Genomic DNA, 71,466 nt, shown 5'->3' on the forward strand with positions numbered 1-71,466 from the left:
CTGTCATGAAGGATGGCACGCAAGTTGCGATGAAAATTCAATACCCTGGTGTTGCAGATAGCATTGAGAGTGACATTGAGAATGTGAAACTTCTTTTAAACTACACAAATCTAATTCCCGAAGGACTTTATCTTGATAGAGCTATAAAGGTGCATATTTATTTATAAATTCATATATACTTTCATTTTGTTTATATCAATATTCTTATTTCATAATCTTTAATCATGCAAAATTTATATCTCTTTCCCCTCTCTTCCTTTCTCTGAGTGATTTGCCTTCTAAGTTATCTGTTAGATCCTAAAGCCATATTCAATTTATAATAATTCTTAGAATTTGGATTAGGCTCTTAGATTTTGGGTTAGGTCTAGCTCTACCCCAAAAGCTAGCGTATGGGTGAGGATTGCTCTATGCCTCTTCCCTTCATAAGAATTTATTTTCCCATATCTCTAGTCAATGTGAGACTTATCAACACACCTCCTCACACTCAAGGATGAACATATGGAGTGTTGAATTTGCAGGAATGGACATTTACAAGTGGCCTAATAAATGGATCTAGGATAGGCTCTGATACCGTCTTAGAATTTGGGTTTGGCCTCTTAGAATTCTAGCTAAGCCATACCCCAAAAGCGCTTAGGGGTGAGGGTTGCAGTACCCTGTATAAGTAAAGAATAATTTTTTTATATGCATACAGAATTGTGTCACTGATACAAACCTGGAAAAAAATTAGGTAAAAGTAAAGATGATTTTTATTGATTGAATGAAAATGAACGAAAACAAGGACAAAGTGTTCTCCAAGGGTTTCCACTTTCCTCTTCAAAAAGGTTTCCTCTTTCTTACAACTGCTTTTGATTCTCTCCAAATACAATTTCCTGAATGTCCTTTATCTGCCTCTAACTAACTACCACAGCTACTTTGACTTTCCTTTATTCTACCCTTTTATCCTATCAGCAATCTACTTTCCTCTGCACCTATTAAACAATCCATCTAATCCATGTACTCTGTTGCTAATTGGATTTTGCAGGATGATATTTATCTATGCAGGAATTGCTCTATAGTCCCTTACCTATCATATAAAAAGATCTTTTCTCCATAATTTGAAAAATAGATCTGTCCATATGTTATAATATGTGCCATAACTTTTTTCCTGTATTTTACCTAGGTTGCCAAAGAAGAATTATCTCGTGAGTGTGATTACAATTTGGAGGCAGCAAATCAGAAGCGATTCCGAGATCTTCTTTCTGGCGTAGAAGGATTTTATGTTCCAGTAGTTGTGGATGACATTTCGAGCAAAAGAGTATTAACTTCGGAACTTGTTCACGGTAATTTTAATAAATTTCACCAGTTCTTGCTATGTCTTAAGTGATTCAAAAGAACAAAAAGATATAAGATATTTGCTACTGAAGCAGATGCACTTGAGAGACTGTTTAAATGGTAAAGCTCTCAATACAAATATTATTTGAGTGGAAGATATAGTTTTCCAAATTCAATAAAAAATCCTGTAAATATTCCCAGTTTTATAACCATTCATGAAATTTCTGGATATCAAACTAGCACTTCCTTGAAATTGTTGAATAGCAAAGCTGATTTAATTTTAGTACATATTAATGTCTAATTGTCAGAGATGTTTTAGAAATGCTTTCACCCCTAATGAGATAATTTTATGATGAAACGAAGTTTATCCATAATATGCTTTTATTTGGTCCTTGCACAAGTATTTCTGAGCTTTCAGTGAGAATGATGCTAATTTGTTCTGTTCAAGAGATGCTTTCTTTTATAATTTTTATCACTCAGTAGGGAAAAAAGAATACGTAGAAAATAACTCTGATTGTTTTTCAATTAAATAAATAATATATTTTTCATTTGTTAGATTAAATATATAAAATGATGTTCTATTAACAAATTATATTGTGTTCTGTTTTTAGCTTTTTTGCTAACATGGATGGTTTTCTCTTGCTACAGGAGTTCCAATTGACAAAGTGGCATTGCTGGACCAGGAAACTCGTAATTATATTGGGAAAAAGTTATTAGAACTCACACTATCAGAGTTATTCGTATTCCAATTTATGCAGGCATGTTATTGCACACTCTGTTTATATATGTCCACATGTTAAGTATTAAATACCGTTGTTGGCACACTGATTAAAGCATCATTAATCAGAGAAGTATGGCCCAAGCAAAGAAAATTTGATGCTGGTTTATGAATGATGATTTTTCATGTTGTTTAAGACATATATCACTGTTGAAAAACTTGAGTGAAGTGCAGCAAAAGATTAGGTTTGAGTGAGACACTGTAACGAGCAAGGTTGATATGTTGTGGTGAATTAACTCGAGCTGTTGGAGAGTTACCAATCCTGATAATATGATAGCCTAAGTTAAAGTACCACTTTGCAAGAACTGACTGAATCAGTTGACATGACATTATGGTAGAGTCAACTTCTGGCCATGGTAGCTGTACTTTCTGAGCGTTTGAGTCTAATTCATATATTATCATCTCCCCCCTATTACTGAGTATCTAAAGGGGTAAACACCATGAGGTCATAGTTATTCTAACAGCTATGCACTTCAGGTTCATGAATTTCACTTTCTGCTGTGTTTTGTTGCTTCATATTTTTCAACGTTAACATGGCGTTTCCTTCAAATCACACACGGTCAACTCTGATTTTCTGGTCTTTTCTAACCTAGCAGCTGTTCTTTAATGCAGACTGATCCTAATTGGGGCAATTTCTTATACAATGAAGCTACAAAGACAATTAATCTTATTGATTTTGGAGCAGCACGGGATTATTCAAAAAGATTTGTTGATGATTATTTAAGAATGGTTGGTCCTCTTCCTTTTTAATCTTTTCATATGAATAACTAAGCTGAGGTTTGAATTATTGATTTGCTTTATTGTTTTCTCTATTTAAATTTTATGCTACTGAGATTTGGGTATATCAAGATAGATAGCGAAAGATGTCATTCTTGACTACTTTTTTTCCCTTCAAAATATTTTCTTATACTGGAATGAAATTCACACTAATCTGTCTATATCTTGACACAATATAGCCATACTCTGGTTTGAAGATTGCTTTATAAGGTAAATTGTTGGCTTAACTGAAGTTGATATATATAGAAGCAGAACATGGTTAAAGATTATGTTGTGGTCCTGTATGGAATTATCTAAATTTTAAAGAATATACGAAAGGAGTATTAAATTGTCCCTTATTAGTCATGTGATGGTGATAACTAAGGTGATCGTTCAGTTGTTTTAATTAATATTGTACACAGGCTCAATTCCAGTACCTCTTTTCATTAATTTAAAGTTTTCTGGTATGTTCTCATGTCATGGAGCAATTCTTGCATGTGCACCAAGTCTATTAGACATAACCACTTAAAAGCTCAAAATACATTAAGAAAATATTTTAATATTATCCTAAGTTTTTAATTGGTCGTACCCAATAGGTTCTTGCTTATCAAGAGTTATTCCATGTTATGACTTTGACTGCTTGTGCTTTCTGCTTCAACGTGGGGGATGGTTAGAGCTGCTTGGATTTTTACCCTCTTCTTAAGATTAGATGAGCTGCAAAATCCTTGAAACTCTTACTGTTTTTAAATTTTGTGTATGAATTGGTTAGGTTCTGGCATGTTCAAATAAGGATAGTGATGGAGTCATTGAGATGTCCAAGAGACTTGGGTTTATCACTGGAATGGAATCAGATGTGATGCTTGATGCCCACGTCCAAGCCGGTTTTATAGTTGGTTTGCCATTCTCAAACCCTGGTGGATTCGACTTCCGAGCAAACAACATTACTCAAAGCCTTTCTCACCTCGGAGCGACAATGCTGAAGCACAGACTCACTCCTCCACCTGATGAAGCCTACAGTCTACACAGAAAGCTTTCCGGTGCTTTTTTGGCATGCATTAAGATTGGGGCTGTTGTCCCTTGTAGGGAACTGTTGCTTGAAGTGTATAAGCATCATAAATTTGGTGAAGTAAATGAGACATTATCCAGTGGCTCGGTGTCTGCATTGGCTAATTAAATTTTGCCCACTAAATTTTGCCAATTATGATTATATGCTGGATGCTTGTTTGCGTCCAAGCTCCTTAGCATAAATATTTAATTTGCTCCATAAATGGAGTCTATTATGGGGACAATTCCCCGCTCCCCATTTGTAACTGTAGTTTTTCCCAGATTGATTCTTTTAAAGGTGATTGATTCTATAAAATAATGTGTTTTGATGTTTATCTTTATCCTGTCACCTTGACCTTGACTCTTTCTTTTGGAGGTAACTCAACATTACCATTACTGCAATAGCATAGGTTTGATGAAGCAAAGATTATTAAACGACCAAGAATCTACATTCACAAAACTGTTAAAAATCCCAAGGGGTCTTTTGAGTGGAACATGAGCTTTCAGGTTGCAGGTTTGACCTCCTCACTCCTCTTAAAATGAGGTAAATCAGTAAATGTAACTCTTTAAGCCTAACAACTAGTGGGAACCCTAACAACTAACAAGTTTCTCTCCCTATGGCACTATTATCTAACCCTAAATTTTTATGTAAACAAAAAAAGTAGTTTCTGTTTAACCAACTAAAAAAGAGCTTTTGGACTTTATGGATGAATTCAATGAAACTTTTACAAAGAATAAATTCCCGCAATAAGTGGACACAGTAAGCTATTTAACGTGATTGGCTCCAATTCGCCATAGCAATCATTGTAGCCTTAAGAAAAGTGTTGTTGATGGGAGTAGTAACAAGAGCGTAAAAGGTCTGTGTTGCATTACAGGCTTACGATTTATGAATAAACATTTTTATATATTATATACCTTAGCTAATAACTAAAAATTATTTCAAGCTTATTTTATTTTATTAAATTTTTCAAATAAGCTCAAGTTAATTGTGTGATAAACTGTTTTTTATTTTTGATGGATGTGATAAACTGTTTAATAAAAGTGAAAATTGACAAAAGTAAAGAAAGCACTAGGAATCAGTTCAGTTCATAATGAGTATGTTGCTTAGTTTACACGATTACATAATGTCGTGATTGTATGAAAAAGTAAAAGAAAACATTATAATGAATAAAGAGAACATACAACAATTGTCCACAAGGATCTTGTCTCTGTTTCTCGACTTATGCTTTTGGCAGCTACAACAAGATAGGGATAGGCTTCATTTTCTCCCAAGAGAAGAGAAAAACGACCAATGCTTCTAACTTACAAGGCAACAGAGACACTGCCACTGAAGTGAAGAGTGTGATTAAATCAGTGAAGTAGTTGTTATAGCAGTGAAGTGGAGAGTGGCACAAACATGATGACAATGAAGCTGTTTTTGATTGCATTTGTTTTTACATGCTTAGTTTCTGGGATTGTCTCCTCAAGATCTGTGCTTTCTGACTTAGAAAACGATGCTGTCTCAGCAAAGCCTTTCTCCTCACCACAACCTATTATGGTTAACCTCACTCTTATTCAAGGAGCTGATTCTAAAGGAGCTGGTCTGTCTCTCTCTTACTCTCCCACTCAAATAACTTAATTTGTCAGTGGCTTCTTTGTGTGATGTTCTTCTTTCTTTAAACTACATTCTGATTTCCTCTGTGATTAGTACTCAGTACTTGACATTGCATTCTTTGAAGTATAGCCTGTGTGTTGAGGATATGAGCCATGCACAGTATGCCCTTTAATGAAATGCAGCATTTTGCAGTTAACCCATTTCTTGTTTCTGATTTTAAAACTGAATGCACTACATTTGAAAGCTGATCCTTTTAGGCCTACCTCGAATTTTAAAATTGTACAAGAGTTTATTCTAAATCTGTTTATTGAACCTACCCGTAAATGTTCAATTTTGCAAATTACACGCTCTAGATATTTAGCCCTAGACGTGAAAGGCGTGTTAAGGTCTCACGTTGACTAGAGAAACTGAGATAAGACCAAATAAGGCATTATAAAGGGTAGAATAATCCTTACTCATCAGATAGATTTTGCGGTAGAGTTAGGCTTATTCTGAAATTTAAGACCCTTGTCCCTAGTTTGCCTTATTATTTACTAGATTTCCTTGCTTTTCTTTTCGCAATTGTTTTTATATTTAAGTACTTCCTATAATAACTCTCATTTGTAGGATACCATAGTGGGACTATGTGATCAATATTCTAAATCTCATTGCCTTATTATTATCCCTTGCTTGTCTCTCTTGCAATGGATACTGGTTTGATTGGTTACTATGTGATCAATATGCTTCATATGTATGGAACTATATATGCTTGAAGGATGAAAATCATTATGTGTATGCTTGTTTGAGTTGTTCATAATGGATAGCAGGACCTATTTTGTTGTAAAGATTTTATCAAATGCATAAATTTACTGGTTGATGTCAAATATGTCAATTAAATTGTGTTTTTGTCCTGTAATGCCAGTTTGTTTAGATGGAACATTGCCTGGTTACCATTTGGACAGTGGATTTGGATCTGGTGCAAATAGCTGGCTTATTCATTTGGAGGTCTGTGATCAATCATTTCTAAGGTTTTATAGTTTCTAAAGTTTACCCATTGTTCTAGGCCTCACTTGGCTATATTAAGATATGCTATAGAGATGATTTTTAGGATAACTTTTAGTCTTGCTACTGTTGTTGATATTTTAGTACCTGCAGGGAGGAGGATGGTGTGACACCGTTAGAAACTGTGTTTATAGAAAAAGGACTCGTCGAGGTTCCTCTAAATACATGGAAAATCAAATACAATTCACAGGAATATTGAGCAATAAAGCTGAAGAAAACCCTGGTCTTTCCCTTTACCTTACACATGCATGCATTTTGTTACTCCAAGTCCAACTAAATTCTGCCCTATTGGAGGCTGCGACTTGTACACTCATCTCATGTATGTGTTTTGTCATTTTTCTGCACATAATCTTCCATGCACAGATTTCTATAACTGGAACAGAGTTAAATTAAGGTACTGTGATGGAGCATCCTTCAGTGGAGATAGTGAAAATGAGGTCAGTTAGAGGCTCAGAGCATGTGTACATTTTTTTTTTCCTTTGCCTATATAATTCCTATTAGCAGCCATTCACATTTCTATGGAAAGCTGAGTTATTGCAGATACGTCCAACAATGCAGCTACATGCTAAAATCACTATAGTTTCTAATAGAAAAGCTAGTACCAGTACGGTACCACAAACTTATGACCACACAAAAAAGGAAGCATAACCCTAAAAAAAATATAGCACTAGCATTGCTCCATCTCAAAGTTGATAGATAGGGGTGCTTACAGTAGAGGCTATATAAATTTTCAAATTGCAACATAATCCTCCAACTCCGCCCTTGCTTGCATGGCCGGTCCTAAGTCCGGGAAAAGGAGGAAGGTTGTGTTAGACATTCAACATCCAACGTAAAACTGGCTTATATCTTTAATATGGACAAGTTATTCATATTACCAACCTCACTTAGTGGGAATTTTGTTGTTGTTGTTGTTGTTCTTTGTTTGCAACACACACCTCCCATTAAACTGTTTAAAACACAATCCACAAATATAATCGTTTTTGTGAATCTTTGCTGGTGTGAATGACATGTTTTTTCTAATGAACTAATTTCTCTTGTATAACCTTTAGTGGTGGTAAGTTAATAGTCATGGAAACACTGATTATTTTCGAATTTATGGTTGCAGAAAGCTAATGTGATTCTTATTTTTTTTCAGTCAGCAGAACTTCAATTTCGAGGACAAAAAATCTGGCTAGCTGCAGTTGAGGAATTAATGTCCAAAGGAATGCAGGAAGCCAACCAGGTTTCCTATGTCCCTTTATATCGTTAAAATTTAATATGGATGCTCATAAATAAATCAATGTTTAATCTTTAATTTTCAAAACAAATGTCCAAAGGATGCTAATAAATAAATGTATATATTAGGCCCTTCTCTCTGGATGCTCAGCGGGTGGTTTGGCATCCATAATTCATTGTGATGAGTTCCAGAGCTTGTTTCCAAATTCTACCAAAGTAAAATGTTTGAGTGATGCAGGGTTTTTTATTGATGCGTAAGTTTTACATTGTTCTTCATAATTTATATCACTTCTTCTAGCTTGTTCCCTTGACTAGAAACTTAAATATAACTGATGATTTGTTCAATCATGTAGAGCTGATGTATCTGGTGGACGCACGTTGAGGAGTCTGTTTGAAGGAGTAGTTCAGCTACAGGTAGCATTTAATGTAGTTATGTGGTAACAAAACTTGAGTAGAATATAGCATCAATAAAGTAAAATTGTTATACTTATCTTTAGACAAAATTCAATTTAATTATCAATGATGGGATTAGCAACGAACAAACTATTGACCATTTAGTCATATTAAGTTGGCTTAATACATCAGAAGGCCCCTGAATTTGTAAAGGGAATCAGTTCCAGGGCCTGGAAAATTTTCGCATCAAATTGAGTCCCTAACAAATTTTTTTTAATTCAATTAAGGCCAAATGCTGTCAAACCTCAATTTTGTCCTAGTCATCAATTACACGTGGCTTTTATAATTATTTTTTAATTAAAAAATTATAATACTTTATTTTTTTAATTCCAACTCATTTATTTAAGCAGAAAAAAAATAAAAAACTTAATAAAATCCCTAATCTAATAACCCTTAACTAAATAATAACCTAATCTAATAATAACAAATTCCTAATCTAATAATAACAATTCAGCCCCAAATTGAACCCTCCTAAGTGATCTTCAGCCCCAATTTGAACCACAACAGGTAAAAGACAGCTTCATAACCACAACAAGATGTGTAATTACCAGTGCAGAGAAGCACTATCATTTGCAGAGAAGCTAGTACAATGGAAGAAGATAGAACCACCATCAAAGAAATTAAAACCACAAAAATCCATTCCCTTCAAACCCAAGCCTTCAATCACAACCACTGCATAGCTAACTGGACCCAGAACCTCAAGCTCCTAAATCAGAACAACACCCACTTCCCCTGTCACTGAATCTTCAAGCAAACAAATCTCCCTAAATCAAAACCAGAAAGAGACGAAGAAGAAAGAAACCTCTTCTCAATCACCACAAAGCCAACCATGTTCCAATCAAACCCAAGCTAACCTGACCTTCCCTTCTGCCGTCCTCCTCTTCCACGCGCCGTCGCTCCTCACTGTTGCAACCAACGCACTACCGTGAGCCTTGCCATCTCGCCGCGCCGTTGAGACCTCCATCGCACCACCATCTCGCCAGGGATCAGTTAGAAGGTGGCGGCTGGTTGGAGGAAGAGGAAGGTCGGCCGTGTTTGGAAGAAGATAGTGAAGAGAGGAAGGAGGAGAGGGTTTGATTATGTTTTCAAATTAAGTTAGGTTTTTTCAGGTTAGATTAAGTTTTTTTTAATGACTTGGAATTAATAATAAAGGAATAATAATTATTGGTTTTTAAAAATAATTATAAAAGCCACGCGGAAATGCCATGTCTGTTAAAATTTAGACACATCAGCATCAGACACGCATTTGACCTTAATTGAATTAAAAAAAATTTGTTAGGGACCCAATTTGATGCGAAAATTTTCCAGGCTCTGGAACTGATTCCCTTTACAAATTCAGGGGCCTTCTGATGTATTAAGCCTATTAAGTTTGATACTATGTCAATTGTCAAAGACTAATCGTCCTAAAAAGTAAAAACCAAGTGAAGGCACATGTACATTCTGTGTCTCTAACTCAACCTTAGCAATAAATTGTTTTCCTTGTTTGATCTAAGGTTAAGAAAACCAGTACAAAGATGTCATGTGGGTGTCACGACCCGAAAACCTAAGCCGTGACCGGCGCACAGACTACCACCCTAGTCTGGCAAGCCTCATCCTCACAGAATCATTTTCCAAACAATTTATTCAACATAACCTTGTACACTTAATTTATAAAAACACCAGAATCTCATTTGTAATTTCAATAGTTACAAAATGATAAAATCTGCCAATAAGCTCTCCCATAACCAGTATTTCAGGTAAAATATAAAATCAACTCGAGCACTCAAGTGCCAACTCTTAAAATAAAATAAAAAGTCACAATCCCAAATCTAAATCCACCTAGGACTCCCTATAGCTGCAGATAACCAAGATTAAATAAAAGACACCAATGTGACAACCGGCCCAAGGAAACAAGTCGAATGATCTGAATCTGGCAACAGTCTGCTACTCAGTTGCCTGAAAATCTGTGGAGGGAAATAAGGAATGGGGTAAGTCACAAAGACTTAGTGAGGATTTAACAACCACCATGAACAGGAAGGGGAAACATATGAAGCACGAGTTTTTCAATGTCAGTTCAGAGTGTGTAATATATATAATATTAACAAAGTTAATAAGAATCATTTTAAATAAGAGATGATCAAACTGTCAAGTTTATAAATAACCATTTCAATGAAACTGAATAAAAATCATGTCAATCATATGAAAACATTTCAAAATCAGAATATAATTTAATAGGGTCACACATGTAGAACCGTGAGGCGGCTCCATCTCGTTGATAGCCCTCTCCTCCTAAGGGATGGCCTATCCGATAGGGGCGGCTCCATCTAACGGATAGCCATTTCCTCTCTCGTATCACATGTCACATCGTATCATATCATCGGGGGAAGCTACATCTCGTTGATAGCCCTTTCCGTGCACTGGCGGCTCCATCTAACGGATAGCCCTCTCCTCCCGGAATCAAACTAGCTAGGTGCACCTAGGCCGTTACCTCCGTTAACGGCTACAGGGTTCTATCAAGGATCCCCAAAACCGTTTTCTCAAACCAGTTCAAGTCTCGTCAAAAGTCTCATAATCAACTTTCCAAGTTCACAATCTCAGTTTCACATAATTTCCAAAATCAAAACAATATAAATTACTTTCTCATGTCAGTTCATAATCAGAATCAAATAAACTTCATAAAATCAGCTTTCAGAGTTCAAGAATGATAATCAAACATATAAAAACATGTTTCCCCAATTTAGATAAATAGACAATATAATAAAGTAATTAAATCAGTTATAAGACTGTTAAAAATATGTCATAGCAGTTGAAAACCACTCACAGCTACAACGAGCCAACCAGACCGTCCTCAGCAATTTCGCGACAACCCAATGAATCTTCACCCGGCAAATCTGAACACCAAAATTAATTTTCAACCTTCAGCAACTATAATCTTATGTCGTACTACCCGTGAGCAACTACGAAAACCTCAATTGTACACCCAAAGCCCTAAATAATCAAGCATTTATCTAACATACAGTACAATGCTAATCTCCAAATTCGTGGGATTTAGAATATACCTTAAGTAAAATTAAAGTATGCAATTTGAAGGACTAAGTACTCCTCTCGACAAACTCTGGTTTCCAAATACTATCCCAAGAGGTCTCCCACGTGAATGCCAAGGCTTTCCAATATGAATGCTTTCCAATATGAATGTGTATTCAATATGGTGGGATTTGGTGACAAAGAGAACACTGAAGAAGAGAAAAGATGGAGGCAGGGGCGCTAGGTTTCCATTGCAAAGAGAAAGAGAGAACTGACGTGATGGAGAGGGAGGGTTACGGTTTTATTTTTTTCTTCTTTGAATTGGTAATCAAGGTGGGGGGGCTACGCGGGTTTAAAGGTAGGCTAGGTTATTATTTGTTTTTTTTTTCCTATTTGTTTATTAACATTATTATCTAGTTTTTTTTTAACCTTTCCTAGTTACCATTAAAACGGTGCGTTTCAATCTTCCCCCCTTATAAAAATTCGTCCTCGAATTTTATAGATTTAGCTAACTTTATGTTTCTAATAGCGAGAGACACTATTACTCCACGTTCCCAAGACTTCTCTTCACCAGGTGGTCCTCACCAAAGAACTTTCATTGAATCAATTCTCTTAGAATGCTTACATTTCACCCTCATGTCAACCATGGCTACTGGATGTTCCATAAGATAAATGTTCATCTAATTATACATCCTGCAAAAGTTTCATGCCTACAAGTTTAGCTTGTCAAATTTCAAATTAACCTATTTGGTGACCTGCATCACTGACCATACCAGACCTCAAGTAGTGTAATCCAATTGCTAGACTAACAATTGTTATTATAAGCAAATTCCAACAAGGACAACTTCTGATCTGAACTCCCTCTTTGTTCTACAACATAAACTCCAAGCATATCCTCCAAGCTCTTAATAGTCCCCCTCATACTTGTCTAAGCAATAGCTTGAGTATAAAAACAGTACTAAGTTCAAGTGAGTCCTCAAGCAAACCTAAACAAAACACCTCCAAAATTGTGCAATGAATTGAGCCCCTCAATATAAATTCACAACTAAGGGTACACTATGCAAATAAATAATCTCTTCCGAATAAAACATAGCATATTGAGTTGCGGTTTAAGTAGTGTTCACTTGTAAAAAGTATGCAAACTTAGTCAACCGGTCCATGATTACCTAAACAGAATCCTAACCTTTGATCCTAAGAAAACTTGTCACCAGATTCACCACAATACTTTCCAACTTCCATAGTGATATCTCGAAAAATTGATCTAGCTCTTCTAGATCTTAGTGATTTTCCTTCAATCCACGTCATACTAAACATTTGGAAACAAAAGCCACTATGTCTTTCTTCATCTCTTCCCACTAATAAAATTCCTTCACATCTTGATACATTTTACTAGAACCAAAATGTATGGTTTAAAAATAATGATAGAAATCCTCTCATATTTTCCTTCCCAAACTATTGTATTAGGCACACACAACTATCATTCAAGTCATAAAATGTCATCAGATTCTACCGAAAATGTGGAACCTTTTCACTTCAAAATTCCTCTACCATCTTCACCACCTATGAATCTCGACCTTGATCATGTTTAACATCATCAACCCAATCACCAACCAAATTAAAATGAATCTGCACAAAAGTCGACAATCCTTCGGGATGGACAATCCCAAACATAACCCTTCTATTAGCAAGCTTATAGTGCTCTTCTTTATCCTCAGAACGAACAAGAATACCTTCAATAAACACAATCACAAAGTGCTAAAAGAATGACTTAAAGATGCGGTTCATTGAATTCTTAAAACAGCGTTGGCATCACTAAGTCTAAAGGCATGACTAACAACCCATTACAGTCATAACATGTTTTGTAGGTGGTCTTCGAAATTCTCTTTCTTAATATTCCATTTATGGTACCTAGATCACTAAGTCTTTTTTTTTATACCATCATATTCTCCATTTGCTTGTAATCTACACATAACTACATAGTCTTGACTCTCTTCTTCACAGTAAATCTGGTTTAGAAACTAACTATATGGAAAACTCAATCCCTTTATTGCAAGGTACACCCGAAAATTCTCTAAGGAATACATTCTGCAAAACACACTACAAAAATCTCTTCTAGTTTCAATTTCGCTAATTGAGTATCTCTTACCAAAATCAATTGTCACCTACAACTCTTCAGTAGTAACTTGTTAACTTTTAATGCTGAAACTGGATTATGAGGTGTCCAACTTCACTCTCCCGGAAATGAGAAAAATTACTCTCGCTGTACTTTAAATCTCACTACCCTATTTATGACAGTCCAAAGTATCATTGACAAAAGATTATCCAATCTATATCCAAAGATCACATTAAAATCAATTATGTCTTAAGCTGTAACGACTATCAACAACTCTCAATCGATCTCCAGTGGATACCTTAAAAATAATGGTTCACAAACTCAACTATCAAATACTCTCCAAGAGGTTCAGCAATGACCAACATCTTATTCATGAAAGAAGATAATTCACTAAGCTGACAACAATGATAAAAGAGTATATATCTTTAGCACTAAGCAAAACATAATCATCTCAATATCATATAGGGAGTATACTTACTGCCACTTCCTTGGTTGCCTAAACATCTTGATGGGTCAAAATAAAGACTCGAGCTCAACTCTCCTTACATGTCGTTAACATCGACTACTGTTTCATTTACCATTATTTTTAGATACTGCACGACCTCGGCGAAAAGAACTCATAGCTTGTCTACAAGTGTTGTAGGGGTTAAAGAAGATGCCAAATCTGCTTCTACTAACACTTACTCATGACCAAAGGAAGTTGCACAACCACCACTAGACAATCCTCCACAATATGACTTGTCTGACTGCACTACTATTACACCTCTCTATCTCCAAAGAAAGCTACATTATGATCTTTTGACAAGCAAAATAAGGTGTAGATCTCATGCAAAAATGCATTTGAGGAAAAGTGGATCGTAAGGGCCCCTTAAATCTAGTCTATGACTCTACATAAAGCTTTAAGATTATATACTATGATTACTCTAGAGAGTAATTATTATCAATTTTCTCCAGCAGTTCAAACTTATAAGCCAAGTCATATCTAACAATTTAGAAGTAAACGATTTATGAGTTTCTAGGAAATTCATCCACGTTATCAGAGGCGATCCAATCGCTCACGTACCATAAAGTCATTAGATCAATCATGTGCTACAATCCTCCAACTGAATGATGTTAACTTTACCGCCCTTAAGGGTGAGCATCTAAATGCTCTCTATAGCTTCTCCAAAGCATTACTAAACCTTTATAGATTCGGCCTTGCACTAGTACTAGAAAATTAGGAGATTTAAGTTGTATGTGACCAGTTAATATGACCTCAATCTGTCCAGTGGCACTTACTTCTTGTTACTTTCCTCTATCTAACCTCTAGCTGACGCTCGTAAATTTTTTCTCATGTGGGCTCCCTTGTTGCTGTCCAACAACCACTCCAACACGTTATTTCAAATCATGTTAAAATTCCTTTGTACCAACCGTAAGCTCTAACATCCCTGAATTTCATAACCTCAATATAAGCACGTTAATATGGGCTACAACAGCAAACAACTAGCGCCTACAGGCAATGGTCCTTGGCCTAAACCACAACGCCGACCACGGCCTCCTAAAAGAGGGTCCTAATAAGTTAACTCATCTTATGATAAAAATCCTAATTTAGGTGACATCCTCACTAAACAAAGAATATTCATGGAATAAATGACATGACTCGGAATACAGTGAATGAGGAGCGAACTCAAATCACACTTGAAAACAACTTTAGGACTCTCATGAGGTGTTAATAGCATCTTTAAAGTAAATGGTGTCGCGGTTCACAATTTACTAAAAAGATTCTATCACTACCTCATGTCTGCAGCTAATAGGACCTACAGCCAAAGCTCTGATACCAACTTTGTCACGACCCGAAAACCTAAGCCGTGACCGGCGCACAGACTACTACCCTAGTCTGGCAAGCCTCATCCTCACAGAATCATTTTCCAAACAATTTATTCAACATAACCTTGTACACTTAATTTATAAAAACACCAGAATCTCATTTGTAATTTCAATAGTTACAAAATGATAAAATCTGCCAATAAGCTCTCCCATAATCAGTATTTCAGGTAAAATATAAAATCAACTCGAGCACTCAAGTGCCAACTCTTAAAATAAAATAAAAAGTCACAATCCCAAATCTAAATCCACCTAGGACTCCCTATAGCTGCAGATAACCAAGATTAAATAAAAGACACCAATGTGACAACCGGCCCAAGGAAACAAGTCGAATGATTTGAATCTGGCAACAGTCTGCTACTCAGTTGCCTGAAAATCTGTGGAGGGAAATAAGGAATGGGGTAAGTCACAAAGACTTAGTGAGGATTTAACAACCACCATGAACAGGAAGGGGAAACATATGAAGCACGAGTTTTTCAATGTCAGTTCAGAGTGTGTAATATATATAATATTAACAAAGTTAATAAGAATCATTTTAAATAAGAGATGATCAAACTGTCAAGTTTATAAATAACCATTTCAATGAAACTGAATAAAAATCATGTCAATCATATGAAAACATTTCAAAATCAGAATATAATTTAATAGGGTCACACATGTAGAACCGTGAGGCGGCTCCATCTCGTTGATAGCCCTCTCCTCCTAAGGGATGGCCTATCCGATAGGGGCGGCTCCATCTAACGGATAGCCCTTTCCTCTCTCGTATCACATGTCACATCGTATCATATCATCGGGGGAAGCTACATCTCGTTGATAGCCCTTTCCGTGCACTGGCGGCTCCATCTAACGGATAGCCCTCTCCTCCCGGAATCAAACTAGCTAGGTGCACCTAGGCCGTTACCTCCGTTAACGGCTACAGGGTTCTATCAAGGATCCCCAAAACCGTTTTCTCAAACCAGTTCAAGTCTCGTCAAAAGTCTCATAATCAACTTTCCAAGTTCACAATCTCAGTTTCACATAATTTCCAAAATCAAAGCAATATAAATTACTTTCTCATGTCAGTTCATTATCAGAATCAAATAAACTTCATAAAATCAGCTTTCAGAGTTCAAGAATGATAATCAAACATATAAAAACATGTTTCCCCAATTTAGATAAATAGACAATATAATAAAGTAATTAAATCAGTTATAAGACTGTTAAAAATATGTCATAGCAGTTGAAAACCACTCACAGCTACAACGAGCCAACCAGACCGTCCTCAGCAATTTCGCGACAACCCAATGAATCTTCACCCGGCAAATCTGAACACCAAAATTAATTTTCAACCTTCAGCAACTATAATCTTATGTCGTACTACCCGTGAGCAACTACGAAAACCTCAATTGTACACCCAAAGCCCTAAATAATCAAGCATTTATCTAACATACAGTACAATGCTAATCTCCAAATTCGTGGGATTTAGAATATACCTTAAGTAAAATTAAAGTATGCAATTTGAAGGACCAAGTACTCCTCTCGACAAACTCTGGTTTCCAAATACTATCCCAAGAGGTCTCCCACGTGAATGCCAAGGCTTTCCAATATGAATGCTTTCCAATATGAATGTGTATTCAATATGGTGGGATTTGGTGACAAAGAGAACACTGAAGAAGAGAAAAGATGGAGGCAGGGGCGCTAGGTTTCCATTGCAAAGAGAAAGAGAGAACTGACGTGATGGAGAGGGAGGGTTACGGTTTTATTTTTTTCTTCTTTGAATTGGTAATCAAGGTGGGGGGGCTACGCGGGTTTAAAGGTAGGCTAGGTTATTATTTGTTTTTTTTTTTCCTATTTGTTTATTAACATTATTATCTAGTTTTTTTTTAACCTTTCCTAGTTACCATTAAAACGGTGCGTTTCAATCTTCCCCCCTTATAAAAATTCGTCCTCGAATTTTATAGATTTAGCTAACTTTATGTTTCTAATAGCGAGAGACACTATTACTCCACGTTCCCAAGACTTCTCTTCACCAGGTGGTCCTCACCAAAGAACTTTCATTGAATCAATTCTCTTAGAATGCTTACATTTCACCCTCATGTCAACCATGGCTACTGGATGTTCCATAAGATAAATGTTCATCTAATTATACATCCTGCAAAAGTTTCATGCCTACAAGTTTAGCTTGTCAAATTTCAAATTAACCTATTTGGTGACCTGCATCACTGACCATACCAGACCTCAAGTAGTGTAATCCAATTGCTAGACTAACAATTGTTATTATAAGCAAATTCCAACAAGGACAACTTCTGATCTGAACTCCCTCTTTGTTCTACAACATAAACTCCAAGCATATCCTCCAAGCTCTTAATAGTCCCCCTCATACTTGTCTAAGCAATAGCTTGAGTATAAAAACAGTACTAAGTTCAAGTGAGTCCTCAAGCAAACCTAAACAAAACACCTCCAAAATTGTGCAATGAATTGAGCCCCTCAATATAAATTCACAACTAAGGGTACACTATGCAAATAAATAATCTCTTCCGAATAAAACATAGCATATTGAGTTGCGGTTTAAGTAGTGTTCACTTGTAAAAAGTATGCAAACTTAGTCAACCGGTCCATGATTACCTAAACAGAATCCTAACCTTTGATCCTAAGAAAACTTGTCACCAGATTCACCACAATACTTTCCAACTTCCATAGTGATATCTCGAAAAATTGATCTAGCTCTTCTAGATCTTAGTGATTTTCCTTCAATCCACGTCATACTAAACATTTGGAAACAAAAGCCACTATGTCTTTCTTCATCTCTTCCCACTAATAAAATTCCTTCACATCTTGATACATTTTACTAGAACCAAAATGTATGGTTTAAAAATAATGATAGAAATCCTCTCATATTTTCCTTCCCAAACTATTGTATTAGGCACACACAACTATCATTCAAGTCATAAAATGTCATCAGATTCTACCGAAAATGTGGAACCTTTTCACTTCAAAATTCCTCTACCATCTTCACCACCTATGAATCTCGACCTTGATCATGTTTAACATCATCAACCCAATCACCAACCAAATTAAAATGAATCTGCACAAAAGTCGACAATCCTTCGGGATGGACAATCCCAAACATAACCCTTCTATTAGCAAGCTTATAGTGCTCTTCTTTATCCTCAGAACGAACAAGAATACCTTCAATAAACACAATCACAAAGTGCTAAAAGAATGACTTAAAGATGCGGTTCATTGAATTCTTAAAACAGCGTTGGCATCACTAAGTCTAAAGGCATGACTAACAACCCATTACAGTCATAACATGTTTTGTAGGTGGTCTTCGAAATTCTCTTTCTTAATATTCCATTTATGGTACCTAGATCACTAAGTCTTTTTTTTTATACCATCATATTCTCCATTTGCTTGTAATCTACACATAACTACATAGTCTTGACTCTCTTCTTCACAGTAAATCTGGTTTAGAAACTAACTATATGGAAAACTCAATCCCTTTATTGCAAGGTACACCCGAAAATTCTCTAAGGAATACATTCTGCAAAACACACTACAAAAATCTCTTCTAGTTTCAATTTCGCTAATTGAGTATCTCTTACCAAAATCAATTGTCACCTACAACTCTTCAGTAGTAACTTGTTAACTTTTAATGCTGAAACTGGATTATGAGGTGTCCAACTTCACTCTCCCGGAAATGAGAAAAATTACTCTCGCTGTACTTTAAATCTCACTACCCTATTTATGACAGTCCAAAGTATCATTGACAAAAGATTATCCAATCTATATCCAAAGATCACATTAAAATCAATTATGTCTTAAGCTGTAACGACTATCAACAACTCTCAATCGATCTCCAGTGGATACCTTAAAAATAATGGTTCACAAACTCAACTATCAAATACTCTCCAAGAGGTTCAGCAATGACCAACATCTTATTCATGAAAGAAGATAATTCACTAAGCTGACAACAATGATAAAAGAGTATATATCTTTAGCACTAAGCAAAACATAATCATCTCAATATCATATAGGGAGTATACTTACTGCCACTTCCTTGGTTGCCTAAACATCTTGATGGGTCAAAATAAAGACTCGAGCTCAACTCTCCTTACATGTCGTTAACATCGACTACTGTTTCATTTACCATTATTTTTAGATACTGCACGACCTCGGCGAAAAGAACTCATAGCTTGTCTACAAGTGTTGTAGGGGTTAAAGAAGATGCCAAATCTGCTTCTACTAACACTTACTCATGACCAAAGGAAGTTGCACAACCACCACTAGACAATCCTCCACAATATGACTTGTCTGACTGCACTACTATTACACCTCTCTATCTCCAAAGAAAGCTACATTATGATCTTTTGACAAGCAAAATAAGGTGTAGATCTCATGCAAAAATGCATTTGAGGAAAAGTGGATCGTAAGGGCCCCTTAAATCTAGTCTATGACTCTACATAAAGCTTTAAGATTATATACTATGATTACTCTAGAGAGTAATTATTATCAATTTTCTCCAGCAGTTCAAACTTATAAGCCAAGTCATATCTAACAATTTAGAAGTAAACGATTTATGAGTTTCTAGGAAATTCATCCACGTTATCAGAGGCGATCCAATCGCTCACGTACCATAAAGTCATTAGATCAATCATGTGCTACAATCCTCCAACTGAATGATGTTAACTTTACCGCCCTTAAGGGTGAGCATCTAAATGCTCTCTATAGCTTCTCCAAAGCATTACTAAACCTTTATAGATTCGGCCTTGCACTAGTACTAGAAAATTAGGAGATTTAAGTTGTATGTGACCAGTTAATATGACCTCAATCTGTCCAGTGGCACTTACTTCTTGTTACTTTCCTCTATCTAACCTCTAGCTGACGCTCGTAAATTTTTTCTCATGTGGGCTCCCTTGTTGCTGTCCAACAACCACTCCAACACGTTATTTCAAATCATGTTAAAATTCCTTTGTACCAACCGTAAGCTCTAACATCCCTGAATTTCATAACCTCAATATAAGCACGTTAATATGGGCTACAACAGCAAACAACTAGCGCCTACAGGCAATGGTCCTTGGCCTAAACCACAACGCCGACCACGGCCTCCTAAAAGAGGGTCCTAATAAGTTAACTCATCTTATGATAAAAATCCTAATTTAGGTGACATCCTCACTAAACAAAGAATATTCATGGAATAAATGACATGACTCGGAATACAGTGAATGAGGAGCGAACTCAAATCACACTTGAAAACAACTTTAGGACTCTCATGAGGTGTTAATAGCATCTTTAAAGTAAATGGTGTCGCGGTTCACAATTTACTAAAAAGATTCTATCACTACCTCATGTCTGCAGCTAATAGGACCTACAGCCAAAGCTCTGATACCAACTTTGTCACGACCCGAAAACCTAAGTCGTGACCGGCGCACAGACTACCACCCTAGTCTGGCAAGCCTCATCCTCACAGAATCATTTTCCAAACAATTTATTCAACATAACCTTGTACACTTAATTTATAAAAACACCAGAATCTCATTTGTAATTTCAATAGTTACAAAATGATAAAATCTGCCAATAAGCTCTCCCATAATCAGTATTTCAGGTAAAATATAAAATCAACTCGAGCACTCAAGTGCCAACTCTTAAAATAAAATAAAAAGTCACAATCCCAAATCTAAATCCACCTAGGACTCCCTATAGCTGCAGATAACCAAGATTAAATAAAAGACACCAATGTGACAACCGGCCCAAGGAAACAAGTCGAATGATTTGAATCTGGCAACAGTCTGCTACTCAGTTGCCTGAAAATCTGTGGAGGGAAATAAGGAATGGGGTAAGTCACAAAGACTTAGTGAGGATTTAACAACCACCATGAACAGGAAGGGGAAACATATGAAGCACGAGTTTTTCAATGTCAGTTCAGAGTGTGTAATATATATAATATTAACAAAGTTAATAAGAATCATTTTAAATAAGAGATGATCAAACTGTCAAGTTTATAAATAACCATTTCAATGAAACTGAATAAAAATCATGTCAATCATATGAAAACATTTCAAAATCAGAATATAATTTAATAGGGTCACACATGTAGAACCGTGAGGCGGCTCCATCTCGTTGATAGCCCTCTCCTCCTAAGGGATGGCCTATCTGATAGGGGCGGCTCCATCTAACGGATAGCCCTTTCCTCTCTCGTATCACATGTCACATCGTATCATATCATCGGGGGAAGCTACATCTCGTTGATAGCCCTTTCCGTGCACTGGCGGCTCCATCTAACGGATAGCCCTCTCCTCCCGGAATCAAACTAGCTAGGTGCACCTAGGCCGTTACCTCCGTTAACGGCTACAGGGTTCTATCAAGGATCCCCAAAACCGTTTTCTCAAACCAGTTCAAGTCTCGTCAAAAGTCTCATAATCAACTTTCCAAGTTCACAATCTCAGTTTCACATAATTTCCAAAATCAAAGCAATATAAATTACTTTCTCATGTCAGTTCATTATCAGAATCAAATAAACTTCATAAAATCAGCTTTCAGAGTTCAAGAATGATAATCAAACATATAAAAACATGTTTCCCCAATTTAGATAAATAGACAATATAATAAAGTAATTAAATCAGTTATAAGACTGTTAAAAATATGTCATAGCAGTTGAAAACCACTCACAGCTACAACGAGCCAACCAGACCGTCCTCAGCAATTTCGCGACAACCCAATGAATCTTCACCCGGCAAATCTGAACACCAAAATTAATTTTCAACCTTCAACAACTATAATCTTATGTCGTACTACCCGTGAGCAACTACGAAAACCTCAATTGTACACCCAAAGCCCTAAATAATCAAGCATTTATCTAACATACAGTACAATGCTAATCTCCAAATTCGTGGGATTTAGAATATACCTTAAGTAAAATTAAAGTATGCAATTTGAAGGACTAAGTACTCCTCTCGACAAACTCTGGTTTCCAAATACTATCCCAAGAGGTCTCCCACGTGAATGCCAAGGCTTTCCAATATGAATGCTTTCCAATATGAATGTGTATTCAATATGGTGGGATTTGGTGACAAAGAGAACACTGAAGAAGAGAAAAGATGGAGGCAGGGGCGCTAGGTTTCCATTGCAAAGAGAAAGAGAGAACTGACGTGATGGAGAGGGAGGGTTACGGTTTTATTTTTTTCTTCTTTGAATTGGTAATCAAGGTGGGGGGGCTACGCGGGTTTAAAGGTAGGCTAGGTTATTATTTGTTTTTTTTTTTCCTATTTGTTTATTAACATTATTATCTAGTTTTTTTTTAACCTTTCCTAGTTACCATTAAAACGGTGCGTTTCAGTGGGCTGTTTTGAAATTGCAGGAAGTTCAAAAAAATCTGCCTAAGAGTTGTCTCAACCAACAGGACGCAACTTCGGTAATCCTTATACTGCTATTCATAGCTTGAAGTAACTGTACATTCAGATTTTAAATATGCTATCTCTTTTCTTCAGTGCTTCTTTCCTCAAAACATTGTCCAACATCTTGAGACACCATTGTTTCTACTCAATGCTGCATATGATGCATGGCAGGTAAAATGAATTAATACATTGTTTCCTGTATTATGTTAATGAGGTGCTTGATTATATGCTAATTATCTTAGTTTTTCCTTCTAAGTTCCATCACATGGACACCATGAGTTCTACCTTGACTAATTTGTTGTCTGAGATTGTCTTTTTCCTCAACAGTAATGATACTTGAACATATGAACAGTGCAGACACCCAACATACACCTTTATTTTCTCTATCTCTCTTTTTACATATATCATATCAATAATTTCTCTCTCTCTTCTAACTCGGGGTGTCTGTTAGATGTCCGCTCTATGCGGATGTCTACAAATCAATCTCCTTTTATCAAATGATTCCCATGGTTATTCTTTCACCCTCTTTTTTCTTTGCCTGAGACTTTCACCCACCCCCAATTAAAAGACCTGGGCCCAACAGTCAAACCAGGAACAATAATTACTATGACTACGAACATTGATGTTGACCCCTTCATGACATATTAATTCTAAGAGGTACTTCAACCTGGTTATCATTATTAATTTTCTTATGATGTGGACCATGTTTGCATCAGGTCCTAGCCAGTTTAGCCCCACCATCTGCTGACCCCCTTGGCTTTTGGAGTGACTGCAGATCAAACCATGCAAATTGTAACTCATCTCAAATTCAGTTCCTTCAAGGTGTTTATCAATCTCTACTAGTGTGAATTATGCACAGAAATTTATGTACATATCCCAAGACTTTGTGATTTTCCTATAATGAATGATATATCAACTAATGTGAATCATACACAGAAAATGATGTGTAATAGCAGTTATCTGATTTCCTTGTAACATATTATATCTCTTCTATGAAGCAGACTTCAGAAATCAAATGCTAGATGACGTGAAAAACTTCTCAAATTCATCTGAAAGTGGACTTTTCATAAATTCTTGTTTTTCTCATTGCCAGTCTGAGAGACAGGAGACATGGTTTGCGGATGACTCTCCCCTTATAGGGGACAAGGTATGCTCAATTTAGATTTATGTTGTCTTAAGACGGTGCAGTTGGATTTAAGAAATTATGCGGGCTAATGGTAGTCCGTTATATCCTTAATAGAATGTTTGGATTAGTTTCTATTTCCTCGAAATCAATGACACCCAAAAGCTACTCATAAGCTTCTTCACATAATTGATTTTGTCATCAAAATCAATTGTAGAAGGGTTTCCAAACATGCACTTAGACTCCTCTCTTTTTCTTTCAGTTGGGGTAGTGGATATAGTTTGAAAAATAGCTACTTTTTTCTTTGTCCAAGATAAAAGTGAAGCATCTAGAATGCTGTGAACAACAGAGCCAGAGACCAACAAAAATTGAAGTCCAACTCTTTTTCATGAGAAGGGGAAGAACTATTAAAAAACTGATTTGTTTTCTTTTGAATATAAAAGTTTTATTAGTCCAACTCCAACATGAATGACATGAATGCCTTTGTTGAAATATTCACTTGTTCTGCTTTATGATCATTGCTCTTAGATAATAACAATGTTTTATTTTGCAGCCAATTGCTATTGCTGTTGGAGACTGGTATTTCGATCGAGAAGCTGTCAAATCTATTGACTGTGCTTACCCCTGTGGCAACAATTGCCATAATCTGGTCTTTAATTGAGTCAAATTTTGTTGTCACTTGATATGGTAAAATATGGCATTTACACGTTCATCCTTGTAATTGCAATTTGTGTATTTGGCATTCATTAATTGTTATGGAAGACCATTCTTGGCTGAGGATCATGTAATTGATCATCTATCATCTAAATTAGTATAATCGAATATAGAAACATTCAATTAAGATGATAAATTAATGTGGATAGCTACTTGCTACAAATTCTTTTTTTTTCTGCATAATTAGAATATACTCTGGATGATTCTAATGTTAATGTCATCACAAGCTACATCACAAGCAACAATAATTAGCAAAGAAAGCTAGTATATACTGCCAAAACTTCTCACAAGATAATCACACAATTACCATTATGTATTTACAGCCTCCATGGAAAAGCAATGGACTTTTGAGACAAAATTAGCACTCAAGTCATGTGCAGTATTTGGATGCAGATGCTGCAACCACATGTGCCCACATTTTTAGCCGAGCCTTCACATCTTTTGGATCATCACCTGAATTACAAAGTTTGGGAGAAAAGAAAAAGAGAGAAAACCTGTTAGAAAGATCAGTTAATTCTTGTTGCTTAATTCAGATTAATCATGAATTGATCACCCTATGAAAAACTGTTAGAATAAGTAATGTCAATGTGCTATTGAAAGACTTGAGTTATAATTGGAGTAGTGGCTAGCCCTAAGCAGAATCTAGTCTAGCCTAGTGACTCTAGTGTGTAGTTTAGTTACAATTGTGTGCTTGGAACAATGATAGATACACAATTAGGCACGTAAGGTTAGAATTCCTCAACATATTTGGATCGACTTCTCTTTTATCATAATCAATTATGAAACACTTAAGCTTATTCCTAGAATTAGAAGTGTTTCCAAACATGCAGTCTGAAGAGAGCTTCAAACTTAGAATCATTCCTAGAATGAAAAATGTGAATCTAAGCAGTAAGAACAGTATTAACTAAAAAGAGTTGAAAAATTACCAGGACTAGAGATGCGCCAATTGGTGATGGGTGAAGAACCACCACTGCTAGTGTCAAGTGTGGAATTGGAGAGTGAAACAGAAAGACGAGAAGGCACTTCCAATTCAAAGCCAAGATCTTTACAAGCCTTCACTTCCTCCAAATCCATGCATAGTGATCTCCTACCACCTTTAGGCCTAGTTATCACCCATGTGCTCCCATTTCGATCACTTTCCCGACGCATTCCCTTAACCACATGCTCCTCTTCCTCTTTCTCATCAATATTGCTCCTATTTTTCTCTGAACTGTTCCACATGCATGTCTCCTTTCTGATTCTCCTTTTCTTTGTTTTTTGTCCCTCATTGTCACTAGCAGAGTCCTTCACAGTCTGATTCAAATGATAACAGAAACCACTCAACTCATTTTCAGAGTCAGAGCCATCAGAAGAAAACTCCCCATCAGCATCATCACCTTCCCCTTCCAAACTCTCAATTGACATACCTGACAAGTCCACAGCCAAAGCATCATCAAAATTATCATCATCATCAGCACCACACACTGTGCTGCTGGTACAAACAGAAAGCCTGGACAAGTTGTGGGGATGCAGATGGTGATCATGATCATGATGATGATCACCAATATCATTTTCAAAGTCTTCATCTTGCAAAGAAGGGTGAAGCTGAAAGGCCATGTGGTCATTCATGGTGTAGTGCATATACCAGTAATTGTGTATTTTTTCCAAAAGAAAAAGTGAAGTGAAGAAAACAAGAAGGTAGGCAAGGTACTATAGCAGAGTGAGTGTTGGTGGTTAATTGTGTTATGGTGGCAGTGTGTGAGAGGAGAAGGGGAATTAAGAAGAGAAAAAGAGGCAAATGGAGCAGCGTTTGAAATTGTGTTGGGTATTTTGAATCATTATACGTTTCTCATTTCATGATAAGGCTTAGAACAATAGTAGGGGAGGTACACAGACAGACACCATTAACTACCTTATCTATGCCTAACCTTGATTTTTTTTGTTACTAGAAGTTTCGATAGATTCAGTTCTGGTCACCATCATGGACTAGAGCAGGTCTTCGGAACTATAAATCACTTACATGTTGCTCACAAACACAATTGTCACATCATGAACAGAAATTGAACACACAATCTTCTAAAGCGAAGAGTTCTGACTTTACCAATTGAATCAACATGTATTGATCACCTTCAAACGTTTCCTAAGAAACAAACAAGTTAGTAAGAAATTAAAATAAAAAATATCAAATAAAATTATACACTTCCTACCCGTAATTACCGTTGATATGTTGTGGGTTAGCTCAAGTGGTAAGAGCTATGAGACATAAGGGTTGGGTGGGATGAAGAGTGAAAGGATCGAACCATAAGGATGACTAATTTACTAACATTACTAACAATTAACATTTCTTTATAAAAAAAACCATTGATTTGTTGTATGCATAAAGAAAGAGGGAATGCAATGGCGACCTTATGTTCTGTTTGGAACAGCAGAAAAAACCAAGGGAAGAAAAGGATAGAAAGAAAAGTGAAGAAAAAAAAGATATTTTCCCTCGTTTGGTTTCTTCTGACAAAGGAGGAAATAGAAGAATGTAATGGGTTCCACAGTGTAAAATCGTTGTTTCCGATTCGGAAGGAAAACAGAAAAAACAAGTGGATTTTGATGAAGACTAATTTGTCCTTCTCCTCCTTCAGCAGTGGGCCACTAACTCTCTTTCAGCCATGCTTGTCACCAAATAATTAAAAGCACGCAAGTATCACTCATTCACTCCCTTGTACAATTAGATGCTAACTTGATAATCTAATTAGGTGAATTTTATGGTATCACACATTCACAATCTTTGTTCTTCACAAGGCACATTTTCTATCTCTGGTAAGTTGTAACTCAAATGGCCGACATGCGAACCTATCAAAGATTTCAAAGTTGAAAGAATATATGGTGTTAACTTGTGATTTAAATGGCTAAATACCGTTATGTAATCCAAAAGGGGTAAATAGTCAAGTTGGTCTCTAAATGTGTCAACCGTCTTCAAGTTGGTCCATAAACTTCTAAAATGCATCTCACGGTCCTTGAATGTGGCAAAATGTATTCAAGTTAGTCTTTGACGTTAAAAATCATAACAGACGTTAACAAAAGGTTGATATGGATTTTTTTTTGTCAATACCAAAACTTATGTGGCATTTGAGTGTGTTGGGAAAGTTTTAGGACTTCAATTTAGTCCTATGGTTGAAAAGAGCTTCTTTCTCTCCCCACCACCCTCTCTTCCTCCCACCTTTCTCCCCAACCGTCCACCCACTCCACCACCACCACCACTCTAAAATCCCAACTCAAAAACCATAAACCAAAAATCCCCAAATTTTCACAAACCAGAAATAAAAAACCCAAACCCACCCAAACCAAGATATGAGATAGAGATTGAGGATGGTTAAGTTCCAACGAATTGTACGGAAGAAACAAGATCCAACTTAAACTTCATAAACCCCCCACTATAAACACTTTAATCATTGAAGAGTGATGAACAAAGTCCCGATTCAGAATTTGAAAAGAGAATATACAATCATGGCATAGATTGGAGAGTACTTCATACAAAACAGAGCACGAAATTGCTAGAAATGAAAAAAAAACAGTAGAACAAGAAATGGATAGGAAATCAGAGAAAAAAAAAGGCAATCTTTCTCGTTGGACTTCAAGGAGGAAGGAGAGTAGTTGTTTTTCTCTTTCTCGTTGTCAAAATTGGACTCGGACGAAGAATACGAGTCATGGTCATGGATCTTCTCTGCAATAACATGTCAGCATTCCGTTAATGTCTGTTAAGATTTTTAACATCAAGGACTAATTTGAATGCATTTTGCCACATCCAAGGACCATGGGATGCATTGTAGAAGTTTAGGAATCAACTTGAAGGCGGCTGACACATTGAAGGACCAACTTGACTATTTACCAAATCCAAAAGTTAAGCTAAGTAAGACTCTATTATATAAATGTTTGTCAAAGCTTATAAAAGTATCTTAAGGTCTATCGACTCTGAACTCTAAGAGTCAATCCCTATATTAATTTTGAATTTTTCTTTTTGGTCAAATATCAATTTTGAAGTTTTTTTTAAATAAAAAAAAAAACTAACTGTTGCGGGGTAGAAAGAGATTTTTTTTGGTAATAGCTAAAGAGACTGAGAAGTCATAGTTTAAGAGAGATAGTATAGATGAGTAGTAGGCTTCTTTATGGTCCATAACCAGTAGCAGGCTTTTATTTTGGTCCATGACCAGCAGTTTCTTTTTTTTTAAAATAACAGCAGTAGATTTTTATTTCTTAACTCAGTAACGGGCTTGCATTTTTTTTCTTTTACATTCCCCTCAACATGGCCCAGTGAGCCGTGATTTTTGGGCTCCATTTCATTAATCAACTAACCGGCCCAGTAATGGAAATTGCTTTTTTGCACAGCTTTTTTTTTAACTATTTACAAATTACACACACTCATTCTCTTTGACATTAAAAACAAAAAGGCTTAATTGCACTTTTGGTCCCCCAACTTTAGCCTTCCTGTGAAAATCGTCCCCAAATGATCTTTCGTCCAATTCCATCTAAAAACTAACGGAATATTCCTCAAAAAAGTAATTAAAAAATTTAATCTCTGAAACATTCATCATCTTCATCTTAAAAACCCAGAAATTCATCATCTTCATCCCATTTTTCCTTCATCTTCATATAAATGAGTAAATCAAAATTAAGTTTTCTCATCCAAAAAACACTATCCTATATACCAATAAAAAATTATTAAAGCCATCAATTTCAGCAAATTTAATTCTTCACACATCACTCCAGAAGGTAGATCTAGATGGATGAGTTTCGAAGGTAGATCTAGATGGAAAAACACCTCATTATTACAAACATTGCAGGAATTTTCCTGATATTCACAATTTACCAAAAATAGCTTATAAACACTCATCAAGTGAAACCCAAGGAAACAAAATCAAAATTGAATCTTCAGCTACGAAGAAACCCGAAGAGTCTGGCTTGGTGGGTAGTTTGACAGAATGCAGCGAATTTCATGTGGGAATAATGGGGTGAAAACAGCTCCATCACCATGCACGCGGAGCTGAAGATGAAGCTTAGAAACACCTCAACCCACCTGACCCCAGAACCCACCCACACCCAACCTCACCCCATCCCCACCGCAACCTCACCCCACCCCCAGATCTGAAACCCAGCCTCACTTTCGCGTCGCTCTACTCCACCACCGTCACTAACTCCCACCACCGAAACCCAACCCCATCTAAAACTCCCTTTGTTCTTTTTTCTGGGTTTCATGGAGGATATGCAAGATCTGAGTTCTTCAAGAGGTGCGTTTTCAAGCTTGATGGTGTTGTCCGCACGGTGGTTGCTGCGGCGATTGCTGGTGGGTCGGTGGAGGTGAGCGACAGAGTTGGATTTCATCATTTCCTACTTTCTCTTTGATATGCTTCGTTCCCATCCACATGAGGAGCACAACTTAGAGGGAGAAGTAAAAAATGTCCAGACTTTCAAATTGATTGGGCAAGATGGGTGTATCTTCAATTGATGGTTGATTTGAGATTTGAAATTGATGTTTAGGGTGGGGTTGATGATTTTTTTGGTTTGCTTCTGGGTTTTCTAGAGAAGAATATGAAGATGAACATTCATCAATTTCTAGGTTTTTGTTTTAGTTTCTTATTTTTTATTAATTTTTATCCCAGAATTCGTTAAATATTGGATGAAATTGGACGGAAGATCATTTTTGCAACCGGGTGTAAACGTTAGGGACGTTTTTGCTAATTTTGAAGTTTGGGAACGATTTTCGCAAGATACTCTGGAAGACAATCTCACTAAAGTGAGAAATGACCTCACTTAAGAAAGACACTTTACATGAGCTTAAAGAAAAGTTTCACTTAAGTGGGTTGAAGCTAGCTTAAGCTAGCCAAACCGCCTTGAACCCCTATAAATAGTTAGAAATCATACTTTTGCGGGATCCTTTCCATCCTTCTCCTTCTTTCTCTCTAAATCACATAGGGGAGCTGAGCATCACGAAGGAGAGATCCCTAGGTCTGGGATTGAAGGAGTGAAGCTTTAGAGCAATGTGGGAACCAAGGGAGGATTGTAACAACTTCTCAGAGGCCATGGAAAGCTTGATAAAGTTTCTATAATAGTGAATTTGTCTTTGTTTTTTGGGTTTCATATCTTCCTTTCCTATCCCGGTATATATTTCTATTCTATTTTTTATTCAGATTGTATAATTTGATTGTTGTAAATTTATCCATTGATGTAAATGAAAGTCTTTCATGTATGATTTTTTTTTCTATGCTGCACACTTCTAATTTATAGATAAAAGAGGACGCGTTGCTAACCAATCAACTGATAATAAAAGAGCTTTAGTAATTCATAGATTGATTGAGAGATTAATATGAATTAATGTATGCTTAGTTCAATGAAAGTATGACACTTGTCTCTTAGGTCACAACACTGTGTTTAAGTTTTACTTTCTACGCTTCAAGCCTTCAAGTATTAGTGAGTAATTTTTGTTAGATTTTTCAGGACTTGCATGAGACCGGGAGATAATTGTAGGTATTGTTTAAGAAAGAAACCACTCAATGTTTCATCCATTTTAGGATAGGAATATCTTGGGTAGAAACTATAGTGAATTTCCACGTGACAGACGAGGTTGTGAGTTCTAGTAGGAGTTTCCAGGTGATAATGAAAATTCACAAGCCTAGGATACCTTGTCTTATGATAGAATGGTCATTGTGAATGTCTTTGAGATACCTGAGCTATAGTGTTCATTTTGGATTTTCTAGATTTTAAGAGATATCATCTAGGAATTCCAACTGATAGATTCACCTAAGCTAGTTAGGGATAATTAGGTGGATAACTATGAACATTATAAGTGAAATGAACCTTTATAGAGAAGTGTTTGAGTTAAAAACTATTAGGGGATTAGGTGAATGCATTTCGAAATACATCTTCTTTGTCATCTTGTAATCTTTTTTACTGTTTTCTTTATATTTAAAATCACAAAAAAGTTCATTCAAATATTTTTTTATTTGTTCGAATCAATATTTAGCTGGTGGAAGTGATGATCACACAATCCCTATAAATAAAATAAAACTCTATATTATATTACGATGGGATCTCGAAAGCATCCGAAGGTAGTTAGTGTAGGTGAAAATTCTTTCAAGAACATACTTAGTTCTCCTTATTTTGGATTTGAGTATTTGTGTATCAAAAACTCATTAAAAAATACTGTGTATTTAAGTCATGTGCGACTTAGAACTTAATACTAAAAAAATGTGTATTTAGCTCTTTAAACTTTATAAATTGTGCAAAATAATCATTCAATTAATATTTTTATTAATTACTCATGACTATTAATATTTTTATCAATTACTCAGTGAATGAATGAAAAATGATAATTTAATTTAAATAACATAACATAATTTTAAGCACCGTCAATTTCACCTAGTAGTGAAGTTAGGATATTGTTCAGTGATTTATTTTGAGTTGGTTATGATAGTATTCGTGTGTTAGACATGTACTCTCAATGAAAAACTTCCCCCTGCTTATCATTCTTTCACCTTAAAGATTACTTCTATCTTTGAACCAAAATGATACTCACATGAGTGTTGAATACAAGCTATGCAAAATGAGATTCCTGCCTTGCAGGGGAACAATGTATAAGCAAATCCACATGAGTATTCATTTTTCAAATGAATCGTTCATTAGTAAATCTATGGTCTTGATTTATTATGTTCTCACATAAAATTACCTTTCTGATGAGATACATCCACTGTAATATGAACTTATTTATAGGTATGTATAAGTGCTTATTTATAAGCAAATCTCAGCAGCATATGAAAATAAGCTTAAAATAGCTTATGGGTAGGTCGTAAGCTATTTACATAAGCTCTTCCGAACACTTTAATAAGCGATTATTGCTACAAGATAAGATGACCAGGTGCTGATTTAGGTTGTGTTTTGAGTAAACAATTTAATAAAGGAATAAGCGGATTAAGCACTTATTCATAAATCATAAGCTAATTTGAGAAACTTATTTAGATAACTAGAACATAGGTTATACGCTAGCATAAGCTGTTATTCATAAGTTAATCAAAACAGTTTATGAAAATTAGTTCAAAACAACTTATAAATAGGCCATAACACATTTACATAAGCTATGCCAAATACTTGCATAATAAGTGTTTATGTTATAACATAAGCTCAAATAAGCAATTAAAGGTAATCCAACCCCAACAACATTTTGGTACTAAGGAAAACACATGTATAAAAATAGCATTAGATAACAATAGTTTTGATTTACTTTTTTCAGAACTCTTTCATAGATAACAATAGCACCATTACTGTATTACATTCAAAATTTAAAATACATTCATTCTCTCAAAATAGTGACAAACTTTTAAAGGAACAAGTCTTCAGCTGAACACTTTCAATGGGAAGTTTGTCTGCTGGAAAAGGACAGTCAAATTTCCCAGGCTTCTCTTGCAGCAATGCACAAGGTTCAGGAGACACATTGCTTGTAACACCGTGAACATCAGTGCAATTCCATTGCAATTTCTTTCCCACTTTCTCAATATTCGCATTAGAAATGCAAATTCCAGTGAAAGGATCATTAGCAATTCCTTCAAGCTTTGCAGAATATGTGACATTCTTTGCAATCACATCTCTATAATTGATTCCTGTGATGGTAGGTCGTGCTTTTGGGTCAAAGCCAGGGTCAGGGTGTGATCCATAAGAACCTGTCATCCAAAACACATATTTCATGGTGAACAAGTTCATTCCTTTGACAAAAATATTCTTCACATATGCTCCTCTACCAACTGCAGTTTTGATTCTAACTGCTGATTGAGTGTGGATAGCAGTGAGGTCTTCTGCTCTAATGTCTTGTATTCCACCAGACATTTCACTTCCTAAAGCAATCATAGCACTATCAGGGGATATGCATGTAAGTCTTCTGATTATTATGTGTTGGCTTGGCATCCCAACTTTGATTCCATACTCATCCCAACCACTTTTCACTGCAATGCAATCATCACCAGATACAATATAGCAATCTTCAATCCTAGTGTTGGAACAAGAATCTGTAAAATGGAAGAAAAAATAGTTAGAGAATGATTGAAATTTGAGTGAATAGTAACTTTAGTCAATGAAAAATATCAGGGCTAAGAAAGTAGACAAACTAGCAGCCGAAAGATGAAACCAAATTTCAATTAGTCTTTCAAGATTTGTCTTTTTTCATTCTTCAAGGATCATATTAATCATAATTTCCATCTTTTAAGGACTAAATTGAAATCCAGTGGAAATAAACTATATATAATAGAATTACATAAATGATATAAAAATTACCAGGATCAATTCCATCTGTGTTGGGAGAGTCAACTGGTGCAAGAATGGTCAGCCCTTGAATTATAATGTCACTGCAGAGAAAGGTGTGATAAGAACATGAGGATAACAGAACAGAACATAAGGTCCATGAAGATTGAACATAAATTGAAATGAAAATCATTGTCAAACCTGCTGTAAATTGGATGGACAAACCAAGATGGGGAATTGACCAAAGTAAGATTTGCGATTTGAATTTGATTAGAGTACATAATCTCAATCATGTAAGGCCTGGTGAGTTTTAATTGTCCCTTGTGGAACTTGTCCCACCAGTAGTACCATTGTGACCTAATGAACAAATTCAAAACATGTGACATTAAAAATGATTTTCCAAAGGGGCATGATATTAACAAATTCTAATAGAGATGATAATACATGGGCGTTGTAGTTTTACCAGTAATAACAACATCAGTGAGGTGTGTTCCAAAAATGAGACTACTGAACCTTCCAGCAGGTGCATCCCTTCCTCTGCCATATGATGGAAGAACAGGAAGAGAGGGCCACTCTAATTCAACCTGTTAATGTTGGTCAATGGTCAATGGAAATGTTTATTTAGGAGAAAATTAAAAAAAAAAAAACGAACAATTGATGTCAAAATGCTGCTTATCTAACATGCCAAGAAATCAAAGATCGGTTAGAGATTAATGTGATTAGGTAAACAAATTTCCATCAATTCTACTGTGTTAACGAATGCTACATACCTTTTGATAAATGCTACTTTCATAGTAAAATAGAGTGCAAAGGGCATGTGCCATACACCAAAGAAATCATATTCAATTACTCAACAACTATATTTTGTTCACATCTCATATAAACAATACGTGATTGGCCACAAGAACAACATGGGGTTTTATCTTCTTTTATTTTTTACTTCATTCATGTGTCATATAAACAACACATGATTGACAACACGAACAAAAGTGTTTTCAAAAAATTGGATTGGAATTCTGTAACAGTTATGAAACTCATAAATTCACGTAAATAAGAAATCTAAGTCGTTTGATCAAGATTAAGTTTATATTAGCAATCCAATCTGGATGAAACATCTGAGCCATTAGATATTGATGGCTCCGATTAAAATTGTTTTCAACACTGAAATGCTGGAAAAGAAGAGAAAAGTGCATTGGATATACTCAAACTCGAATCACATTCAGAAGAAACAAAAAGAAAAAAGGAATTACATAGGAGTTTCTAAGCTTTGGACACGACTTCATGTTCATGGTATGATTGTAACTTTGAGAGTGGTTTCAGTTCTGTTTGGTGGCTTAGAAGAAATAGACAAAGGTGATATTTATAGTGTTAGATAAGTTAGTATGGAAGGGATTTTAGGCGTTACGTTGAGAAGCAATTAGAATTCAAAGAACTTGTTGATTTAAGAGCTATTAATTAGAATATTGAAAATAATTAGTATTACGTGTTGGGAAAGAACAGTATAGTGGCCGGTTATAGGCAAATGGTACATGCATGGAAATGGATCAGTCAATTTCTTTTGGTAAATGATATCAAGATATTAGTGCAAGTTTGAACCATGATTATCTGCAATTACAATACTCTGACTAGTATTAATTAATTAATTATAAGATTTTTTTCTATATAATTATGCATGCTGAATTAAAATTGGGGTCGTGAGACTAGCGTACCTTTGCTCTGAGGTGGAGAAATGAGTGTTAGTCTGGATGGGGAGGGTGGCGGAGCAATTTGAAAACTGCGGCGGGAATGGAGGGGGAACGTTACAGGATTTGAGGGGTTACAAGAGATTGTAGGGGATGTTGAAAGTGATGAGATGGAGTTTGGTCAGCTGAGCCAATTATTCTTGGTTTGGGTTAGGGAAGAAACAAATCAGCAGCTCATTAAACCTTCTGTTGTGGCAGTTTTGTGCATAACCAACAATTTTTAAACTGTCATGTCTATCAGAATAAAGTTTAATTTAGAGCACTTTTGAGAACAACACAAGAAATGTGCCACATGCTTATGTAAGATGGATAAATCAAATTACTAGGTGGGTTTCCAATATATGTATTCTATCATCTTAAACCAAACCCCAATTTCACAAGGTCAATTTCAAAAAAAAAAAAAAATTCACAAGGTCACAAGGATTCAGTATTATTTAAACCGAAGACTAATATTAAATTTTGCAAATCTTTATTACCACCCATGTTGGTTTGTGGGTTTTTTGGGTTGAACGGTTTTGGTTTTTGGAAGGGAAAAAGGGTTGAGGTGAGGGAGAGCATCAGAGAGCGTGAGAGGGAGGAGATGAGGGTGGAAAGTAGAAAAAGAAGGATGAAGAAGATGAGATGGAGAGAGGGTGATGGTGGTGGGGAGAGGTAGAGGAAGATAGGGGATAGAAAGAATTTTTTTCAGATTCAGGGACTAAATTGAAGCTTTTAAAACTTTCCCACCGGTCTAATGCCACACAAAAAAAATATTTCAAGTCACACTTCGGCGTTAGCTTTTTTTAACCCAAGGACTACTGATGAGGGTGATTTGGCACATCCAGGGACCATGGGCGTCATTTTAAAAGTTTAGGGATGAAGTTGAAGGCGGTTGACACTTTCAGGAACCAAGTTGGCTATTTACCCCAAAATAAATGGTACAGACCAATATGACATGAACTTGTGGCGGTTTTCAAAATGTTTGTGGCTGCTTTCAACACCCAAAACTCATGCCATATGTTTCATGGTGTACTATGGAATCTACCCAGGCGGGCCAGTTTCTGAAAGAATCATGGAGTTTAATGACTTTTTCTCTTGAAATAGGAGGTTTCTTGCTTGCAATGCTTGTTTAGGATAATGTTTCGCCTTTCAAGTGTCCTAAAGGAACTAGAGGACATCGGCATATACACTTGAATGGCCCTTGTTAGCTTGGAAGTCATTGTCTCATTGCACGTACAGTAAAGTGTCCTAAAACGTGTTTTGAATTTCAAATGAACTTAATATGAATACCCGTTGAAGTTAATGTGTCAAAATTCTGCTATTCCGATACACATTAAATTCAACGTCACAAATTCTAACTTCTCCGTGTTAATGCTTTGAGATATGTGTTTATGTGAAATCATGTCTGTGTTGGCTCTAACATCACCACAAACATGCACCGAATATTCAATGTGTGTGTGAGAGAGAACTAAGTATAGAAAACCAAGTACACGAGGTGTTCAAAAATGTCAAAGAATATGCAGATAGGTGTCCAAGCTAAAAACTATTCAGGGGAAATGGTCCCTCTTTGTTGTGTTGTTTAAATTAATCTTTACTTAGGTCACGTCCTTTTCTTGGTGGCAGAAGAGAAATTATTCACCTGTTAATTTGGAGGGTACAACAAGAAACGAGTCTCATTTTGAAAGTGGAAAAGTAATGCTTTCGTGGACTGGTAACTGTCAAGTGTCAAGGCCATTATGGAAGTGAAATATAGTATTCTACTGTCTAGAAAATGATGGACAGTCATGGTAACCTTTGATAGGTAAAAGTGCACCCTATTCAAGTTTAGTGTCATTTTCAGTGCCATCAAAGTTAATGTGACTAGAAGAAGATTATACTGAAAGATATTCACGACCGCATCAACCCGCATCTGCCTGTAAATTCTAAATAAATAGAAATTGATCCAAGCACGTTGAAGAAACTCATAGCATGGTTGGATTCACTTTTCAATTCATCTAATCCAAAATCACTTTTCACCCCACAAAAGCTACTTCTAGTAGCTTCTTTGGAAACCACTTTTCTTTCGAAACGTGAAAACCTACATGACTTGCAAACATATAAGCGCATGTCTGAAAATACTTCTGCAATTGATTCTAAAACAAAATTAATTATGTAGAGAACGCTTCTTGAATAGCTTCAGAGTGTCACTGAAGTTGAGAGGAAAAAGAAACTTCATATGAACCAATAAACAATTGTGATGGCTTGGATATAGAAATTCACCATTGAGGTTACAGTATAGCAAAGAAAGAAAGAGTAAAAAGAAGACAGCAGAGCAATCCTTATTCTGCAATTCTACCCCACACCCAATAAGAAAAAGAAGAAGGTAAAAAAACAAATGGTTTGGCTCACCAGAATCAGCAAAGAGAAAAGAGTGAAAAACAAATGTTTTGTATCAGACTCTGACCTATATACAAGAGAAAAAAATCTGTGGTTTCACACACCTGTACTAAGAATAGCAATCCCTCTAAAATCTTCCTTGCTTTCCTCAAATCATGCTACATGTGTCCAAATGCTGCTCTGAGCTTCTGAATATCCTTGGAAAAGATATTAGATGTTTGGGAAGGTTCTTGCTGCTGCAAAATGGAACCTAAAGTATCAGGCACCAAATGCATGGGAGGCTTTATCTCATTGCACAAAGATTCAGGAGCTTCATTTTGCACAGAACCCATCATTAACATTGGATTGTGAAGGTACTCATCCCATTTATTAGCTTCTGCTGAGTGGTTTAAGTTTTCCATCATATGAATTTGGGACTCTTTAGTAGAGGCACCACAATCTGCCAATCCCCAAGAAGAAAGAGCACTATTCTGAAAGTTTAAGTGGTTGCTGTTTCTCAATTCTGTGCTGCTATTACTTCTATTGCTGCTATTGCTATTATTGGAGGCACTGGCTTCCCAGTAATGGGATCCAGAAATATTGTCAGAGGGAACAACAGAAAGTGGCTTGTAGCATAAAGAACTAGGAAGAAACAAGCTTGTTGTAGGTGTAAGAAGAGAAGTTGCATTCAAAGGAAATTCAGAGTTCATGTCAAAAGGCCTTTGGCTGAACCAATGACTAGTGTTTGAATCGGTTGGAAGACAATCAGTGTTTGAATAACTCATCTGAAGAGGAAAATTCCCCATCAAATCTGAGGGCTGAGTACTCATGAACCTGTCTAGGAACATGTCTTTGCTGCAAGAACCTTCCATATTCTCAGGTGCATAGGCCTTTGGGGAAATTGAAGATGTTCTTTGCTCATAAGAAGCTGCATCTGATTTTGAACTCTCTGATTTCAATAGGTTCAAATTCAGTTCATTGGATAATTGTTGAGGTGCTTTCTCTTGGCTCCTAACATTTTGAATTTCCTCTCCATTCTCACCCTGTGGTAAAGGTTTATGAGTGACAGGGTCTATACCTTGTTGCCTCAGCTTCTTCTTCAGGCAAGAGTTCCAAAGATTCTTTATTTCATTGTCGGTCCTTCCCGGCAATTGCGCCGCAATTTGAGACCATCTGAGACAGAATATGATATCAGAAGAAGCTAAATCACAGTAGAAAAGGCAAAAGGGGAGAATTTATTAATTCAATATACCTGTTCCCTAGTACTGCATGAAGTTCAATTATAAGATTTTCTTCTTCTTGTGAGAATGTTCCTCTTTTTAAATCAGGCCTTAAGTAATTGATCCACCTAAGCCTGCAGCTCTTACCACACCTCTGCAAACCTTACAATACAAAACAATGAAAGAGAGATCAATAACAATGAAAGTAATTGATTACATGCCAAAGAAGAACAGGATGAAGCAGAGAAGGATTAATTTACCTGCTTGCTTAGGCACAGAACTCCAACATCCATGGCCATACTTCGTAATATGCCTCAGAAGTTTCTCATCTTCCTCTGGTGACCACAGACCCTTCCTAAGCTTCTGCTTGTAGCAGCATGAGTGTCTTCCCATTAGTACTTTTCCCCCTTGCCTATAATATTGAGGGGTGAACCTTTTCAATTGACACAAAGTTTGTTTATTCCTATGAGAAATGTCAACAAAGGTGGCACTGAACCACAGTTGAATGTAGGAGGGGCTGTGATAGAGAGAATTTGAGAGATATGAAGGAAGGAAAATGAACTTGCAGATGATAGGATTTGAATTAATATAATAGGCAGGGTGACCCTGTGATATGAAATGAGAGAAGTCATAGTCAATAAGGCTCCTTCTATTTTCTTTTTCTTTTTTACTTTTTTGTAATGTATATATGGATCATAGGATGATCCTTGGCGCAACGTGTTGTTGTCATGTGACTTTGCGGTCAAATGTTCGAGCTGTGAAATCAGCATCTTATAAAAATGCAAGATAAGACTACATACATTAGATCAATAAAGTAGGTTTGGTTTCTCTCTTGAACTCACGCATAGCGGAAACTTTATAGCATCATATTTACTCTTATTTAATGTATATATGGATTGAATTACAATTATATATATATATATGATTGATCTATGTGATAGAGATTAGACTATATATGTGAAACAGGACTTCTTTGTTGTGTATAGGTTGGAGTTGGAAAAAGGGAAGGTTCATTTTGGCAAGGTGAGAAAAAATGGGGTTGATATACAGGATAGCATGTCTTTTCGAAGGTGTGTGAGCATTGATGTCTCTTGCAGAAGTGGTGGGGCTCTTATCTCATATTATCATCAATTGAACACATTATATAGGGTGAAAAATGAAGAAAAATAAAAAAAACTTGTAACTGAAGCATGAAAAATTGATACTTAAGTTACAGCAGGAACAGACACATTGAGAAATGGTACAAATTATTCACCCTGTTGAAGAAATTGCCACATAAGTCACCTCAAAAGTTATTCCTTCTACAATGGATTTTAGAGACAAAATCAACTTTAGGAAGAAACTTTGATAATTACCCTTAAGCTAATTCAAACATACTGATAAATATACTTCATTAATTGTCTTATGACTCACCTGAAGAAAATGAAAGCAATCCTAATAGGTGTAGATATAAAATACAATGCAAGAATTAAAAGAAGCCAGAGCAAATTTCCTTGTCACAGGCCATAGTTTTTGCCCATCTATATCTGTGAAAAGCGAAATGCTAATACCCCTTTTGATAGTGCTAGAAAACTTGTGCCTCAAAATTTTAAAAATACACTAGAATTTTCTATCCGTTCTTTACTCTTTGAGCTTTATGCAGTGTAATTCTTCCATGTCATGATTTCTTTGAAAAGTTCCATCATTACGGGGAAAGAACAACGTTTCTTTTTTCCTTATCTGAAATCATGCAAGTTATTTCTGTCGGTTGAAATCAACGTCCTAGTGCTGCAAATTACTCCTATGATCATAGTTTCCATTTTCAAAGGTTGATTCTCTCAATTCTGCTTTTGTCTGCATTCATTTTTTATTTTATTTTTGCTAATGTAGCCATGTTATATATAGCCATGTTCATCACGTAGACGCATAAATAATAGGTTATAGCTACAAAATTTGGAAAGTATTCTGAATACCCTTGTGCTATATGTGTGAACATTATAGGGTTATATCTGTATTTCACAAATCATCTTTTTTTCAATAATTAACCTAGCGACCACTTTTAAGCCAAAATTTTATTAGACAACTAACTATTGGGGCGCATTCACTTAATTTTATTAATTTGATAAATGGTTTTATTAAAACTTCATTAACTCCACAACCATCACCGGCATATGTGGTCATCACATGTGCAATAGTTTTTCTTTCTTTTTTCTGCAAATAAAATTAAAGTCATTGCTTTTATTTCTTCTTTAATTAATTAGACAGAAACTTATTCAAACTTTTAAATAAACGCCCTTTTTCTTGATTTTGAGTATGACATACGGTATGGCTCTATTTGTCGGTTAACAAGTTTAGCATAATTGTCTAATTGCTATGTATTGACCAAGGTTTCATTAATTCGATATAATAAGCAACTTATATTGATTTGCCCATATGGTGGGAAATATTCCATGATTAGCTGGATTTTTGTATTGTAATTTGAGATTAATTTCTATGCACCGACGGTGTAAAAAGTTTTACACCATCATTCAATCACAACCTTCTATTTTCTATTTTAGATATTATTAAATTCAAAATTAATTGTGAGATAACAAAATGGAGGGATGTGATTGAATGACGATGTAAAACTTATTTATACCGTCGGTGCATAGAAATTAATCTCTTGTAATTTCCTACAAGTGCTTGTGTGTGAAAAAGAAATGGATTTTATTTGTATCCGAGTGGGCCTAGCCCCTCCCGTTGAAAAAAATATATGTATTCGAGTTTTATACTTACGGTTGAAAATGGCCTGTGTGTGCGGGTTTGACCATTCCTACACCCAAATCAAAACTTAACATCCAAACCCAAATCTAATAGGGAATTGTTATTCAAATCCCCCCCCCCCCCGCCCCTCCCCCCACAGCTATTCAGACCCCTCAAAATTGGTGAATTATCCAAAATGCCTCTGTTTAAAAAAAAACTTCCCACTTTCCCCACTAACCCCCCCTTCCCACTTCTTCAAACTTCCCAAACCCCCCTCCCCCAAACACATTTCACTCATTTAAATCTTTCTCATTCAAAATCTCCCTCCCTCTCTCACGCATCCTCCTCCACTGCCTCCGCCTCCCACCGCCATCGGTTCCGCCAGCGACACCGCAACCGAGTGGAGCCGCCGCCACCCCATCGCCACCTTCTGTTGCTAACCACCCAAGATTCTTCCCGAAATCCAGGTTCGTTACGCGACCCGACCCATTCTGTTATGGTTTTTATCGCACTTTGTAGATGCGTCTATGTCGCACCTTAAAGGTGCGTGTTCAGAATACACGCACCTTAAGGGTGCGCTTGATACGCACCTTAAATGTGCGACCAAGACGCACCCTGAGAGTGCGTCTTAGACCCTTATCTGTCAAAGCTTCAATGCCTTTATGTTTTTGTTCTGTTTTGAGTCTTATGTTTCCAATGTTGGTTCAGATATGCCAAGAACAAAGAATTTGAATTTGTCCCCGGCCAACCGTTCTAGCCATGGTAGTAGAATCTCCACCACGACATCGGTACGTAAGGAGCGTGAAACCGCCGCCCTACGAAAGAAAGAAGAAGCACATAAAAGGCGTGACGAGGTAACCCGTAAAAGGCGTGCAGGTAGTGCAACGACTGCTGCCAGTGCTGTACGACCCCGAATTAAATAATTAGATTATTTATTTACTTTCGTCATGTTGATTAATTAAGTAATTATATTTTATTGTTTTATGTTATTTTCATGACTCGAATCCTATTACGAGTCACGAAAACTATTTATATAATAATTAAGTTCAGATTATGTTTAAGGTTGACATTGTAGTCAACTTAAGTAATAGCACGAGCCATATTCGCACCCGACTATGGTCGAGAGTGTCCGAAAAAGGCTATATCCGCTCCTAGAGCACTGTTTAAGAGAATTTTAGAATTAAAGGGAGAATAAGAACCTCTAGGTATTTTTCCCATGACCAGTGTTTCGATACGAAACCCTGGACTGTACGTTTATTAGGTTTTGCTTCCCGGAAGTCCGTCGAAGCTAGACTTTAACTTCTCGGGGACTTTAACTAAGACCCAAAATGAAGAGTTTTTCTATTCGGATCTTCTAACGAAGTTTCCATCCACGTTGCCTCATTTCTTTCGACGTTTGTGATATTTTTCCTGAAGGAAGTTTCTTCATCCGACGTCGACTGCAAAAAGTAGTTTTTGGGCATAAATCGACCCACGTCGTCTTTGAGACGTTTTCCTCAATTAAATGAACCTTGATTTGAGTTTCGACATTCTGTCGCCGAATACTCAATTTTTATCAGCAGACGAAAGTACCAAAACGACCGGCACCGCGAAATATCAATTTTTCGGATTTTCGCCTCACCTATAAAAAGGGGAAAAAATGAGAAATTTCTCATTTCTTCCCATAAGAGGCCGCGAGCTCCAAGGAGGAAGGGGGAGAAGAGAATTTTGTCGTTTCTTGCCCGATCATCGCATAGTCAGTTGCTATACGTAGGCCTCGAGGTACTTATGCTATTCCTTACCTCTGATCGTAAATTCTGTCGCTTTTCTCTATGTATTTCTGTGCTCAAAGTTTTGAGCTTTTTGTAAAAGTGTCCAAATAACTTGATTTTTCTGTCTAAACTTATTCCCTACATGCCCAAGAACATGAATATCCAGTTGTTTTCCGCTGAATCTCACCGAATCTCCGCAAAGATCAAATTCTGTAGAAATACCCATTTTTATGAGAAAGCCTTGCTTTTTGGTTTGAAAACTCTCGACTGAGCTTAGCGCCAGTAGGATTAGTTGTTATAAATGTCGTTAGGATCAAGCTTATCAAATTTATTTTTCGAAATTCCAATTTTGAATTTCCGAGCTAAAAACACTGACCAAAATACCCCTGTTCTAGTTTTCGACCCGATAATTTTTCTGAGAGTTTCCCTGGCCTAGATATCGCCTAAGAATACCTAGGAATTAAATTAGATCGAAGAAAAAGTTCGGAAACCCTATTTTCTAAAGTGGCCGAAACTTAGTGTTATGGTGCCTTGTCCAAAAATAATTTTTGGGTCAGTATGGCCTGAGCTATAGCGTAGCTCTTTCAATTGTCTAAATTGTGTTCTGTAGCTCGAGTTATGCGCGTTTTAGCGAACAAATTCTCTATTGTCCGTTCGTGCATAAATGTCGAATACTAGAGCTTCGAAAGCTTCTTTTCGGGTTTTGATAGTGTTATTAGTTGTATTATTTCTTAGCGACTAAGCAATGATACTTTGCTTAAGGTTTGGAACGAGTTGAGCTGAGGAAAGAGACTTTGGAGCAATTGGTGAGGTTTCACAACTGAGAAGGACGCCCGAGGAACTTGCTGAGTTCGAGAGCTTTATTTTGGATTGGACTGGGATGTTGAGCTTGGGTAGAGAAATTGGCTAAGGTAAGGGTAACTCGGTTTTAGAGTGTCTTTGAGTCTTGCATGCTTTTATCGCACTGCATGCATTTGAGATGAAGATGTTTATATTGATTGGCATTGGATTATGATTATTGTGTTGAACTGGGAAAATGTTTTATGGAGGCTTCGGCCGAGTGAACTTATTGAGACGTGTGTCTTCGTTTTCTGAGAGGCTTTGGTCGTTTACTAGTTTCTGTCATTACTGCTTTCTAGTGGATAAGACTTGTTTATTGTTGATACCTTGATTGTTGTTATGTTGAAATAGTGAGCTGAGTTAGTATGCATTTTGATGAGACGTATGTTTGTTGATAATATGAATAACATGTGATTATGTTAATTTGATTATTGAATTTGAGATTGTTGTTTGAGTGAACACTGAGTTGGATGAGATGTTTTGGTTTGCTTGAAGTGGCGATGAGGTGAGTTTGTCCCACGGAATTGTCCCGTCTTTCGAGGCGTTATAAAGTGGCAATGAGGTGGATTTGTCCCACGCGATTGTCCCGTCTTTTGAGACGCTAAAGTGGCGATGAGGTGGGTTTGTCCCACATGATTATCCCGTCTGTCGAGGCGTTATAAAGTGGAAATGAGGTGGATTTGTCCCACGCGATTGTCCCGTCTTTTGAGACGTTAAAGTGGCGATGAGGTGGGTTTGTCCCACGGGGTTGTCCCGTCTGTCGAGACGTTATAAAGTGGCGATGAGGTGGGTTTGTCCCGCGTGATTGTCTCGTCTTTTGAGATGCTAAAGTGGCGATGAGGTGGGTTTGTCCCACGTGATTGTCCCGTCTTGTGAGACGTTATTGTTTGATTGATATTGTTGAGGTTGTGGATATCTGAGTTGATTATATTGTTGGTTCTATTGATATCTGGGTTGGTTTAAATTGTTGGCTTGACGATATCTGATTTGATTTATATTGTGGGTTTTGTTGATATATGAGTTGATTTGTATTGTTGGTTTTGTTGAAATTTGATCTACATCTATACTGTTGAAGTTATTGTTATTTGAATTAATCTACGCTGTTAAGTTATTGATTCCTGAGTTAATTTATGTTGTTAAGTTGTTAATATCCGTTTTAAAACCATATCGTTTGATTCTGTTAATTATATGATTCGATTTCATGATTGATAGGATGAGTTGTCATCTAACTTGAGTTAAGTTGCTAGTTATTTAGCATGCTATGTAATTAAATTTAATAGCATGCTTTTCTCTTTTATATGTAGTAATTGCATGGAGTTAACCCTTTCTATTTGCTACTTGTTATTTGGGCGCTTAACGCTATTAGGCGATGGAGAATCTTCGATGGAGCTTGACCTTCGTACGAGTCGGAGAGGAGAACTTGAAGAACTGTGGAAGACTTGAAGAATAAAGTCGGGTGTAGGGTTAGAGCCTTGGGTTAGAGAGCTAACCATTATTGGTTTAAGCTTGCATAATGATTTTTGAAATTTATATTTGGGGTTTCGGGTACTCGCCTTGTTCAAGGCTTGATGTAAATCCCTTTGTAGTTGGGAGTATGCATGACATGTTTTGGAAATACATTTGAAAAAAAAATATACTCGTGTTTATACATCCTTTTGGAAAACATTGCATATTTATTTTATCAGATTGTTACCGTAACCCCTGAAATTCGGGGCATTACAAGTGCAGTACAGGAGCCTGAGCCCGAACCTGAACCTATACAGGAGCAGGAGCCTGAAGATGATGATATGGTTGATGCAGAGCAGGATTCTGGTGAAGGAGAAGAGGAGAGTTTTGGTGAAGAAGAGGAGGAGGGTTCTACTGAGGAGGAGGAGGAGGAGGAGGAAGAGGAGGAGGAGGAGGAGGAAGAGGAGGAAGGGGATACACAAGCGGATCAAGGTGAGGAAGATGATGATGATGACATATTCTTTCCTGGGGGGCCTTATGACAATACCTTGCTGAAGAGCTTCAAGCAACATATATCACTGGAGGTGTGGAAGCATTACAAGAAACCTGCTGAAGTGCTTGATAGGGGTGTCTTGAGAACCTACCACCATGAGAATGCTATGCTTGGGAAGGATAAGGAGAAGAATAACGATGTGAGAAAATGCTTTTCAACTTATGTAAAGGGAAGGGTTGTGGCTGCAGGTCTATTGCCTTTGTTGAAATGCAACCTTCTCTCTGTTGACAAGACCATGCTAACAGCGTTTGTGGAGATATGGCAGCCGGAGACATCCTCTTTCCATATGTCATTTGGGGAGATGACCATCACACTGGATGATGTTAGTTCTTTGCTACACATTCCTGTGAAGGGAAAATTCTTCACTTTCCCAGTCCTGAGTCGTGAGGATGCAGCCAGTGCATTGCATAAACAGCTTGGTGTTACACAAGCAGCTTCTGAAGAGGAGATCCGAAAGTGTTTAGGACCTTATGCTCGGTATACATGGGTTATTGGAGGTGGCTGAGGACATGGCTAAGTAAGGGAAGACCAAAAAAGCTGCTAGAGTCTTCTTGCTGTGTTTGGTGGGGATGACTATCTTCTGTGGGAAGACAAACAACAAGGTGGATGTTGCATATTTAGGGATGTTCATGGACTTGGAAAATGTTGGGGAGTATGCATGGGGCGTCATGGCATTGACTTTCCTTTATGAGCAGCTGAAGGACGTCACCAAGGTCTGCACCACTAGCCTTGGAGGATACTTAAATCTGTTTCAGGTATGATTTTATAACTCTTATTTTAGTTAAATTGTAATTAACGTAATTTAATGTATAAAGTATCACATTTTTATGTATGAATATTTGATTGCAGGCATGGATATTTGAGCACTTTCATGCGTCATTGTTTGATAGAAACCTGAACAGGAAATACAGTGAGAAAGACCTGCGAGCTTCCAAATGGGTCACCAAGAGGGGGAATGTGGACCTGCATGCGAAGAGGCTAATCCTAGATGACCTTACGGGTAGCAGTGTTATATAGACTCCATATGACGAGCATAGAGAGAATTGGCCCTTTCAGCGGGAGTGTCTTTACAGTGGGTAGATTCGGCATTCAGGCATCATCCTCCCATATCTGCCAGAGCGTGTGTTGAGGCAGTTCCATATGCTCCAGGATCAACCCAAATTACCACCGGCAAACATTCCTCATGTTGAGGATATTGATGGGAGGTTTGAGAACATGACTCATTGCGTGGCTGGTCAACATACTGAAACTCCAACGACAACACCTCTCTACTTTGAGTGGTACAAGTCAATCTCACACCGCTTTGTTGTAAGACCCAAGTTTTTAAGCTTAGAATAAGTGGAAGAGATTTCCATTTACGATTAGGCTTGATGTATCGTGAAAGGAAACCTGAACTAGAGTTTACCAAATGAAATAAATTTATGAAGGAGAAAGTTCAGGAAAAGTCAAAGGATTGTATCGAAGTCGATAAAAGTTATAGCACGATCGTTATACACTTAAACCTAGGTCAGAAACCCTAGTATATAGCTAGTTTTCACTTTTAGGCACGATGGAAGTTAATTCCAAAAATCTTCAGAGAAATGTTAGAACTTCTCTTTTTCCATATATCACAACCGTTTCGAGGCGAAACTCTAGGATCTACGAACGACCGATTCCAATCATCGGAAGTTTGCCGAAACCGAAACCCTGGTATTTCAAAACCCTAGAATTTCTCGACAATGAAGACTTTTTCTATTCAGAGCTTCAAATGAATATTCCACACGCGTACACCCATTTCTCTTGATGATTTCAATCTTTCTTCAGAAGGAAGTTTTCTATTCCGACATTCGATGCAAAAAGCAACTTATCGGGTAAAATAGTTTTATACCGACTATGCATTAGTTGCCAAAAATACAAGGAGACCTCTTTATGGTTTTGGAATTCTTTTGCCAAAACATATCTATTAATTCACGGAGAATGACGCCGGAAAAATCAGATTCGCGAAACTTTCATTTTCCCGCGAATTTCCAACCTTTATATATAGCAAAGAAAGGAAGAAAAACACAAATTCTCCTCCATTTTCTCTCCCAAAACCGCGGCCAAGAACAAGGAAGAAGGAAGAAGAGTTTTCTTCATCGTTTGCTTGATCGTCGATCAATCAGTTGCTACTTCAAGGCTTCGAGGTATAGTCGCTAATCCTTACCTCTGATCGCTTTTTCCATAGCTTTTCTGTAGAGTTTTCTGAGCGGATAGTTTATGGGTTTTTGCAAAACTATCCTGAATCTTTCATTTCTGATTCTAAACCTCTTCCTTATGCGCCCAAGATCACTTCTGCCGGGTTAGATTTTCCGTTATGTCGCCGGAATTCCGCCGGAATCAATTTGAGCCTAAAATACCCATTTTTGGAGTTTTTGGTGTAAAGCTTCAACCTTTAGGCTGAAAACTATCGCCTTAGCTTAGTGCTAGTAGGATTAGTTGTTATAAACGTCGTTGGTGACGTCCCTGCAAAATTTGGTTTTTGGGATTTCAGTTTTGAAATTTCTAAGTTAAAAATCATGACCAAAATACCCCTGCGACAGTTTTTGATCCGATAATTTTTCCGAGTTCAGAATAACCTTAGTTACGGCTAATGATAGCATAGGAACCAAGTTTGATCGAAGAAAAATCGAGTCTCCTAATTACCTAAAGTGGCCGAGCCTATAGGGGGAGGAGGAGGAAAATTTCCTTTTCCGAAAACTTGTCTTTCGCGCTAGATTATCGTACCTTAGAGTATAGATTACTTCGTGTAACCTTAGTGATGTATTGATAGCTTAGTTTCCGATAGATTCTGATAGTATTTATGTGGTTTTGCTCTAAAGGTGATTTTGAGGAATTTCCAGCGGAGCAAGGCTATGATTGTGAAGGAACTTTAGGAGATAACTCTGGAGAACCTACAGGTGAGGGCATCTCACTGAATCTCTAGTTAATGCTTAGGGTCGATGCTTTCGACATTGTTTACTGTTTATGCACTGGATTGTGTGTGATTGAAAAATGTTTTCTGAGGCTTCGGCTGACAATGTAGATGATGAATCTACTGAATGCTTTTGAGATTGACTTATATGCCAAGTGCTAATTGGGTAATTTAGGATGTGTGGTGCATGCCTTATATGCTAAGTGCTATGTGGTTATTGCTTAAGATATTGACATATGACATGTTGATTGATTTTGATGAGTTAATTCTGCTTTTGCACTATAATCTGAGATTCTGAATCGTGAGAATAGCGGGCAGGTCATACCGATTTTATTTTGAGAGTTTTGAGAAAGCTTGATAGGACGAATGAGATTCGGGCCTTGTTATGATGTTTATGGATCGAGACATTCTCTGGAGTCATTTGGGGATTAGGAGATCCCGAGAACTGATAGGATTTGCGATAAGACTAAAAGGATACTATTTTGTAAATAAAACTCATAAAACATTAAACAACCTCTAAATTTTTAAGTAATGATAACAAACTCGAAAGGAAGCTTCGGATGCAAATCTTAGTTTTGGAAAACGAGAAGTGTCGTCGGATCCGAGGGTTGAGAAAGTTGAGAGGCTTCGAGTATGTAGATGTATTGGTGCTGTTGGAGCAGCGTTTGTTGTTGTGCGGTTGGAGCAGCTATGCTGTTGGGCTATCCTGGGGATAAGTCCGGGGAATTGATAGTTCCCGAGTATGTGATACTCTGGTGCTGTTGGAGCAGCTATGTGTTGTTGTGGAGTGTGTCTTTTGTCGTAGAATCGACTTTACCTTAGGGTAAGCTTTTAGAGACTTTAATTTACCTAGAACACGTGGCGACGTGTCGAGTGAGGACGGAGACGTTGTTTGACTAATCATCCTGCATTCATGCAACATTAATGGGGTATTAACACAGGACGTACTCTGGACCTCGTCGGTTTCCAAAATGGTCATAAGACCCGGAATGCCGTGAAAGAGCGTTTATAGACGTCTCTTGTAGCAGACCGAAATGGCAGACCTACGGGTTTACTGCTGATCTGACTACCGCTGTCGTTGGAGTAAGAGGCACGCGGGCCGAAATGGTTCCACCGTGGCTGGTGTTAGGGCTGATCCGTTTGATGTCCATCCCTTTCCGGAATGCATGTGGTTGACTGGGTTAACCTGCATATCATATCATGCAACATGCATACTAATTTAGTTGTCGAATGTGATTGTTATTTGTTAATCCTATTTGGAACATGTTAATTGTTACTATTGCTGTTATGTTCATTATGGAATATGTAACCCTAGGATGTTATCCCTAGCTATAAGCCTAAGTGGCTATTCTATTATTTGTATCTATCGATGTTATTATTTACATAATTCTTTGGAGTTGACCCTCGCGTCTTCTGTGTGTGCTTTGGCGGACAAACGCCCTTTGTCAGATGTCCACGACGGTCTAGATCATGATGGTTCACCCTTCGGGGGAAACTAGAGTTGGGATGCTGGAACAGGAGTGCATCGCGATAGCGAGCGGAGGATGGAGGATGTACCTAGACTTAGTCGTTCTGGATTCAGATTCGGACGACGATCACGCTAGCATGTAGGATTGAGTGTTAGTGTGAGCTCCTCGAGATGGGATTAGTGTAGGAGTAGAGTCTTAGCTCTGAACATCATTTGTTTCATTCGGGACAGGGTAGTTTCCCACCTATAGCTTTTTGTGTGGTTTCGTTACGGGAATCACAGAGAGTTGGTTGGACTTAGGAAGTCTTGTTTCAGGCCGATGGGCCAGCTTATTCTCATTTTGAGGGATAGTGTTGCGGACACTTAACCTTTTCTTTTGGTTTGTACTTTTGCCTACGGGCGCTACTCTTCTATTACTCGTCACTGGAGGTTCACTCGTGACGAGGTTGCTACTTACAGCGGGGGCTGTTTATATATTGTATATTAGTTTTATTACTTTTCGCACTTGGGTTTTATTTATTTCAGTCTTGTCTTAGTTATAATCAAAAAAAAAATATATTCACGTTTTTCCGCATTAAGTTTACTTTTGGTTACTAAAGTGACGCCACCGAAATCAGGGTGTTACATTTGTGGTCTCTCCTAAAACAAGAGGTCATGTGGCAGTAACTCTTGTAGTAATGATCAATAATTTAATGACTAGTTTGATTTTGTTTATGTTACAATTTATGATTTTGTTCCATTGTTGCTTGTAGGGTGTGCTCGAACAATTACGGGAGTTGAGTGATATCACAGTTGACCCCAGTGAGACGCCACGGCGGATCCTCGAGGCAAACCAGCATATGCGGGATATCATACTGGAGAACTTGGAGTATGGAGGTGATGATGATGACAATGGCAGTGGCAATGGAGTTGCAGCTCATGATGGTGGTGGCCCTGACAGAAAGAAGAAAGGAAAAGCATATGAGGTCTCTACCTCGAAGACTAGTTAGGTCTAGTGTTTTAGGATTAATTTATGGATGACTGTATTGAAGACAAATTACTTTTCACATAGGTTGTGTTAAAAAGACAAATTACTTGTCATTGACATGTTATGTTATGCAATGATGTGATTAATTTAGTCTTCAATTGTTGTGTTTTGTACCATTAAGCTGCTATGTTTTTTATCATGTTTCTATTTTGTGTGATGGTGTTATGGGCTTGTTTCTGTTTTGCCTGAAACGTATCTGTTGCAGAGTTCACTTGTTCACACACTCTCAGGGTGCGTGAACATCGCACCATGTAGGTGTTCTCGTCACGCACTCTCAAAGTGCGACATAAGAATCACACACTCAGGGTGCGTCAAAGCCGTACCCTCAAGATGCATCAAAAACGCTCCATGAGAGTGTGTTATGTTACAAAATGTATGTTCTAACAGTTGTAAGATCAAGTTTTGATCTAGTAGTACAACTCTATGTTTTGATGATTACAAGTTAACCTTTTGATATGAACAATTGTGGTACTCTAACGTGTTTTTCTGAGTGTGCTATTTGCATGCTCTGACCTCAACTCAATCTCACACAAATCAGAAGCACTGTGTATAAAGAGCTACCCAAGCAACGCTTTCGCATTCATCATGTTCAGTATGAACAGTGGAAAAGCTTCAGAAGTTCTGAAGTTATACAAACTCTGATGTGGACTCAGTCACTAGAAGCTCTGAAGATCCAGAAGTTCTGATAACCAAGAAACACTGAAGGTTCAGATGTTCTGATGGTGTAGAAGACTCTGAAGATCCAGAAGCTGAATAGTGGAAACTCTGAAGTCCAGAAGCAAGAAACTCTGAAGGCCATGTTCTTCCCTCTGAGTTCAGAATCAGAAGATACAATGGTCAGAGGATCTGTGCTTTCCCTCTGACTCTGATCAACCGGCTTCACAAGTTCCAATATGAAGCATTCCCCTGATCAGAAGTCTCCTAGGTTTAAAGGTCGCGTCGCTATCCAAGTACAAAAGCTATTGTACCTTCCTGACGACCTACCTAACGTTCTCAGCCACAGCAGAAGCTGGATTTTCCAGAACTGCCCTCCAACGGTAGCATTTCCCATGCATCGCTCAACCCTAATCCTTGGAGTATATAAAGAGGCTGAAGACTGAAAGAAACGGCAAGAAGCATTCACATACGCAAGACATATTCAAAAATCTTCTAAGTTTTCTTTCATCTGAAATTCATTGAGTTTACCATTAGCTTTTTAGAAGCAAATCTCTTGTAAACAATTCTTTGATAAACAATTTGTTTAGTTCCTTTAGGAGATCAAGGTTGATCGGATCCTAGAGAAGACTAAGAGAGTGAATCTTAGTGTGAGCTAAGTCAGTGTAATTGTTAGTCACTTGTAGGTTTCAAGTGCAGTTGTAACTCTTACCTGATTAGTGGATTGCCTTCATTCTAAGAAGGAAGAAATCACCTTAACGGGTGGACTGGAGTAGCTTGAGTGATTTATCAAGTGAACCAGGATAAAATCCTTGTGTGCTTTTCTATCTCTTATCTTTAGCACTTAAGTTCTCGAAAGATTTGTCAAAATCTTTAAGGTGGAAGTTTTATACTGAAAACGTTATTCAAACCCCCCCTTTCTACCGTTTTTCATACCTTCAATTGGTATCAGAGCGCAAGTTCTGATTACCACACCTAACAGTGTTCAGTGATCCGGGCCGGTGTGAAAAACAATGGCTGCCACCACCAGTGAAACTCAAAGAGATGGTTACAATGCAAAGCCTCCTATGTTCGACGGTCAAAGGTTCGAATATTGGAAAGATAGACTGGAAAGTTTCTTTCTGGGTTTCGATGCAGATCTCTGGGATATTATTGTGGATGGCTACGAGCGTCCAGTTGATGCAGATGGCAAGAAGATCCCAAGGTCAGAGATGACTATAGATCAAAAGAAGCTGTACTCACAACATCACAAAGCAAGAGCAATTCTTCTAAGTGCTATTTCCTATGAAGAGTACCAGAAGATTACAGATCGTGAGTTTGCAAAAGGCATTTTCGAATCTCTGAAGATGTCTCATGAAGGAAACAAGAAAGTCAAAGAATCAAAGGCATTGTCTTTGATCCAAAAGTATGAATCCTTCATCATGGAGCCAAATGAGTCCATTGAAGAAATGTTCTCCAGATTTCAGTTGCTTGTAGCTGGCATACGACCTCTCAACAAGAGCTACACAACAAAAGATCATGTTATAAGGGTCATCAGGTGTCTTCCTGAAAGTTGGATGCCTTTGGTGACTTCAATAGAGCTCACGAGATACGTTGAGAATATGAGTTTAGAAGAACTCATCAGCATTTTGAAATGCCATGAGCTGAAGCGCTCAGAGATGCAAGATCTGAGGAAAAAGTCCATAGCCTTGAAATCCAAATCTGAAAAGGCTAAGGTTGAGAAGTCAAAAGCTCTTCAAGCTGAAGAAGAGGAATCTGAAGAAGCGTCAGAAGATTCTGATGAAGATGAGCTGACTCTGATCTCCAAGAGACTCAACCGCATCTGGAAGCACAGGCAGAGCAAGTTCAAAGGCTCTGGAAAGGCAAAAGGAAAGTATGAGTCCTCAGGCCAGAAGAAGTCTTCAATCAAGGAAGTCACATGTTTTGAGTGCAAAGAATCTGGGCACTACAAAAGTGATTGTCCAAAGTTGAAGAAGGACAAGAAGCCAAAGAAGCACTTCAAGACGAAGAAGAGTCTGATGGTGACATTTGATGAATCAGAGTCAGAGGATGTTGACTCTGATGGTGAAGTCCAAGGACTCATGGCCATTGTCAAAGACAAAGGAGCAGAGTCAAAGGAAGCTGTTGACTCTGACTCAGAATCAGAAGGAGATCCTAACTCAGACGATGAAAATGAGGTATTCGCTTCTTTCTCTACCTCTGAACTGAAACATGCATTGTCTGATATCATGGATAAGTATAACTCCTTATTGTCTAAGCATAAGAAGCTGAAAAAGAACTTATCTGCTGTTTCCAAAACTCCTTCTGAACATGAGAAAATTATTTCTGATTTGAAAAATGATAATCATGCTTTGATCAATTCTAACTCTGTGCTTAAGAACCAGATTGCTAAGTTAGAAGAAATTGTTGCCTGTGATGCCTCTGATTGTAGAAATGAATCTAAGTATGAAAAGTCTTTTCAAAGATTCCTAGCTAAAAGCGTGGATAGAAGCTTAATGGCTTCAATGATCTATGGCGTAAGCAGAAATGGAATGCATGGCATTGGCTATTCTAAACCAATTAGAAATGAGCCCTCTGTGTCTAAAGCTAAATCCTTGTATGAATGCTTTGTTCCCTCTGGTACCATATTGCCTGATCCTGTACCTGCTAAAGTTGCTAAAAACCCTCTTAAAAAGGGATCTTTCTCTATGACTAAATATCATGCAAATATTCCTTTAAAATATCATGTTGAGACACCCAAGGTGATCAGAACCTCTGGGGTAACTAACAAGAAAGGACCCAGAAAGTGGGTACCTAAGGACAAGATTATCTATGTTGCAGATATCCTTGATAGCTCCACTGAAACACCAATCATGGTATCTGGACAGTGGATGCTCGCGTCACATGACGGGAGAAAGGCGTATGTTCCGAGAGCTGAAACTTAAGCCTGGAGGTGAAGTTGGCTTTGGAGGAAATGAAAAGGGTAAAATTGTTGGTACTGGTACTATTTGTGTAGATAGTAGTCCATGCATTGATAATGTGTTATTGGTAGACGGCTTAACACATAACTTATTGTCTATAAGTCAATTAGCTGACAAGGGTTATGATGTTATATTCAATCAAAAGTCCTGCCGGGCTGTAAGTCAAATCGATGGCTCTGTTCTGTTTAACAGCAAGAGGAAGAACAACATTTACAAGATCAGATTATCTGAGTTGGAGGCTCAGAATGTGAAGTGCCTTCTGTCTGTTAATGAAGAGCAGTGGGTATGGCATAGACGGTTAGGGCATGCCAGTATGAGAAAGATTTCTCAGCTGAGCAAGCTAAACCTTGTCAGGGGCTTACCCAATCTGAAGTTCGCTTCAGACGCTCTTTGTGAAGCATGTCAGAAAGGCAAATTCACAAAAGTCCCTTTCAAGGCAAAGAATGTTGTCTCAACCTCAAGGCCGTTGGAACTTCTGCATATCGACCTTTTTGGACCAGTGAAAACTGAGTCTATAGGTGGCAAGAGATATGGGATGGTTATCGTTGATGATTATAGCCGCTGGACATGGATAAAGTTTCTAACCCGCAAGGATGAGTCTCATGCTGTGTTCTCTACCTTCATTGCTCAAGTGCAAAACGAGAAGGCTTGTAGGATTGTGCGTGTCAGAAGTGACCATGGTGGAGAGTTTGAGAATGACAAGTTTGAGAGTCTGTTTGATTCCTATGGAGTTGCACATGATTTCTCTTGTCCCAGAACTCCTCAACAAAATGGTGTTGTTGAGAGGAAGAACAGAACTCTTCAGGAGATGGCTAGAACCATGCTCCAAGAAACTGGCATGGCTAAGCACTTTTGGGCAGAGGCAGTAAATACAGCATGTTACATTCAGAAAAGAATCTCTGTGAGACCAATTCTGAATAAGACTCCTTATGAATTGTGGAAGAACATAAAACCCAACATTTCTTATTTTCATCCTTTTGGCTGTGTTTGTTATGTTCTCAATACTAAGGATAGATTGCATAAATTTGATGCTAAGTCTTCTAAGTGTCTATTACTCGGTTACTCTGAGAGATCTAAAGGTTTTAGATTTTATAATACTGATGCTAAGACTATTGAAGAATCTATTCATGTTAGATTTGACGATAAGCTTGACTCTGACCAGTCAAAGCTAGTTGAAAAGTTTGCAGATTTAAGCATTAATGTTTCTGACAAAGGCAAAGATCCAGAGGAAGATGAGCCAGAGGAAGATGAACCAGAGGAAGAAGCTGGTCCCTCTAACTCACAAACTCTGAAGAAGAGCAGAATCACTGCAGCTCACCCTAAGGAATTGATTCTGGGCAACAAAGACGAACCAGTCAGAACCGGATCTGCCTTCAGACCCTCTGAAGAGACCTTGCTCAGTCTGAAAGGATTGGTGTCCTTAATTGAACCCAAGTCCATAGATGAAGCTCTTCAGGACAAGGATTGGATTCTGGCCATGGAAGAAGAACTGAATCAATTCTCCAAGAATGATGTTTGGAGCTTAGTGAAGAAACCTGAGAATGTCCATGTTATTGGAACGAAATGGGTATTCAGAAACAAGCTGAATGAGAAAGGAGATGTAGTCAGAAACAAGGCAAGGCTAGTTGCTCAAGGCTACAGCCAGCAGGAAGGAATAGACTACACTGAAACATTTGCTCCGGTAGCAAGACTGGAGGCAATCAGACTGTTGATCTCCTTCTCAGTAAATCACAACATAGTTCTACATCAGATGGACGTAAAGAGTGTCTTCCTAAATGGTTATATCTCAGAGGAAGTCTATGTTCATCAACCCCCAGGTTTTGAAGATGAAAAGAAACCAGACCATGTGTTCAAATTGAAGAAATCACTCTACGGTCTGAAGCAAGCTCCCAGAGCATGGTATGAGAGACTTAGCTCATTCCTTCTGGAGAATGAGTTTGTAAGGGGTAAAGTAGATACAACTCTTTTTTGCAAGACTTATAAAGATGATATCTTAATTGTGCAAATTTATGTTGATGATATTATATTTGGTTCTGCTAATCAATCTCTATGCAAAGAATTTTCTGAGATGATGCAGGCTGAATTTGAGATGAGTATGATGGGAGAATTAAAGTACTTTCTGGGAATACAAGTTGATCAAACACCAGAAGGAACATATATTCATCAGAGCAAGTACACTAAAGAACTTCTGAAGAAGTTCAATATGCTGGAATCTACAGTGGCCAAGACTCCAATGCATCCCACATGCATTCTGGAGAAAGAAGATAAAAGTGGTAAAGTATGTCAGAAGCTCTATCGTGGCATGATAGGTTCACTTCTATACTTAACTGCATCTAGGCCAGACATACTATTTAGTGTTCATTTATGTGCTCGTTTCCAATCAGATCCAAGGGAAACCCACTTAACTGCTGTTAAGAGGATCCTAAGGTATCTGAAAGGCACCACTAACCTTGGCTTGATGTATAAGAAAACATCCGAGTATAAGCTTTCAGGTTACTGTGATGCTGATTATGCTGGAGATAGAATAGAGAGAAAAAGTACTTCTGGAAATTGTCAATTTCTGGGAAGCAATCTAGTCTCATGGGCAAGCAAGAGGCAATCAACCATTGCACTATCAACTGCAGAGGCAGAATATATCTCAGCAGCAATATGCAGCACTCAGATGCTCTGGATGAAACATCAGCTGGAGGATTATCAGATCCTTGAGAGCAATATCCCAATCTATTGTGATAACACTGCTGCAATCTCATTGAGTAAGAATCCTATCTTGCATTCAAGGGCAAAGCACATTGAGGTAAAGTATCACTTTATTAGAGATTATGTACAGAAGGGCGTACTTCTTCTGAAGTTTGTTGATACTGACCATCAATGGGCAGATACCTTTACAAAGCCCTTAGCAGAGGATAGATTTAATTTTATTCTGAAAAATCTAAACATGGACTTTTGTCCAGAGTGAAGATGGATCAGAACCTCTGACTATGATACTTCTTGATCAGAAGATGTCTAGTCCAGAAGGTAACTCAATCAGAGTGTGTGTACCCACTGGTACTGACTCTGAAGCTGAGACAACAACACGTGTGTCAGTATTTCTGATGCATAGTTCCTTGTGCCCGTGTGACAGTCTGTTATGATTGCGTGTAGATGTGCTTCTCTCCTGTGTGTGATTGTGTATTTACTGTTACTATCTATCTTTAATTTTCAACCGTTGATCTTAAAGTGCTTTTTGAATCAACAACGGTTATTTGTTAAAACCCACTATACACACACGATCTCTTTCACTTCCGGTTTTCACTCTCGCTCTCTCTGCTTTTTCAAAACCGCTTATTCTCGATTTCTCTCTCGATCTCTCTTCATCTTCCAACCTTCATCTTATACCTCAAACCTTCAACCTCTTCAAAGATGGTGAGTCAAACCAGAAGATCTACTGCAGATGCACCTCAGTTCCCTCACATGGTAGTTGGTCTAGCAACGGGTCAAAGGGGCCCTGAGAATCCGACACAAGATCAAGTTCAAGCTCAAGACCAGAGTGTTCCAATTGCAGAACGGGGCTGTGCCGTTCACTGTGTATATGCTCCTGAGGAACTCCAAGTCCTGGCAGAATGGAGATTTGACCTCGACAACCTGGCTACAAATGGGTATGATCTTCGTCCCGAAGTCCAAGCTCAAGGTTGGGGAAATTACTTCAACAGACTTCGAGGACCGGTGTATGATAGATTAGTCAAGGAATTCTGGAAGCACGCCGACTGCGATGATACTCAGGTGGTATCTTACATTCTCGGAAGAAAGATCATCATCACCGAGAAGTCTTTCGTGAATTTGCTGGGTGCAGACACTGCTTATGGGTATCGTTTCCAACTCACGGAATCGAAGCTGAAACCCAGCACCAAGGATATAATTAACCAGGCCATGTACACCACTTACAAACCGGGCAAGACGAGTTACAAGGTGATGGACCTTCACCCCAAACTCAGGATCTGGCACAAGATCCTGCTCCACTGCATAAACCAGAGACCGAAGGGCAGTTCTCCAGACTACATCAACTTCAACCAGAAGGTGATGTTGTTCTTCATCCAAGACCAGAAGAAGATCTGCCTTCCCTACTTCCTGTTCTCCTACTTGAAGGAATGCATCCGGAAGTCTCGCACCACTGCCTCCATCAAGTCAGCAATCAAATATATCCCCTTTGGGAGACTGCTCTCAGACTTTCTCATTGAAAGCAACCTGGTGCAAGATCTGGTCAATGCTGGATGTGTAGAGGATCTGAGCACCATGGTCAGTGATGTCTTCACTGCAAACTCTCTGAAGAAGATGGGTTTGGTCCAGAAGAAGATTGCTCCTGCTCATGAAGACACATCTTCTGAGATCAGAAGCAGAAGGATGCCTCTCACTGACTACCCTCTGTGGACACAGGCAGACAATCCTGACGCCATCAGGTGCTATGTTGAAGACCTCAGGGCTTAAGGATTAGAAATTGATCTTGATGATTTCGTCAGCAGACTACCGCCAGCTCCAGAGTTTCCTTCTCCTCCCAAGAAGAAAGTTCAGAGGAAGATGGTTCTGGAAGAATCCTCTGAGGAATCAGATGTCCCTCTGATCAAAACGAAGAAGAGAAAGCCTGATGATGGTGATGATAGTGACAATGAGGATGGTCCTCCTAAGAAGAAGAAGAAGAAGCAGGTCAGAATCGTGGTGAAGCCTACTCGGGTGGAACCAGCTGCTGAAGTGGTCAGAAGGACTGAACCTCCTGCCAGAGTGACTAGATCATCAGCACATTCAAGTAAGCCTGCACTTGCTTCTGATGATGATTTGAATTTATTTGATGCACTCCCTATATCTGCCATGCTCAAACGCTCCTCAAATCCCCTCACTCCTATTCCTGAATCCCAACCAGCTGCTCAAACCACCTCTCCACCACTTTCCCCAAGATCTTCTTTCTTTCAACCTTCCCCTACTGAAGCACCTCTCTGGAATTTGCTTCAGAACCAACCCTCTAGGTCAGAAGAACCAACCTCTCTCATTACCATCCCGTACGACCCATTATCTTCTGAACCCATCATCCATGGACAACCAGAGCCCAACCAAACAGAACCACAACCTAGAACGTCTGATCACTCTGTTCCCAGAGCATCAGCACGTCCTGCTGCCAGAACCACGGATACAGATTCTTCCACAGCCTATACACCTGTATCCTTCCCAACCAATGTTGCTGATTCTTCTCCCTCCAATAACTCTGAATCCATTAGAAAATTCATGGAGGTCAGAAAAGAAAAGGTGTCTACCTTAGAGGAATATTACCTCACATGTCCAAGCCCTAGGAGATATCCTGGCCCTAGACCTGAACGTCTAGTTGACCCAGATGAACCTATCTTGGCCAATCATTTACAAGAGGCAGACCCTTTGGCTCAACAAGCTCACCCTGTCCCTGACCAACAAGAGCCTATTCAACCAGAACCTGAACCCGAACAATCAGTGTCTAACCAATCCTCGGTTAGATCACCCCATCCTCTGGTTGAAACTTCAGACCCTCACCTTGGAACCTCTGAACCCAATACTCAAATGATTAACATTGGTTCTCCACAAGGTGCCTCTGAAGCTCATAGCAGCAATCACCCAGCCTCTCCTGAAACCAACCTCTCCATAATTCCTTATACTCACCTCCAACCCACATCCCTCTCTGAGTGCATCAATATTTTCTATCATGAAGCCTCTTTGAGGCTCCGCAATGTGCACGGTCAGACTGACCTCAGTGAGAATGCTGAACGTGTGGCTGATGAGTGGAACAATCTAGGCACTTGGCTGGTGGCTCAAGTTCCAATTATGATGCAGCTCCTGCATACAGAGGGAAGTCAGAGGATTGAGGCTGCCAAGCAAAGGTTTGCTCGAAGGGTGGTTCTTCATGAACAAGAACAGAGACACAAGCTTCTTGAAGCTATTGAAGAAGCCAAGAGAAAGAAGGCTCAAGCAGAAGAAGCTGCACGTCAAGCGGCAGCTCTAGCTGAACAAGCCAGACTAGAGGCAGAGCGACTTGAAGCTGAGGCTGAAGCTCTTAGATGCCAAGCACTTGCACCAGTTGTGTTTACTCCTGCTGCTTCTGCTTCCATTCCAGATTCTCAAGCTGCTCAGAATGTTCCTTCCAGTTCTACTCAGTCAAGCTCATCCAGACTCGACATCATGGAACAGCGTCTTGACATTCATGAATCCATGCTGATTGAGATGAAGCACATGATGATGGAACTTCTGCGACGAACTGACAAACCTTAGTTTTAGGATCTCTTCATTTTTCCTTCTTTTTTCTTTAACGTTGTTTTATTTTCTTGTTAAACTCTGTTTCTTTTTATTTATTTATTCTACTTTATTCGTTTGTGATTCTATACATATCTATGCATATTTGTGTCACATATGTTTGCAAAAATCTTTTTATTCATCATATTTTTATGTTTACATCATACATTCTTTCCCTAAAATCTAGAATGGAGGATCCCTCCTCATTCTTCTGCACTCCTGGCGCTGCTCAGACCTATCCTTCTCCAGACGCTCCAGTACATGCTGGATGTTGCTGAGCCTGTCCTTTAGCTCATCCCTCTCCAGAATCTCTTCTGAAGTCCTGAGCTTCTCTTCCAAACTTTCTTTTTCTTCCAGCAGCTTGAGTTCAAGCCGGCTGAGTTCTTGCACCTCCTCCACGAAGGCAAGAAATTCCCTCAGGTCTCTCTCCAACTCTGGACGCAGGTCCTCTTCCAGCAGTGTCCGTGTCAGCTCCGCGATGGTCTTTGTACCCTCTGGATGCCTGATGTTCAGGAACAAGTCCTCCTCAAAGGCCTTCTTCCTCAGCTCTTCTAGTGCTACGATGTATGATGCCATTTTCTTTACTGAAAATTGTTCGAGGTGTGAAGCTTACCTTTCTCTCCAACGCTTTATATAGGCTTCACTTTCTCTCTGAAAGTTAATGCTCCTGCAGTTTCTCGAGGTTAAGTTCTTGGTAACTGACCCTTCTCTTTACTCACTTGACCGGTGGTAAACGTTCTTCTCTTGCATTAACTCTTCTATTTATTTCGCCTAACTCTGATCCTTGCATCATTTTCATTTTCTTTAAACTTGGACCTTCTCTAAGGGGGAGTACCTTGTACTTCAAGCTAAGTTTTTCACACCCCAAGCTTTTTGCTTATGACAAAAAGGGGGAGTAAACCCAGTTTTTGATGTGTAAGATGTGTTAGTGTGATTTATTTTTTCTTTTGGAGATTTTAAGAGTTCCACCTTCATGACCATAGATGTGTCACTGGGCAAATACAAGGAATACATTTCACTTCTTCTGAAGTGATTATAAGTTGACTCTGATACCCAAGACTCTGATACCTTGTCCATGACTCTGATCACTTATGCGCTCTGATTACTCGATTTTCATCTATGTCATAAGTTTTTCACTCTGAACTCTTATATTATTTAGCTCAGAATCTAGACTTTACTAACGTTTTCATCAAGTATTAGATTCAGGGGGAGCTAAGCTCAGAATCAAGCAGTGACTTGAATTCAGAATGAGCAAGATAAACTATTCACATCAGGATAAGTCTTATTCTATATCTCTAAACTCTGAGTGAATTCAGTTTAATGTTTAAGAATTGTTCATCAAAAATCTTAGTTTTGTCATCATCAAAAAGGGGGAGATTGTAAGATCAAGTTTTGATCTAGTAGTACAACTCTATGTTTTGATGATTACAAGTTAACCTTTTGATATCAACAATTGTGGTACTCTAACGTGTTTTTCTGAGTGTGCTATTTGCAGGCTCTGACCTCAACTCAATCTCACACAAATCAGAAGCACTGTGTATAAAGAGCTACCCAAGCAACGCTTTCGCATTCACCATGTTCAGTATGAACAGTGGAAAAGCTTCAGAAGTTCTGAAGTTATACAAACTCTGATGTGGACTCAGTCACTAGAAGCTCTGAAGATCCAGAAGTTCTGATAACCAAGAAACACTGAAGGTTCAGATGTTCTGATGGTGTAGAAGACTCTGAAGATCCAGAAGCTGAATAGTGGAAACTCTGAAGTCCAGAAGCAAGAAACTCTGAAGGCCATGTTCTTCCCTCTGAGTTCAGAATCAGAAGATACAATGGTCAGAGGATCTGTGCTTTCCCTCTGACTCTGATCAACCGGCTTCACAAGTTCCAATATGAAGCATTCCCCTGATCAGAAGTCTCCTAGGTTTAAAGGTCGCGTCGCTATCCAAGTACAAAAGCTACTGTACCATCCTGACGACCTACCTAACGTTCTCAGCCACAACAGAAGCTGGATTTTCCAGAACTGCCCTCCAACGGTAGCATTTCCCATGCATCGCTCAACCCTAATCCTTGGAGTATATAAAGAGGCTGAAGACTGAAAGAAACGGCAAGAAGCATTCACATACGCAAGACATATTCAAAAATCTTCTAAGTTTTCTTTCATCTGAAATTCATTGAGTTTACCATTAGCTTTTTAGAAGCAAATCTCTTGTAAACAATTCTTTGATAAACAGTTTGTTTAGTTCCTTTAGGAGATCAAGATTGATCGGATCCTATAGAAGACTAAGAGAGTGAATCTTAGTGTGAGCTAAGTCAGTGTAATTGTTAGTCACTTGTAGGTTTCAAGTGCAGTTGTAACTCTTACCTGATTAGTGGATTGCCTTCATTCTAAGAAGGAAGAAATCACCTTAACGGGTGGACTGGAGTAGCTTGAGTGATTTATCAAGTGAACCAGGATAAAATCCTTGTGTGCTTTTCTATCTCTTATCTTTAGCACTTAAGTTCTCGAAAGATTTGTCAAAATCTTTAAGGTGGAAGTTTTATACTGAAAACGTTATTCAAACCCCCCCTTTCTACCGTTTTTCATACCTTCAACAGTAACTTTAAGGCCAGGGTCTCTGTACATTACAGAAGTTTTGAATTAATCGCACTCTCAGGGTGCGTCGTAGACGCTTCTCCAAGGTGTGTTTTAGACGCTCCTTGTAAAAGCATCTAGGACGCACCCTGAGAGTGCGATTTGAAACTCGAAACCAGAAACAGATCTGAAACAGAAACATGATGAAACAGATATGAACAGAAACATATCCAAGATAAAAACTTTATTCATAATTGTTTGATGATACATTACAAAATTTTCCAACATACAAGTACAATGACCCCTAGACCCTAAGTCCTAACCCTAGTACTTGACATATACAAGTACAATGACCCTTATATGGAATACAACCAGGAAGAGGAAGTCTTCTTCTTCAGGTCTCTTTCTTGCCTTCTGAGGTCCTCTTCCTTGTCTTCTGCTCCTCGGCATTCCGGATGGATCCAGTGCAGCCACTTGAGCCTGGGTGAGCCTAGATGTTTCCATCACAAAAGGAGACGCCGGAGGGCATTTTCTACTGGAGCATGGACCTATTCTATTTAGCAACTTTGAGTACTTTGAACAAGTAAGGATGAGCAAGGATGGTCACCCCTACATTAGCACCTTTGGCACTCTGAATTTGAAATTTCACTTTCAAAGTACTCAAAGTTGCTAATGTTGGGGATAACATCCACATAACCCTAACCACTCAAAACCCCCCTAAACCAAAATAATAACATTAAAAACATGACATAAGAAAAGCATAGAAGAGGAGGGGAGGAAGAAGAGAAGAGAGATTTTGTGTGAAAAATGAAGGATTGGGAAGCCCTTTTTATAGAGCTGCGGTGACCTAGGTTGTAACGACGCACTTAATGACTCATTTAATGAGTTTTACCGGTTGTTGACTGGATAACAATGGTCGGTGCGTTTTTAACGCACTTTCAAAGTGTGTCACCAACGCTCACTCAGTGTGCGTTCGTGTCGCACTTGGAACATGAGGTTCAAACTGCGACTGTCACGCAATCTAAAGGTGCGTTCGAAAGGGGTAATTTCGGGTTTCAGAAAATTTCTTCGGTCTGAATAGCTGTGGGGGGGGTCTGAATAACAATTCTCAATCTAATATAGGTGCAAAAGTTAAACCCAAACTCAAAACCATGGGTTTCGGGTTACCCAAACCCAAAACTCGATGTGAGCACTGAACCCGCAAAAAACCCGACCCGAAAACAACACGTACATAAAAGAACAACATGAACATAAGCTAATTAAATCTCATCATCTTTCCAATACGGGAAAAAATATAGTTCATGAACATAAGCTGATAAACAACATAATTCGTGAATTTTTTAGTTAAAGAAAACTCTACTTAGTAACTTTGATAATATATATATATAAGGGTTGGTAATTACATGCACAAGGCTTCGGGTTTGGGTTTGGGCGCGGATTTAATCAATCCCACACTCGAACCCAAACAAGTTTTAAAATTCGGGTGAAACCAAATCCCAAACCCAAACTCAAAAAACTTGGGTTTCGTCCAAAAAATTCTGGTTGGATTCGGTGTGGGCTTTCCTGCCATATTTATTTATACCTCATCCAATTAATCATATTTTCCCATTTTTATTTTAAATACTATTAAATTTAAAATTATGAGATTAATGGATATGCACTGTCAGTGTAAAGAAGTTTTACACTGACGTCCAATCACATTATGCCACATAGCACTAAGTGGTTAAAAAAAATTAATTTTAATTAGTAAATTAATAAATTGCTGATGTGACAGAAATCAATTGGGTGCATGTGTAAAATAAGTTTACACTGTCAGTGCACCTCTCATTTTCTCTAAAATTAATTATAACATGATAAATACATAAATTCTAATTGAATGAATGTCAGTGCATATTAATTAAACTCAAAAAGATTATAGACATATCATTAACACTCAATTTAACATTTTCTATCCAACATTATTTTTGAAATTTTTGTGGGTCAAATGAAATAGAGATTCCACTTTCCATTTTATGAAACCCACATAGATTGTATTTAATAAAGTATTGAGTGTTATCACTCTATGGAGTAGTTATGTCCACACAAAAAATTCCCGTCCGAAATTGTTTGGCCCGCTACCCAAAAAAATCCATCTCGGGCAGACGAGCCGGTTATTGGATTGGGCAATTTAAAAAATGGTTTTATATAGTCTGGTTTGGTCGAGTTTGGTTTGGGCTCTGAACCGACCAAACCAACTCTTAGAAAGAAAAACGTTTTTAGCCCAATCCAACCACCCACACCCACTAACCCTAGTCTACCATATAAATACATTCAGACTTCATACTCACTCAGAAACCCTAGCGTCAAGCCGCCACCACCTCTCATGCCTCAACCCTAGCCTCCAACCATCGTGTTCCATCAGGTCGCGGTCCTCACCTCCACGGCTTCACCTCCTCCTTCTGTGTGGTGGAGGAAGTGATCTTGTAACGGCGACCATCTCTGCCTCTGGTTCAACATATGTCGTTGCTCCTTTCTTCTCATGAAAGTCAGATCCACTGTCAGCCACCAGCACCAAGCCCGACCTTCTTCTCTTGTTTGTCCTCTTATCCCTCTCTCATCTGCGTTAGAAAGCATGTGGTGGTAGATCTCGACGCCAGCGGTAAAGAAGGTTGTTGGAGGGAGGGCATGTAGCACCACAGTGAAATCTTGATTGATTTCTTATTTGTTCATAAATTTTTTCTGAAGATTGTATTTTTTTTTTGTATTTTTTGAGGCATTCATTTATCTTCTGAGTTAATTTGTCAAATGAAGTCTGAAATTTTATGTATTTTGGATGTTATTTTCTGTATTTTTCTTAGAACTCCTCCTCATCCTCACTTTTTTGTGATTTTTTTTTCCTAGATTTATAACTGTGTGACTCGGCTGGTCTAAACCTCTACCGACAAATCTAATGCTACTTGGTGGACAGTGGCGGACTGGTGGTTTGGTGTAATTTCACTCAATCAAAATCGGTGTTTGCAGCCCGAACCCACTCGATGGTTAACCCTACTGTGCATAAATTAAAGTAATATTTGCTCTTTAATAACGAAGCCATGCAAGAAAACCTTTCTAACATCAGGTGTCTATGGAAATGTCCTTGCCAAGTGACAACCATTTGCACGAATTTCTTTTTTGATATATGATTCAATAAGTAATATTTGTAAAGTTTGTTTAAGGGAAATGCATTTTACTTATAATCAAATGAGTCAAGGACCTGACTAACTCATAGAATTATGAGCGTAGAAGTTGTATTATAGTATCACCACCGCTTAATATATTTATTATATTTATAATTAGAATAAAAATATTCTAAATGAATTTTAATTTAGTTGCAATTTAGACTTTTCTCATGTTTTTATTTTACCTTTAGTTAATTTTAGTTTATAATGATATTTGTATCTAATTAATTTGTACAAATACAATTAAATTAAGTTAAAGCGTGCATGTTAATTTCATTTAACTAAGACTTGTGTAATTTTTCTTTTACAAAAATAGTAGAATGGAGAGAAAACATTTCCGGACTAACTAAGTTAAAACATGAATATTAGGAAGATCAGCATAAATTCTCTTTTAGGTAAAAGCACCACGAGATCTCCCTGTTCATTAAGATTATATATACTGAACACAAGGGATTCAAATCTTCGATCTACAAAAAACGTAAGAGTTTAAATAAAAACCTATAATTAATTGTATCAACTCAAATAGGCTAAACCGTGCGTAATTGATTCGGGTGGTGCATAAATATCCAATAGCTATAGGAACATTATTATAATATCAGTAGAAATGTGAATTTTGGTACAATCTTTTTGTTAAATGAGAATATGAACATATATTTTAATACATTAGGATTGGACAGAAGACAGATCATATCAATTGTTGTCCTTAAATAGAACTATTTGAATACATATAGAAATGCTTCTCTTTGTTTCGCCCCCTTTTATTTGCTATATGTTTTTATTTACACCTTAATAGGAAGTACCTCCTTATTGTAGCTTTGTGCAACTTTTCCATTACCTTTTCTCAAAAACAAGACAAGAAAAGAACTAATTAAGAAGCCATGCATCTACATATAAAAATGGAAAGAATATTCCCTGCAACTCGATTGACATGTAACACTATCAGAATTAGACAGGGAAAAAACACTAACCTAATCGGGAAAACAAAATCATCAAGCTGACATATATACTTTATAGTAAATAATAAAATAATTCAAAGAGCATATAAGATTATATATATGAAATAGGGAAGAAGGGGGTGTCCGTGAATAATTGCATATCATTAGCTGTCGAGCCTTTGGCCCGCACGAACTATAAAAATGGTGCAGTGTGATTACGTATAAGTCATTTATCACTTTAATTAAATCCTTGAGATTAACGTACATATACATTATTCAAATCATAGATTAATCAATTACCATTAATATATAATACTTTTGAAAAGGGGAAAAAAATATATACTTCCTCTGTTCTCTTTTAAGTGTCGTTTTAGAACAATTTTTTTGTTTCTATTTGATTGTCGTTTTGATGTTTTAGGTTCCATTTTGTCAATTATACTCTTACTTTTTCAATAATTTCACTTCACATTTCCATAAAATTCTTCTTTCTTAATAACTATGAAGACCTTTATGACTTTATGATTGGGTGAGAGTAGTAGGTGGTTTAATAATATGAGAGAGTGGAAAAAAACTAACAATACACTATCTTGGTTGGAGAGATTTATGACTTTATGATTTGTATGTGAGAGGGTAGAATGGGAAAAACAACTCTAATAATCAACTATTTTGGTTGGAGAGCTTTATGCTAAAACGACACTTAAAAAAAAAGAGAATAGAGGGAGTACTACTTATAATTAACTGATCTCTGCTCATCGTCATATTAATATTAATATTAATATCAATATTATTATATATTATAGAAATATATCCTCTTGAGCAGTGACAGCTATCATATTCGTGCACATGATCTTGTTTCCTATGGTCAACTTATGGTCTATCCTGATTTATATATATCCACACTTCTTAATTAGTAATATATTGACATTTCTTTCACTTAGTAATATAAGAAAATGGTTTATGACATCACGTGCATGCACGGTGCACCTATGTTTAATTATATAGTAACAAAAAAATCAAAATGGGGAAAAAATACAAAATGTAAACCGTATGTGGTACTATAAGTTTAGAGTTTTATGTACCATAGATTAAGAACAATATGATTTAAATTTTTTGAGAACCATAGAATTTTACTTAATTTAAATAACAAATTACATCAAGTATTTAACGAAAGAAAAAAAATTATAAGGAATTAAAGTTAAATCTAATAAAGGGTTATTGGGAGAAGCTAGAGGTTTCTTATATTATAGATGTGTTAATTTGGTTGATGGCCCTGGCTAGCCCCCCACTGCATGTTTCTAACTTTTTCATTTCACCAAGGTTTTAAGCCTCACTTACAAACAATGAGTTATGATTTATCCACACCTTTCACCTTTTTTCCACTTCTATTTTCTATCTATTTCTCTTTTATCTATCAATCAAATCATTTATCACATTTTTATTTTATCTTTCTTTTCTTCCTATCTCTCTCTTCCTCCACCTCTTTCTACATCATCTTTGAGGTGTATTATTCCACTTACAATTCACTGGAGATGTAGATTGAATAATTGTTCATTCACACTACCACTATGTTTGGTAGTGTAGAGATGGAGAAGAGATTGAGGGAAGAGAGAGAGATAGGAGAAAGATGGGTTATCTCTCTTTGTTTGGTTGTTAGAGAGATGGGAGAAGAGAGTTTTATTGGTGGGCCCCATGCCTATTTTGGGTCTCTCCAATTTGGAGAGAAAAGGAACAGTGACGGGTGGAGGGAACCATGTGCTAGTTTTTTATATTTTTTTTGCATTTTCGAGGCATTTAGTGGCGGTTTAACCACCACTATCTGCTTTTAGACTTTTTTTTGTTTTTTAAAATAGTTTTTCAATTAAAAGTCAATTTTTTCTCTCTCTTCCACATCATTATTTCTCATCTCTCTCTTCTTTATCTCTACCATACCAAACAACTCAATAAATCTACCCTATCTCTCACATATTTCTCTCAACTCAACTTCTCTCTTCTCTATCTCTTTCTTCACAACCAAACACAGTGTACACCTCTAAGATGAGGTGAAAAAAAGTGGAGGAGGAGAGAGATAGGAAGAAAAGAAAAAGTAAGAGAGAGAAAATATAAGATGTGATATATGATAAGATGGGAGAGATAGAAATAAAAATAAGTGGAAATGAAGTGTATAAAAAATGAGGTATGTATATATCATTGATCACACACTAACATTTTAATAGTTGAGCAAAATAGTGAGAAATAAAATAGCTGATAAAAAATATTGAGTTTTTAATTATTTTTTAAAAATTAAATTGACAAAAAAAATTAATTTCCATATTTTACCCTTGAATCCTAATTTCAAATTGACTCAACACCGACCTATCCGACGCCGACCAAACCCACTTGACTTAAGTCGACACGTCTTGAACCCTAAAATCGACCTTAAACCCTAAATTTGACCCAAAACTCTAAACAATGCCTAAACCTTAAACTTCGTGTAGTTCATGTTTTTGTAGCACCTCTGGTGCTTTTTTGTTTTAATAAAAAATTCAATTGGCCGTTCAAAAAAAAATGCTTGAACCCTAAACTCGACCCACCCATTTTGCTTGTCGACTCGTCGGCGACCCACTCGAATTGGTGTTGACTCGACGCTGAACCGCTTGACGCGATACTGACCCGACCTGTTCAGGTTGTGTTTAATGTCAACAATTTACATAGTATGGTACTTTCAGTCAGTCTGACACGTTCTAGTCTGTTTTAGGTCACTCGACCCATTCAAGATGATCCAACTTGTTCAGTTCAGACCCACTCATTCAGGTTGGCTCGAAACGTTCCGCTTGACCTGAGTCGTTTTAGGTCGAATTTAAGAGTTTATGAATTAGTGTTTAGGGTCGGGAAATTGAGAGAGAAAGATAGAGTTTTTTCAAATTATAGGACCCATGGGCAACCTTGAGGACTTTAATTTTCTTGTATGGGATTTTTTGGTCCTGACCCACGTGAGCTAAGATTGGTGGGCCAAATTGACATCTCGAATTTATCTTAATTACATTCTTTGAAAAAGTTGCAAGAAATTAAAAAATGTTCTGTACTAGGGCAAGCTTATGTAAGAGAAAGACAAAAGGTAAACCCTAGCAGAGCACTAAAATAGCAAAACTACCATAAAAGGAATATTCTCATTAATGCTGAAAAAGTTGGTCTCGTACAAGTGGATGACCTCCCCTTTTATAGAGGGGGTGGT

At 37.5% G+C, this 71,466-nt stretch overlaps 5 protein-coding genes and 1 long non-coding RNA gene across 9 annotated transcripts in view; 2 read left to right on the top strand and 4 right to left on the bottom strand.

The window, feature by feature from the left end:
• The window catches only part of LOC130718047 (protein ABC transporter 1, mitochondrial), a 7,104-nt gene extending 2,880 nt beyond the window's left edge, over positions 1–4,224 (top strand). Inside the window, exons 4-8 of the mRNA XM_057568495.1 lie at positions 1–149; positions 1,160–1,319; positions 1,960–2,069; positions 2,702–2,818; positions 3,615–4,224. The exon at positions 1–149 is cut by the window's left edge and continues 10 nt beyond it. Coding sequence (XP_057424478.1) covers positions 1–149; positions 1,160–1,319; positions 1,960–2,069; positions 2,702–2,818; positions 3,615–4,019 — 941 coding nt within the window. The 3' untranslated portion in view covers positions 4,020–4,224. The remainder of the gene's footprint in view (positions 150–1,159; positions 1,320–1,959; positions 2,070–2,701; positions 2,819–3,614) is intronic.
• Positions 4,225–5,061: 837 nt separating this feature from the next.
• On the top strand, positions 5,062–24,517 carry LOC130718898 (pectin acetylesterase 10-like). Of its 2 annotated transcripts, none has more exons than XM_057569543.1 (12): positions 5,062–5,469; positions 6,385–6,467; positions 6,618–6,747; positions 6,888–6,961; positions 7,660–7,746; positions 7,869–7,993; positions 8,093–8,153; positions 22,487–22,561; positions 22,638–22,715; positions 23,261–23,366; positions 23,546–23,691; positions 24,221–24,517. In XM_057569543.1, exons 1-12 carry the CDS (start codon positions 5,286–5,288, stop codon positions 24,326–24,328), a joined length of 1,257 nt encoding a protein of 418 aa, XP_057425526.1. In that variant the 5' UTR covers positions 5,062–5,285; the 3' UTR covers positions 24,329–24,517. The 2 variants fall into 2 exon arrangements, with proteins under 2 accessions (XP_057425526.1, XP_057425527.1); XM_057569544.1 differs by having other exon boundaries at positions 5,063–5,469; positions 22,508–22,561.
• On the bottom strand, positions 9,815–22,480 carry LOC130718900 (uncharacterized). 2 transcript variants are annotated; one of them, XR_009012881.1, is made up of 6 exons: positions 22,058–22,480; positions 21,820–21,889; positions 16,406–16,475; positions 11,231–15,548; positions 10,993–11,062; positions 9,815–10,135 (listed from the first exon to the last, which is right to left on the bottom strand). It is a non-coding gene; the product is annotated as an uncharacterized LOC130718900 (long non-coding RNA). The 2 variants fall into 2 exon arrangements; XR_009012882.1 differs by lacking the exons at positions 21,820–21,889; positions 22,058–22,480 and adding an exon at positions 16,644–20,588.
• A 112-nt stretch (positions 24,518–24,629) lies between the features above and the next one.
• On the bottom strand, positions 24,630–26,272 carry LOC130718899 (uncharacterized). The gene is made up of 2 exons (XM_057569545.1): positions 25,308–26,272; positions 24,630–24,834 (listed from the first exon to the last, which is right to left on the bottom strand). Exons 1-2 carry the CDS (start codon positions 25,999–26,001, stop codon positions 24,752–24,754), a joined length of 777 nt encoding a protein of 258 aa, XP_057425528.1. The 5' UTR covers positions 26,002–26,272; the 3' UTR covers positions 24,630–24,751.
• A 6,385-nt stretch (positions 26,273–32,657) lies between these two features.
• On the bottom strand, positions 32,658–34,259 carry LOC130720373 (probable polygalacturonase). 2 transcript variants are annotated; one of them, XM_057571004.1, is made up of 4 exons: positions 34,094–34,259; positions 33,832–33,987; positions 33,664–33,734; positions 32,658–33,398 (listed from the first exon to the last, which is right to left on the bottom strand). In XM_057571004.1, the coding sequence occupies exons 2-4, from the start codon at positions 33,921–33,923 to the stop codon at positions 32,698–32,700; spliced, it is 864 nt and encodes a 287-aa protein (XP_057426987.1). In that variant the 5' UTR covers positions 33,924–33,987; positions 34,094–34,259; the 3' UTR covers positions 32,658–32,697. The 2 variants fall into 2 exon arrangements, with proteins under 2 accessions (XP_057426987.1, XP_057426986.1); XM_057571003.1 differs by lacking the exon at positions 34,094–34,259 and having other exon boundaries at positions 33,832–34,044.
• A 3,308-nt stretch (positions 34,260–37,567) lies between these two features.
• LOC130720372 (transcription factor MYB61) lies at positions 37,568–39,739 on the bottom strand. Its single transcript, XM_057571002.1, has 3 exons — positions 39,187–39,739; positions 38,959–39,088; positions 37,568–38,879 (listed from the first exon to the last, which is right to left on the bottom strand). Exons 1-3 carry the CDS (start codon positions 39,317–39,319, stop codon positions 37,886–37,888), a joined length of 1,257 nt encoding a protein of 418 aa, XP_057426985.1. The 5' UTR covers positions 39,320–39,739; the 3' UTR covers positions 37,568–37,885.
• Positions 39,740–71,466: the final 31,727 nt, after the last annotated feature.

This window comes from Lotus japonicus, chromosome 5 (genome assembly GCF_012489685.1).
Source record: "Lotus japonicus ecotype B-129 chromosome 5, LjGifu_v1.2".
Taxonomy (NCBI): domain Eukaryota; kingdom Viridiplantae; phylum Streptophyta; class Magnoliopsida; order Fabales; family Fabaceae; genus Lotus; species Lotus japonicus.

Bases quoted from the DNA above. Each gene is read 5' to 3' on its own strand.
- LOC130718898 (XM_057569543.1), top strand. From the start codon at position 5,286: ATGATGACAATGAAGCTGTTTTTGATTGCATTTGTTTTTACATGCTTA. The intron at 6,748-6,887 runs GTCTTTCCCTTT...TTCCATGCACAG, and splicing joins TAAAGCTGAAGAAAACCCTG to ATTTCTATAACTGGAACAGA. The intron at 6,962-7,659 runs GTCAGTTAGAGG...ATTTTTTTTCAG, and splicing joins GTGGAGATAGTGAAAATGAG to TCAGCAGAACTTCAATTTCG.
- LOC130718899 (XM_057569545.1), bottom strand. From the start codon at position 26,001: ATGCACTACACCATGAATGACCACATGGCCTTTCAGCTTCACCCTTCT. The intron at 24,835-25,307 runs GTAATTTTTCAA...TTTGTAATTCAG, and splicing joins TTGGCGCATCTCTAGTCCTG to GTGATGATCCAAAAGATGTG.
- LOC130720373 (XM_057571003.1), bottom strand. From the start codon at position 34,016: ATGTCACATGTTTTGAATTTGTTCATTAGGTCACAATGGTACTACTGG. The intron at 33,735-33,831 runs GTTTGACAATGA...CTTTCTCTGCAG, and splicing joins GTCCATCCAATTTACAGCAG to TGACATTATAATTCAAGGGC. The intron at 33,399-33,663 runs GTAATTTTTATA...TCCATTTTACAG, and splicing joins CACAGATGGAATTGATCCTG to ATTCTTGTTCCAACACTAGG.
- LOC130720372 (XM_057571002.1), bottom strand. From the start codon at position 39,319: ATGGGAAGACACTCATGCTGCTACAAGCAGAAGCTTAGGAAGGGTCTG. The intron at 39,089-39,186 runs GTAAATTAATCC...TTGTATTGTAAG, and splicing joins TTCTGTGCCTAAGCAAGCAG to GTTTGCAGAGGTGTGGTAAG. The intron at 38,880-38,958 runs GTATATTGAATT...ATTCTGTCTCAG, and splicing joins CATGCAGTACTAGGGAACAG to ATGGTCTCAAATTGCGGCGC.